The following is a 72,089-nucleotide window of genomic DNA, read 5'->3' as shown; positions in this document are numbered from 1 at the left end:
AGTGATCCTGAGTATTTTTTCATGTGCTGACCATTTGAATTTCCTCATGTGAAAAACATCTGTTCAAGTTCTTTGTCTGTTTCTTAAGCATATAAATCTGATTTGAATTGCAGTTATTTTATTTTCTGTATGAAAACTTATCTTATAAGGAAATCAAATGCTCTGTAGACCTATTTACCTTACTTTTGTTGCAATTACTATTTCTGAGTTGCTGTAAATATATTCCAGGCAATATATGAGTGCAATAATAATGCAACATATGAAGTAATTTATCTTTTAAAAAACACAAGTTTCATGAAATTTTATAGCCCTGCAACTTTTGCTTTTTAATCTGTTGCCAAAAGACCTGTGTGAGTGTGGGGGGGGGGGGTGTGGATGGGTGGGGATATCTGCTTTCTCAGAGGTTTTTAAGAGCACAGCAAGTGAATATTAGAAAGTATATACTTGGGGCCGGTGCCATGGCTCACTAGGATAATCCTCTGCCTGCGGCACTGGCATTCCATATGGGTGCCAGGTTCTAGTACCGGTTGTTCCTCTTCCAGTCCAGCTCTCTGCTGTGGCCTGGGAAGGCAGTGGAGGATGGCCCAAGTGTGTAGGAGACCAGGAGGAAGCACCTGGATCCTGGCTTCAGATCGGTGTAGTTCCGGCTGTGGCAGCCATTTGAGGAGTGAACCAACGGAAGGAAGATCTTTTTCTCTAACTCTATCTGTTAAAAAAAAAATACACTTAATATAACCCTCAGTTTTTATTGCTCCTTTATATTTTCAGTATTTAAAGTTAGTGAGGTTATCTTGACTCTGGCGATTTTCAAGGTCTATTAAGGATCATTTTTCTATAGTTCAGTGTAACAAGTATTTGGTTTGGCCGGTGCCATGGCTCAATAGGCTAGTCCTCCACCTAGCGGTGCTGGCACACCAGGTTCTAGTCCCGGTCGGGGAGCCGGATTCTGTCCCGGTTGCCCCTCTTCTAGTCCAGCTCTCTGCTGTGGCCAGGGAGTGCAGTGGAGGATGGCCCAAGTGCTTGGGCCCTGCACCCCATGGGAGACCAGGATGAGCACCTGGCTCCTGCCATCAGACCAGCGCAGCGCGCCGGCCGCGGTGGCCATTGGAGGGTGAACCAACGGCAAAAGGAAGACCTTTCTCTCACTGTCTCTCTCTCTCTCACTGTCCACTCTGCCTGTCAAAAATAAAAAATAAATAAATAAAATAAAAAAAAAGTATTTGGTTTAAGAGCTCCAGCATTGTGGGTGACTCTTATACAGCAGCATTTTCCCAAGGTTTAAAAAAAAATAGATTTTATAAAAGGGATTCTTTTTAATGTCTTAGTACATTATTTTTGTTACTAACAGAAACAAGTTATACTTTTTCCTCCCTAAAATTCACTCTGATGAAAGAAATAGTTATTTTAACTCCTAACAAATGCTGCATGCTCAAGTCTACAGGAATTATCAGTAGGCATTTTTTATTCTCAATCTGTTTTTTGTCTGTAAAACATGTCAATCAAGCTTTTTTTTTTTTTTTTTGACAGGCAGAGTGGACAGTGAGAGAGAGAGATAGAGAGAAAGGTCTTCCTTTTCCATTGGTTCACCCCCCAATGGCCGCTGTAGTTCAAAGCACTGCACTGATCCAAAGCCAGGAGCCAGGTGCTTCTCCTGGTCTCCCATGCGGGTGCAGGGCCCAAGCACTTGGGCCATCCTCCACTGCACTCCCAGGCCACAGCAGAGAGCTGGACTAGAAGAGGAGCAACCGGGACAGAGTCCGGTACCCCATCCAGGACTAGAATCTGGGGTGCCGGTGCCACAGGGGGAAGATTAGCATTGTGAGCCATGGTGCCGGCCCTTTTTTTTTTTCTTTTTAAGAAATATTTTAAAATTTATTTGACAGGTAGAATTATAGACAGTGAGAGAGACAGAGAGAAAAGTCTTCCTTCCATTGGTTCACTCCCTAAATGGTTGCCACGGCTGGCGGGCTGTAGCAATCCAAAACCAGGAGCCAGGTGCTTCCTCCTGGTCTCAACACTTGGGCCATCCTCCACTGCACTCCTGGGCCACAGCTGGACTGGAAGAGGAGCAACCGGGACAGAATCCTGTGCCCCGACTAGAACCCGGTGTGCTGGCACTGCAGGCAGAGGATTAGCCTACTGAGCCGCGGTGCCAGCCAATTAAGCTTTTAAAGACTCAGGGAGGGCAGCTGATGATTTTCTTTCTCCATGAATTCTGAGGCAGCTCTTCTGGCTTCATAGCTTCACTGTGATCTTTCTCCTCTTCTTTGGGATCTTCCATTTTCTCATCCTCCTCACTAAGAGGCTGAGGCATAAGCTGATTACCTACAAGGACGTGCCTGTTAATTCTGTTTCACTCTCTTTCTTTTCCTTTTGGGTGGAGCCTTTTGGCCTGCATTTCATTGTTTATGAAATTTCTAAGTGGGCTGTGAATATAAATACAAGCCAAGTCCTGCAGGTTCCTGACAGCACAGGGAGGAGTCCCACAGAAGCAGGCTTGCCATAACCATTCTTACTTGGCTGCACAAGTGGAGCAAATGAAACAGCAAGGATATTTTTACTTTCCCAAGTGTTTTGTCCCGGTCACATAATCTGTGTTAACTGATCTTCTATAGGCATGACTAGCATGCCTCCCACATTCAGTAAAATTTTCACATAGATTTCATGGCCTTTTTGGACCCTAGCATCACAATAAATTTGATCATACTGATAACTGTAAGACATTTCTAGAGGTGGTTACCAACTACAAATGCAGGTTCACAGAACTCAAATTTATCAAAGCTATTATTTTTGACAAAGCTCTCCAGTTTTTCCTTGGCGTATTGCACTACATCTGAATGAAGCTCAATCCCATGATTTATTCTAAAAGGACCTGTGGCACAGCGGTTCAGCCCAGCTCACTGTAGCAATGTGCAGGGCCAGGCTCTTAATAATTGGTGAGCTTCCTGGAAGCCAGCTGCTGCCACAATACCGCCAACTTTTAAAAATGTATTATTTTAAAATTGTGTTCACTGGGGCTGGCATTTGGCATAGCAGATAAAGCTGCTGCCTGCAGTGCTGGCTTCCCATATGGGCTCCAGTTCATGTCCTGGCTGGTCCACTTCTGATCCAGCTGTCGGCTGTGGCCTGGGAAAGCAGTCAAAGATTGCTCAAGTGCTTGGGCCCCTGCACTAGTGCAGGAGACATGGACGAAGCTCCTGACTCCTGGCTTTGGATTGGCGCAGCTGCAGCAGCTGCAGCCATTTGGGGAATGAACCAGCAGATGGAAGACCTCTCTTTCTTGCCTCTGCATTTCAAATAAAATAAATCTTTTCAAAAAAGTATTCATGCCAGTGCCATGGCTCACTAGGCTAATACTCTGCCTGCGGTGCCAGATCCTGGGTTCTAGTCCTGGTTGGGGGCTGGATTCTGTCCCGGTTGCTCCTCTTCCAGTCTAGCTCTCTGCTGCGGCCCAGGAAGGCAGTGGAGTATGACCCAAGTGCTTGGGACCTGCACCTGCATGGGAGACCAGGAGGAAGCACCTGACTCCTGGCTTCGGATCGCTGCAGTATGCCGGCCATAGCAGCCATTTGGGGGTGAACCAACAGAAGGAAGACCTTTCTCTCTGTCTCTCTCTCTCACTGTCTAACTCTGCCTGTCAAAAAAATATTCATTTATTTTTTTTTTTGAAAGGGTAGAATTGTAGAGATGGAGGGAGGGAGAGAAGGAGAGGGGGAGAGGGAGAGAGGGAGAGAGGGGGAGAGAGAGGGAGAGAGGGAGAGAGGGGGACAGAGAGAGAAGAGAATGAATCTTCTGTTTACTTCCATTCCCAAGTGCCCTAAATAGCTTCAGCTTGGCCAGGCCAAAGCCAGGAGGCAGAAACTCAATCCAGGTCTCCTGTGTCTGTGGGAGGAACCCATCTAGTTGAGCCACTCTCTGCTTCCTCACAAGTGAATTATCAGGAAGGTGGATTGCTGTGTACACTCTAAGTGTCAGATTAACCTGATGTGCTATGATTACAATTATTTTGTGGATAAAAATAAGTGATAACAAAATGAGCCAGGGATTACTAGCAAGAATTGAATGTGTATAATTAACAGGCAAGTATTAGTATGTCCCCAATAGGTATTTATTTAAATTATAATACCTTTTCTTAATTTCTCTAGCTTTCTGACTGCCATCTATTTATTAATTTAAAGGGAAAATTTTAAGAAATGTCTTGAAAATTGCTTTCTCTACACGTTTGCTTATTGTAGGAAAAAACTACAATAATGAAGTCATATTGAAGTAAAAATAATACTGCTGTTTTGATTAAATTAATTATAATCAGCTGTCTCTTTTTAAATTTTTTTTATTTCATAAATGTGGATTTACAAAGTGCAACTTTTGTATTGTTGCGGCTTCCCCCCCAACCTCCCTCCCTCCCGTGGCCCTCCCCTCTCCCTCTCCCATCCCACCCTTTATCGAGTTTCATTTTCAATTACCTTCATATACTGAAGATCAACTTAGTATATACTAAGCAAGGATTTCAACAGGCTGCATTCACACAACCGCACAAGGTATAGGGTATTGTTCGATTAGTAGTGTTTTAAAGTTTCATAGTAAAACACATTAAGGACAGAGATCCTACGTGGGGAGGATGTACCCAGTGACTCCCATTGTTGATTTAACAATTGGCACTCTTATTTGTGATGTCATCAATCACCCGAGACTCTTGCTATGAGCTGTCTAGGCTATGGAAGTCCCTTGAGTTCACCGACTCTGAACTTGTTTAGTCAAGGCCGTGTCACAGTGGAGGTTCCTTCCTCCCTTCAGAGAAAGGCGCCTCTCTCCTTGATGGCCTGTTCCTTCTGCTGGGGTCTTGTTCACCAGGGTCTTTCATTTAGATTGTTTTTTGCTATGGTGTCATGGCTTTCCATGCCTATGAGACTCTCATGGACCTTTTAGCCAGATCTGAATGTCCCAAGGGTTGATTCTGAGGCAGGAGTGCTGTTTTGGGCATTTGCCATTCTATGAGTCTGCTGTGTGTCCTGCTTCCCCACCTGTCTCTTTTAATAGAAAAGAGGAACAACAAGCATCGTTTTAGACTCTAAAAATAGTATCGTCTACAATATATCTATATGATTTGGTAAATCTTTCACAGTTATGCTCCTGAAGTAATGCTAGGATTGTGTTGAAGCTGAGGGGGACAGACACTGGGAAGTCTTTTCCCTAATACCAGAGGGGCTTCATGCATCATTTGTGGGAGACTAAATTACCATAATGGACAACCTGGGTAAGAGATAAGGAGGGTGATTGATAATGATTATAAATAAATAACTAAATAAAATATTGTTTCCATTCAGTTAAGAATAAACCTGATTGAGTATAATAGATAATTGAACTCATGGGCTTTTCTAAATCATTTGTATTTTTCTAACAAGCTCCCCAAATTATATGATCTGGGGATAATACAGTAGTCTGAGAGTGTAACATTAACATGATCATGACCATGTGGCTTATAGTCTCCATACTCTTATCTCATGGCTACATATATGACCAACACACTGTGTTCTAGGAAGGGATAAAGAAAATGATTTTGCAGGTAAAACTTCCTCCTTTATAATCAACATTCCAACAAAATTATCTCAATGACTTCCACTTTCATCTTAGTTACCAAGAAAATACATCACAACAGATATTTTTGCTCATGTATTGTGAATTACAGTAGCAGCTATTAAGCAAGATAAGCTAAACAGATTTTATGCAAGTCTTCTTGATACACATGAAAAAATATAGCAAAATGTTCAAAGTTAGCTCTTTGTTCTTTATTCAAAAATAAAATTAAAAAGGCAAAAATGAATTGAAAAATAACAATACAATTTTAATACATTTGAAGGTTTTACATGGAAAATTAACATTAAAAGCATAGGGCCTAAAAATCTGATTATGGATGGAAAATAAATTATTCAAAAACAGACAAACTGAAACAAAGCAGAAGATCAAAATAAATATTGAAAATAAAAATGATTATCCTATAGTGTGCCTATTTTTAGGTAAAAATCATTTTCCTGGCCGGTACCATGGCTCAACAGGCTAATCCTCTGCCTAGCGGCGCCGGCACACCGGGTTCTAGTCCCGGTCGGGGCGCCAGATTCTGTCCCAGTTGCCCCTCTTCCAGTCCAGCTCTCTGCTATGGCCCAGTAGTGCAGTGGAGGATGGCCCAAGTCCTTGGGCCCTGTACCCCATGGGAGACCAGGAGAAGCACCTGGCTCCTGGCTTCGGATCAGCATGGTGCGCTGGCCGCAGTGTGCTGGCTGCGGCGGCCATTGGAGGGTGAACCAACGGCAAAGGAAGACCTTTCTCTTTGTCTCTCTCTCACTGTCCACTCTGCCTGTCAAAAAAAAAAATCATTTTCCTAATATACAGAGATGGTGAATTTGGGAGGTTGACAAGGAGTGTGGTGTGATGGGGTTGATAAGATGCTCTAACTTTAATGAGTTAGACATTTTAATTTGAGACATCAACCTAGTGAAAAACAATCTTCCTTGTTGTTCAGTTACGTGTGTATTCACCCTTAAAGGCAGTGTATGGTATCATTTCAATTTCCACTCTTTCAGAGACATTCCTCCCATCAAATAAATGAGTCTATCTTTATTGTCTGTTTCAGAATCAATAGCAGTAATAAAGTTACTGGTTTCCATTGTGTTACTGTGTCCAAATGATATATATTGATTATAATTCTATAAAAGCGCTTTTGTAACATTTTTAAATGTCATGCAGTGTTACATTCTAGATACCATATTTATTGTTCAAAACATATATTTCCTCTATTTATTTTTCCTGTACTTGGAGTATGAGGTCTCTGCCTGGCCCCTTCCATGGATGGGAGGGAGCAAAATGCTGTCGTGGCAGTAGGGACTGTAGCAAGCCATGTATATGGAGGGAAATGGGCTTAACATTAGCTGTGAGTGAAGAGGATGGGACACCTTCTATGGCAGATATTGATGTTTCTGTGTCTACCCCAAGTGGCCCATGGTGTCTGTCCTTCCCTCCAGGCCACCTGTTCCAGCTCTTAGTGTGCGGTGGGAGAGGAACCTGCAGGCCTGAGAGACAGCATAACAGCAGAAAGCAAGGCCTAAGGGTGGAGGCCTTCTGACAGGTGGGATGGGTTGTACATTCAAATGTGAAGGAAAGTCTGGTTGAGAGGGCCTCCCAGGGCTTGCCTTCAATCTTCCCTGGCTACTCATCAGGGCTACCCCTCATCACTGAGCCTCTGAGTCTAAGGAGAGAAGGGCTTGCTGGCTGAGCCCACCTGGCTGTTTTTTTTTTTTTTCAGGAAGTCTGTCAACTGACACTGGTTCATTTCCAAAAATATATAATTTACTAAAAAACAGCTTGCCAAACCCATGGTAACCAAGGTGTGGTAGTTGAAATGGAGTTTCCAGCCAGCTGGGCTCATTAGCAGCTGCTCCTCTCCTCCCATCCCACCCAGGTGCAGTTGTCAGGCCAACAGGGCTGTGACTGCAGATGTCAAATCAAGGTCAGGATGATGGTTCCCCTGATGTGATCTTATGTAAAATATGACAATGACATGTGCTGAGGTCCAGGACATGGGCAGCAACTGCTATCCATATGGTATAGAAAATTCCAAGTGCACAAAGCTGATATGTTCCTGAAAGCATTCCTCTAGCCTTGGCAAATGGTGGTGATTGGAGCAGGTACCAGATCTGGTAACAGTGTGACAGGGGATCTGTCATGCCCAGGCATAGCCACATGGTCTTTATGGAGCCAATAAGAGCAACACCAAGCCATCATGCCAATGAGCTTTGACAAATGGACATAACTCATTGTCCTTTATCAAAATCCTTCTCTTATTGACATGTTATTATTAATACCCATTCAGGTTACATTTGGACAATTCCACTTAAAGGAGAATCTACTTGCTATGTCATTGTGTTCAATTTTTTTTAATAAATCAAGCCCAGACATTTGTTTATAAAAATCTATTTGAAGGAAGGATGATGGTATAAACCATTTACATTAGTTTTATCTTGACAAGTAAAGCATTATCCATAATGTAAGATTTGTTACTTATTCAATTAAAGACTGATAATGGGCCCACCTATACCTCTTCTGCATTCAATCATTTTTGTCAATTATAAGATATTATAAGATATCCCATAATCCTGCAGGTCAAGCCATTGTTGAGCACACCCATCATATGCTTAAAACTCTTCTTCAAAAACAAAAGAAAAGGGGGAAACACCCCTGGGGAGATTAATCATAAAATGGCCATTCTTTTATTTACACTTAATCATTTAACTTATTTTTCAAAATTCAATTCTACCTCTCTTGATTCTAAAACCCTAGGACAACAGCATTCCCATCCAGCTCATGAAGAACCACGACTGTTAGTTTATAAGTAGCCCCCCCATCCTAACTCAAAGGGCTCTAAACCACTCAAAACATGGGGAAGAGGGTTTGTTTCTGTTTTATGCCTTTACAGGTCCTGTGTGGATTCCAGCCCACTGTGTCTGACCTACAGACACCATGAGTTGGCACCAGCAGTTACAGGATACAATTCCTCCTTTACAACTAAAGAAGACAAAAAATCAGTGCCACTGTTTCACCCTCTTTCAAAGAATCAAAAACAAAGCCACTTCATTGCAAGTCCCCCAAGACAAATTGACCACCTGGGGATATATGAAGTCATTGATTGCTGATTGCTTCTGCACAACAGAAACACATTCTAGAAACTCCTGAGACTTTATTTACCACTATTTTTGCTCAACTTACATACAGTTCTACTTTGATCTTGTTAATCATTATGTTATGCTTTTCCCTCCCTGTTGGCTCTTACTGTTTAACAACTGTTACTCCTGAAGTAAAGATACCTGTAGGAAACCCTGTGTTGTTATCCTGTTTTTGGAATTGTTATCACCCATCTTCCTAGAAGAGCTTGCCTATTTAAAAAAAAAAAAACTGCTAAGGCCATCGCTGCATTTAGAGTTAATTCAAATTCATGAAGGTGTTTTACAAAATTATGCTTCAACAGATAGACCAGTCTAAGTTTAAAAGTGATAATATAAATAACATCAAGTACCTGGTTAAAAAAAATAGAATTAAAAAGGAAGGAAGGACCAACATGGGAAGCAGTCCACACAGCAGACTCCTAGAATGACTTTTGCAGTAAATAACATTCTGACCTCAGAATCAACCCTCAAGGCTTCCTGGTCAGGCTGAAAGGCCTGCAAGAGCATTTCAGGCATGGAAAGACAAAACTCTGACAAAAAAAATCCTACATGGAGATCTCTGTGAGACCTCAGAGGAAAGAAAAGGTCATCAAAGGAGACACTGTTCTCTGAAGGAAGAAGAGAACATCCTCTTCGCTTATGGCTGTGTCCAAATACCAATGGTGTCTATGGTCACAAAAGGCTTCCATAGCCCTGGCAGCCCATGACAAGGGCATCAGATGATCACTGACATCATAAAAAGAGTGTTAATTGTTAAAGGAAAAACAGTAATCACTGTGCACTTGCTCCCCAGGTAGGACCTCTGTCCCTATTGAATTGTAATATGAGAATCAACTGCAAATTCTCTCCCTAAACTGTACCCTACATGTTGTGTGTTGGCATGGGGGCAAGTTGTTGAAATCTATGATTAGCATAGAGTTGGTCCTCTGTATATAAAGTCCTACTAAAAATGATCCATAATGAGGAAGGAGATGGGAGAGGGAATGGGAGGTGAGATGGGAGGGGGATGGAGGGTTAGGGGGAAAGAACCACTGTTCTATTACAGTTGTATCTATGTAAAAATGAATTCATTAAATTAAAAAATTGTGCTGCTATTGATTATTTACCACTTAAACATCAAATTGGATGACAATAATTTCCAGGATTATGTTGTTTCAACATCACAGATAATTCTAATTTAATTCAAAAGGAAATTGATAACATCAAAAATGAATTTAAATATTTAAATATTAAACCTGAATGGTGGCAATTGGGATTCTGGCTGCATTGGCTGCTGCACTTTGTGGTACCAGTTATTATGGTCCTCATCCTGTGTTTGATACATGCATCATCTCATGCATACCTAATCTAGATCTATGCTTAAAATAAAGAAAAGGGGGAAGTAAAGGATGCTGCCTAAGTGTCTCTCAGGAGAACATACTCCCCTGAAGTTAGAGGTATAGCCACAGTTTCTGATATCCACCAAAAGAGGCTGGGGAATGGGCACACTTACCCTCAAAGGAATGTGGCAGCAGAGACAGCAGGGGGCTAATGGACATTAATTGGTACCTGGGATGTTTTCCAGAATTTGTAGACATCCAAGTATTTGAATGGACCTGTCTTTGAAGATTTACACCACTGCTCTGTTCTCTGTCATGGATCACCAGACTGGATTCCTTTTCCACCTAAAGTTGTACACCAACTGTGCCTATGTGCTTGCTAGCTTCTAGACTTGCTGGTATCCTCTAATAAAAAGTGCTGGCCAGAGCAATCTGGGGAGCACTCTGCATGTGAAAATGTCTGTGTTCTGTCTCATTCATTTTTGAAACCCCACACCTTAGATGTATTGAAAGTTTGTTTATTTGGGGAGAGGCGGCAAGATGGCGGAATAGGCAGGAAGCACACTTAGTCCGGGGGGAGAGAAAGTTTAATATAAGTGGAGATACTGCAGGGTCAAGGAAGAGTAGGGGATGAAACAGCAGAGGAAACTCTTCCGGAACTAGTGATTCACAGTGGACCTGCGTGGAGAGCGTGGGAGCCCAAGTTCGGGACACCAGCGGCAGACTCAACGCACCAGCGCTGGAACGCGAGGTGAGCTGAACCTCCATAGCCCGAGATACCAGCAGGCAAGCGGAAAGAGGAGGCTAGAGGGAACGAGGCTTGAAACTCCGTGGGGAAAAGTTCACCAGGCTAACTAGAAGAGAGAGAAAAAAAAATAAAAAAAGTGACTGATACGGACACAAGTTTCTCTCTCTCCGCTCACCTCTCACAGGCGAGCAAGACAGAGCAGGCGCCATTTTGGACATACGTCATAAGCAGGGCGACCTCAGGTCTGCACCAGCCCTGAGCCTAGCAGAAAAACCTGACTCTGTGGGGAGGGGTGAAATAACAGGAGATTAGCATCTAACTTGGCAACCCAGTGGGAGACTGCAGGAGAATTGGAGCCCACACTGAGGGCAGCAGAGATTCCCTGTGTGGTCCTTGGGAAAGAGCTTCCGATCTCTGGCTCCTGTGGGTATATCATTTGCCTGCTAACTACCTCCAATTACGTTCAGCTGTGCGGAATTACTTCCCTTTTAAATCAAAAAAAGAAAGAGAGATTTACCACACCTAACCTGGGAGTGTCATCCTTGACACACCCTCAACCCTGAGGAACCAAACACAGCTCTCAGTCCATACTCATCTGAAGCCTCTAAGGCTCCACTGAAAGCAGACAGTCCACTTAATACAGAGCCATAGTGTAACAAGAAAAAAACACCACAGTGAAGAAACCAAATATCTCCAACATGCCAAACAACAAACGCAAAAACCAAGCTAACAAGAACAAAGAAGAAACTATGATGCCCCCAAATGAAAAAGACACCCCAATTCAAGATTATGAAGATGATGAGATCTAAGAAATGCAAGAAGCAGATCTCAAAACATTGATAAGAACATTAAGAAGTTCTCAAAAACAAATTCTTGAACTACAGAAATCCTTCATGGACAAGATAGAAAATCTCTCTCGTGAAAGTAAAGTATTAAGGAGGAATCAAAATGAAATGAAACAACTAGTGGAACAAGAAACTCTGATAGTGACTAGAAATCATAATGAAATGAAGAATTCAATAGATCAAATGACAAACACATTAGAGAGCCTTAAAAACAGAATGGGCAAAGCAGAAGAGAGAATATCAGACTTAGAAGACAGAGAACAGGAAAGGAACAGGCAAACCAAAGAAAAGAAGAAGAAATTAGAAATCTAAAAAATATTGTCGGGAATCTACAGGATACTATTAAAAAAACCAACATTCGGGTTCTAGGAGTTCCTGAAGGCATGGAGAGGGAGAAAGGATTAGAAGGCATTTTCAGTGAGATACTAGCAGAAAATTTCCCAGGTTTGGAGAAGGACAGAGGCATCTTAGTACAGGAAGCTTATAGAACCCCTAATAAACATGACCAAAAGAGATCCTCACCACGACATGTTGTAATCAAACTCACCACAGTGAAACATAAAGAAAAGATCCTAAAAGGTGCAAGAGAGAAACGTCAGATCACTCTTAGAGGATCTCCAATTAGACTCACAGCAGACTTCTCATCAGAAACCCTACAAGCTAGAAGGGAATGGCGAGACATAGCCCAGGTACTAAGAGAGAAAAACTGCCAGCCCAGAATACTATATCCTGCAAAGCTCTCATTTGTGAATGAAGGTGAAATTAAGACTTTTCATAGCAAACAGAAACTGAAAGAATTTGTTGCCACTCATCCTGCCCTGCAAAAGATGCTTAAAGATGTGTTACACACAGAAACACAGAAACATGGTCACCAATATGAAAGAAGGTAAAGGAAGGAAACCTCACAGCAAAAGATCACAGGAAGCTCAATTTCTCTTTGACATAGAATTAAACTCTGATGCTCTGTTAAAGCAATGTGTTAAAGTAATCTATTATGTTCTCTTGATGTCTGTTAAATTCTAATTGTTCAAAAACAGCTGAATTTTTATTAAGAGCTATGGGTTATTTAAATATGTGCGTAATTTCAAAAATTTGAATAATCACCTTGTAACAATGATCAAATTTGGTCTATGTTATGTCATGATTTTAAGAAATCTTATTTCAACCAGATATTTTGGATTTTGAGCCTTCTTGGCATTCTTGACAGGCATTCAAAAAATCAAAATTTCAAACAATCTGGTCTCTAAAATTTCCAGTAAATCCTGGACTTTGGTTTTTCCAGTTTGGGCCCAACTGAAAAAATCGAAGGACCTATGTCTCTCATCTTATAGAGACACCAACTAATCAGTCTATTTGGAGTATATTAGAAGTACTGTCAAGATGTGATGTGGTACCAGACTTTAAGTTTCTATAATGGAAAATGCTATTAATACAAATGTTTGAGAATTAAAAAGTCTAATGATCTTGTGTTACTAGACATGATAGTTATCTTAATGAGAAAGCCCCAGAGGCTTAAAGGGTTAAATACTTGTAAAATCCTACAGGTGCTTTCAAAAATACTGTGAAGTAAGCAAGTGCCTCTTGTTGGTTGATGAGTTTATAATTTTAAACATGGCGACTTAAAGTCTTTTGTCATCCACAGTTATATATGATGTGCTGCTCATAAAACTAAAGCGTTGTTGGTTCTGTGTTTAGCTGTCCTCCTATAGGTTCCTATGGACTTTTTCCAGCCACTTTTATTGTATTCAGTACTTTGGGATGGCTCTGTAAACAGATGAAGCCAATAATGTATTAACAGTACCAACTGAGAGAAAGTATGGTTAACTGAGGTTACTAAAAAGAAAAAGCAATTCAAATCAATTGGCAATCTACAAAAAGAGTTAAAGATTTTAAAAGCTATTATTAAAATTGCTATATTGGTCTATTATGCTATATTATATGTGTGTACATATTGTATGCCCACATGGGGAAATTTTATTAAGAGTTTTATTTTAAATGGATTATAGATAAGATTGTCCATAAATTTAAGCTGCTAAAATCAATCAAAGATACATTTTAATTTGTGGGACCTGAATCTGTGTATCATATGTTTTAGACTTGTTGGTAGAAAGAAACTAAAAACATTTTAGATGGTTGTGCTTAAGTTTACTGGTTAAACAAACTACACCATGTTAGATATTTAAGAGGTGTTTTCAAATACATGATTCTTAAAATTTATAGAAGGCATTGGACCTTCTGGTAAATGTTTTCTTAAGTTGTTATCTAATGGTTGAAATGGTTTGCTAAGTATTCATGTGATATTGCTATTGTCAGCAAGCGATCTAGGACTTGCTCCCTCATTTCTCTATTCTAAGCCCAACTTGTTCTTTCATTTCTCTATTCTCTTCAAGGTAGGAAACTAATTCTATTATGAAGGAATCTGTAGGATGCACAATTTAATCTTTGGACCTTATAAAAGAGATGGCTAACATTTTTCTGCAATAGCATAGCCAAAATAAGAACTCAAATAATAATCTCATAGCTAGATTCACTTCGCCATCAGCGAAGTATACAGTAAGTAGAAAAAACCTCCCTTTCAGACCAAAGGGAAAGAAAGTTTTAAAGTGAGAATATAATTTTCCTCATGGGCATTGTCTACCTTAGAAAAACTACTACAGAACATGCCTGTGACTATAGACTTGTAGTTCAGGCCACCGAAGATTAGAGATGGGACTTGAGCACTCCCTTGACTTGCATCCTCTGGTCTGCTTTAACACAAACCAGGAGGAAAAGAAAGCTCAGCATCAGAAGCAATGGGTGGCAGGCCTATTAATGGCTGATCTGTACAGTGATCTGCCCTCAAGGAGACCCAACAGGCCAGTCCACTGCAGTGGCTTTCAATGTGGTAAGCCTGGGCTTCAGCAGAAGTCAGCTTGTGAAGAGCCCTGGCAGCTCTGCCAAGAGTTGGATCACTGGAAATGGACCTGCCCTGGAGTCAAAGGATGCCCAGGTCAGAGCCACAGATCTTATTGGCTCTAAGCTGAAAAGCCCTTCACTCAGCCCAACTTCCAAAGTGACCACTGCAGCTGAGGGGATGGTCAAGTAGGGTCAGCAACATTGCAGGCAGAACTGTACATTTCTTGTTAGAGATGCCCCCTGCCTTTACCTGGCCAGCTCTCCTCCCAGGCCAGCCAAGTAATGAAAGTCAACAGAGTGCCTTCCCCTAGGAGGTTCACACCTCCCTTAGGATATACCCCATGTGAAGAGATAGATAGGTCTGGGCCTCTTAACTCACAAGGCCTAAAGCCCAACAGATTATTATCAATCCCCTTCTATCAGGTTCTATTTGCCTCTCAATCAGAAAACTTAATTGTAGCTTAGACAGCACCTTTCTTAGCTCCTCTAATAATGACTCTGTCCTTTGTTCTAGGCCCTGTCTAGTGCACTTGGGCCTCATTCCTTTGTAATCATAACCTCTACTCTACCACCAATGGCTCTACTCCCAACCTGTGTGTACTGATGGTCCTCTTCCCCACTTAATGCTGTATAATTGTTCAGACCTGGTAAATGCCACTCTTGAGATCATTGGTTACTATCCTCATTCTGTCTTCTATGACCTTGTCTAAATATGATCAGAGTCGGCAAACTTGGAAGGCTTCCATAGCCTTGGCAACTCATGACGACAGCCTAGGATGGTTACTGTCGCCATAAACTAGAGTGTCAATTTGTTGGGTCAACAACAGGAGCCACTGTGCACTTGCTCCTCATGTGGGATCTCTGTCCTTAATGTGCTGTACATTGTGATTTAATGCTATAACTAGTACTCAAACAGTATGTTTCACTTTGTGTTTCTATGTGGGTGCAAACTGTTGAACTCTTTATACTAAATTGATCTTCTGTATATAAATAGAATTGAAAATGAATCTTGATGCAAATGGAAGGGGAGAGGGAGCGGGAGAGGGGAGGGTTGTGGGTGGGAGGGAAGTTATGGGGGGGGAAGCCATTGTAATCCATAAGCTGTACACTGGAAATTTATATTCATTAAATAAAAGTTAAAAAAAAAGAAAACTAAAAAAATACATTGAAAATTTAAAAAATGAAAAAAAAAAAAAGAAAGTTTGTTTATTTGGTACCTTTCCAATTTTTTGATGTAGGCATTCAATTGTTATAAACTTCCCTCTTACACTACTTTGGCTGTATTCTATAAGTTTTGATGTGTTGTGTTATCTTCATTCATTTCCAGAACATTTTTTTTTATTTCTATTTCTTCTATGACCCACTATTCATTCAGGCACATGTTCTTCAGTCTCCATGTGTTTGCATATGTTTTATAAATTCTTGAGTTGTTAATTTCCTGTTTAATTCCATTATGGTCAGAGAAGATGCATGGCATGATTCAGATTTTTAAGATTTCTAAGACTTGCTTTATGGCCTAGCATATGGTCTATAACATAGAATGTTCCATACAATGATGAAAATAATGTGTCTTACAACTGTGGAATGAAAAGCTCTGTCAATATCATTTAGGTTTACTTAATCCATAATATCAATTAGCTCTGTTGTTTCTTTGTTGATTTTCTGTCTAGTTGATCTGTCCATTGAGGAAAATCAGTGTTGATGTCTCTCATTACTATTGTATTGGAATCTATGTCTCCCATTAGATCTGTTAATATTTCTTGTAAATAACCAGATGCCCTGGCATTGGATTTTAAACATTTATTATTGTATCATCTTATGTTGAATTGATCACTTAATCTCCACATAGTGCCCTTCTTTGAATCTTTTAACAATATTTTGGTTAAAGTCTATGTTGTCTGATATTAGGATGACTACACTTGTTCTTTTTTGTTGTTGTTGTTAATTTATTTGACAGGTAGAGTTATAGACAGTGAGAGAGACAGAGAGAAAGGTCTTCCTTCCATTGGTTGACTCTCCAAATGGCCACTGGCACTGCACCAATAAGAAGCCAGGAGCCAGGTGCCTTCTCTTGGTCTCCCAAGTGGGTGCAGGGGCCCAAGCACTTGGGCCATCCTCTAGTGCCCCCTTGGGCCACAGCAGAGAGCTGGACTGGAAGAGGAGCAACCAGGACTAGAACCCAGTGCCCATATGGGATGCCAGCACCACAGGCAGAGGATTAACCAAGTGAGCCATGGCACCAGCCACTTTTTTGCTTTCCATTAGTGTGGAATAACTTTTCCCATTCTTTCACTTTCAATTTGCATTTCTCCTTGCTGTTGAGGTGTGTTTCTTGTAGGCAGCAAATAGACAGGTCTCGATTTTCAATCCATTCAACAAGTCTGTATCTTTTAACTGGAGAGTTCAGGCCATTTACATCAAGGTTATGATCAATAAGTAATGGCTTGGCCCTGGCATTTTTTTCTATATATATTCATATTGTTTGCTTTATATTTCTTTTGTACTTTTACTGCCTTCACATTCTTTCATAATGAAGTCTAACTTTCTGTGTTTCTGTGTGTAGCACATTCTTAAGGCACTTTTGTAAGGGTAAGCGAGTGGTGACACTCAATTTCTGTTTGTTATGGAAGCTCTTTATTTCACCTTAATTCATAAATGATAGCTTTACATGGTACAGTATGCGGGGTTAACTGTTTTTTCAAAGACTTGTATTATGTCTCTCCATTCTCTCCTAGCCTGCAGAGTTTCTGATGAGAATTCAGATGTGAGTGCAGTTGTAGACCCTGTGAGAGCAATTTGGTATTTTATGCTCATTTTAGAATCTTTTCTTTGTGTTTTATTGTTGAAAATTTGATTGTAATGTGTTGTGATGAAGACTTTTCTTGTCATGGCTATAAGGAGTTCTGTGTGCCTCGTGTACTTTGACTTCTCTTTTTTTTTCCAAATTAGGGAAGTTTTCTGTAATTATTTCACTGAATATGTTTTCTAATCCATTTTCTCTTTCCACACCTTCAGGAACTCCTAAGACCCATATGCTGGGTCCTTTGATAGTATCCCAACAGTCTCCAACACTGTTTTAAATTTTTCTAATTTCTTCTTTTTTTGTTGTTCTTACTGAAAAATTCCCAGTGATTGTGTTCTAGCTCAGATATTCTTTCTTCCGCCTCAACCAGTCTGTTGTTAGGACTTTCCACTGCCTTTTTATTTGACATATTTAACTCTTCATTTCTAATAATTTATTTTGGTTTCTCTAAAAATCTCAACTTTATGGAACAAGTTTTCTTTCATGTCATTTATGAATTTCTTTCATTTTTGAATTTTTTCTCATTGCTTCTTTTTTTTTAACAGGCAGAGTGGACAGTGAGAGAGAGAGACAGAGAGAAAGGTCTTCCTTTTTGCCGTTGGTTCACCCTCCAATGGCCACTGTGGCCGGCACATCTCACTGATCCAAAACCAGGAGCCAGGTGCTTATCCTGGTCTCCCATGCGGGTACAGGGCCCAAGGACTTGGGCCATCCTCCACTGCCTTCCCGGGCCATAGCAGAGAGCTGGCCTGGAAGAGGAGCAACTGGGATAGAATCCAGCGCCCCGACTGGGACTAGAACCCGGTGTGCTGGTGCCGCAAGGCGGAAGATTATCCTGTTAAACCATGGCACCGGCCTTCTCATTGCTTCTTAATCCTTTGATTAATTTTTTGAATTACATTTCAGGTATTTCATCAACCTCTTCATCTTCAAAGTCTAATATTGAAGTGTTTGCATTCCTTTGGTGGAATTATGTTGTTTTCTTTTTTCTTTATCTTGAATTTCTGCATTTATTTTTAGGCATTTGTGGAGACATTTATTGGATTTTTCCTCTGATGGATTATTTTTGAACTATGCTTCTGTGGCTTAGCGGAGCATCTGCTCTTTTAGTGACTACCCAGATGCTTGAGCTGAGTGTGTCCTGGGGGCTCTAGTCTATGCTCCAGGATGGAGTGAGTATCCAGGGTCACACCCATTTTGGACATGGTATGTCTTCTTAATTGCCAACAGAAAGGAGGGAATGACCACCTATGTTGGCATCATCACACCTTTCCCTCTGCTCTTCTAAGGTGTCCAATGCCTGAGAGTTAGGCCGCAGTGGGTGTAACTTTCACCTATGCTGGTATATGAATTGCACAAAGGATGAGCACAGATCCTGCTGCAATGTCCCACCCTAATTAGGGAGCTCAGAGTGTGTGGAGCTATAAACAGTAATTACCCAGAAAACCAGCAACACTCTGTACTCTCTCAGTCGCAGGGTTCCCATAGTGTTATCCCACAAGGCACAATCACAGTCATGTTGTACATAGGATCCACTCTGCCCCACTAGCCTGGCCCCATTCACAGAGAGGCAGAGATGTCCCCAGAGCCAGCTGCATGTGAGTATACTGCATAGACGGTTTGAACCTCGTGCCAGCAATACATTGAGAAGCTGGGGGCACCTCACAGTTGTACATGGGTGCCCAGCCCCCATCAAACTAGCAGACTCAAAGACAGTGGGAAACATGGATTTTTCCCTCTGGTAAAATCCCTGGATCCCACATGTGCACAATACACACTGGCTGCAGCCTTAATCATTTCAAAATCACCCCTTCTTCCCACCAGTTACTGGGCACATACAAGAGTCTCTTCAACTGTTGCTAATGTCAGCATGGCACCTTATCTGCCCCCATTGCATGGAGCTGCCAAGATGGCATCTGTCCTTGCTAGTTTCTGGGCAAGTGCACAAGAGCTGCTATAGCTGCTAAGTACTTATGTACAAAATGGCACCCACCCTCTTTCAGTTGGTTTCCAGGCACTGTTGTGTGTGTGAGGGAGACAGGTGGGTAGAAAGAATTATGCCCCTTTTTTTCCTGGGTGAGCATGCACCCTGTTCCCCTCAGGTCTCCAGGCCAGATTCAAAGTGTAGTCTACTAGGCTCTCATTCCGACTATATCACCAGTGTTACAGGGTGCTGCAGTCTGATCACACCTCACCCTCCAAAGCTGGTACTTTCTCCAGCTCTTGGCTTCTGGGGTTATGTGGTGTGTCTGTGCACATTGCTGCACATCTGCACCTTCCATACAGATCCACAATATCTCTCCTCCTTCCACAGAATCTTCACTGCAGTTTTCCCTCCAACTCACTCCTGAAAATGCACTTTCTTCACCTTTTTTAAATTATTTTCTTCTAGCCTAGTGTAGTATGATCTTTCTCTATTCTGCTACCTTGGAATCCCTGGCAAAATAAATTTTGATTTGAAGTGTATAATTATTTAGATGTTTGTCATGACTATATTTGAAATGAAGTTTAAAACTTGAAAAAAAATAAATTTTGGGGGCCAGCGCTGTGGCACAGTGGGTTAATGCCCTGGCCCGCAGTGCCAGCACCCCATATGGGTGCCAGTTTGAGACCAGCTCTCTGCTATGGAGTGGGAAAGCAGTAGAAGATGGCCCAAGTCCTTGGACCCCTGCACCCAAGTGGGAGACCCAAAAGAAGCTCCTGGATCCTGGCTTCGGATCAGCATAGCACCAGCTGTTGCGGCCAACTGGGGAGTGAACCAGTGGATGGAAGATCTCTCTCTCTCTCTCTCTCTCTCTCTCTCTCTCTCTCTCTCTCACTCTTTCTCTCTCTCTCTCTCCTCCCCTCTCTCTGTGTAACTCTGTCTTTCAAATAAATATATACATTTTGATAAATAAATGTTGGTAAACATTCTTCCAGTGTGAGAATAAGTGAAATCATGATATGCAGTATTGAAGCAAAGAATAAAAACATATAATAAAGCTCTTTTTGTAAGAAAAAAAGATGTTGATCAAGATATGTAGCATAATGTTAAAGATTGAAAAAGTCAATTATGACATGAAAATGATATTATATGCTTCCACAAAATCAAATTTAAAAATTAATTCTCAAGGTTGGTGTTGTGGTGTAGCAGATAAAGCCAGTGCCTGCAGTGCCAGCATCCCACATTGGTGCTAGTTCAAGTCACAGCTGCTCTACTTCCAATTCAGCTCTCTGCTATGGCCTAGGAAAGCAAAAAATGGCCCAAGTCCTTGGGCCACTGCACCTGTGTGGGAATACCTGGATGAAGCTCCTGGCTCCTGGCATCAAATCATCCCAGCTCCGGCCATTGCAGCCAATTGGGGAGTGAACCAATGCACTGAATATCTCTCTCTCTCTCTCTCTCTCTCTCTCTCTCTCTCTCTCTCTCTGCTTCGCCTTTTCTCTCTGTATAACACTGACTTTCAAATATATAAATAAATCTTTAAAAAAGAAAATTGGCTGGCACCACGGCTCACTAGGCTAATCCTCCACCTATGGTGCCCACACACCGGGTTCTAGTCCCGATCAGGGTGCCAGATTCTATCCCGGTTGCCCCTCTTCCAGTCCAGCTCTCTGCTGTGGCCTGAGAGTGCAGTGGAGGATGGCCCAAGTGCTTGGACCCTGCACCCGCATGAGAGACCAGGAGAAGCACCTGGCTTCTGGCTTTGGATCAGCATGGTGCGCCAGCCACAGTGCACTGGCCACAGCGGCCATTGGAGGGTTAACCAACAGTAAAGGAAGACCTTTCTCCCTCTCTTTCTCTCTCTCTCACTGTCCACTCTGCCTGTCAAAAGAAAAGAAAGAAAATTAATTCTCAAAGTTATTAATGTTACTCCAGTGTATATTCAGTATATCAGACTAAAATGATAATGTTGGGAATTTGCCCACTATGGTATTCAAAATGTATGGTATTTCAATGTACTGTATGTATCCAATTAGACCATTCTGCACTTTTTATTTGATAAAGCTGGCAATCCTAATTGCTTGAAATAACAGCACCTGGTGCCATGAAATTTAAAAATAATTATTTTAGGTGTGAATTTTGTACTGGAGGTCTGGTGGACAGTGCTGCTGATCTGGGCCAGCTCTGGCTAATCTTGCCTGGTCTTCTATAACATCCCAGTATGCTATTATAGGATGGCCTTATATTTTTATGTCAATTTGCTCACCATTGAGTGGATGTTTGGCACAGATGTTAAATCACTATTTGGTGTTCCTTCATCTGATACATGAATGCCTGGGTTTACATCCCGAGTACTTCTGGTTTGTGCTGCTGTACACTCTGGGATGCAGCAAATGATAACTCAAGTGAATGGCTCCTTGCTCCTTTCATGAGAGGTACTCATTGAATTCCTCTCTCATGATTTATCTGACTTAGCACTTGTTATTGTGGACATTTGGAGAAATGAACGACTATTTCTCTGTATCTGTATGTGCCTTTCAAGAAAATAAAAATTTAAAACAAATAAATTCAAGTTTGTTTGATATTTGTGTATTTGAGGCAATTTTATCTTGATGCTCACTATGAGGCTTGAGAACAAATGGGAAAAATTACTTCAGGTTGGAAATAAGCACATGCATATTAGCATTTTTATTGAATTCTTAACAGTGTCTATGTTTTATGGAACCATTAGTTCAAGTGATAGAAACTTACATATCCGAAGTCATGTCAACACATCTAGTCATTAAACTATTACGACTCATAAGTTATTGTGCACCCCACATCTGCTAAAATATAGCTTTTCTTATTTTTTATGATCTTTGAACCATTACTTGTCAATATTGTCCACTATAATTGCTGGAATTTAGCCCCTCTTGATGGTTACCTCAGCTAGATCTGAGTTTCCCAGGAATCTTTCTGATTCTTGTCTTTTCTCCTTTACAACACTGAGTTGGGACACAGAACCCTAAGACATTGCCACCTCAGTGCCCACAGTTTCCCTCATGAGTATAGAGTTGGCCTTCAAACTGTCCTGGATGGTTTTCAGGATGACCACAGTCTGTCTCAGATAGGAAGTTGCATTGCTCTCCCAGCCAACTAAACTGTTATAGTTGACTTTCTAACTTCCCACAAAACACCTCAGAGCAAGTTTTACAATTAGCAAGAACTTACTGAAGATTTTGAGATAAGTAGGAACATAACAGAGGCACATCCCTGCATATCCATCAAGGAAAAAAACCAAAGCTGCCCCACAAGCCTACATCAAGTTAGAAGACACCTCCATCTTATATTGTAATGATTCCATTGACTACACCAGGAACACCAGACTTTGGAAATCTGCATAATTTGACTGTAGTCTCAGATAGGAAGAACAGTTTCATGTTTGTTTGCATCTTAAGCACAATTACAAGGCCTACCCTGAAATTCTTATTTTCTGGATCATATTTTTTCCAAGATGGTGGCTCCCCTTGGGCCTTCTTTAAGAGATTTTAGCCTGACCCCCTGAGACTCAGGGACCCACTGGCTCCTTTCTGACCATTGGCCACAATTAAGGAATAGATGTCTTTAACCCTGGGACACAACCTATATAATGGTGCAGAAAAAGGCAAGCTCAATCAGGCATAGAGTGAGACCTCAGAATGGCCCTCCCCTTGTGCAGAAGAGGCCTCAGCACTGCATAAACCACAACTACCTCACATCCAGCTCCATCCCTGCCAGTTACCCTGGATCACTCACCAGGTCAGTCAGCTCTAATCTAATGTTCACCAGGATGAGCACTGTGATGGCAGCCAGAAACAGGGTCCCAACCCTATGGAGACCTGTCTTATCTCAAGGCAGGTGTTTCTAAAAATGGTCTCACAACTAGGATGAGATGCAGACCAATGACTCACTGCAGGAACCCCAACCCATATATGACTAGGCAGCAGCTCGCATCCTTCTCCTCCCTAGGCCCCACCTGCTTCCCTCCTTTGTAATGCTGCAACCAACAAGGAGACTCAGGTGAATGACCAGAGGCACTTGGAGTCTAGGGGCAGCAGGGCAGCCTGTCTGTCCTGAGGGATCCCAGGGCCCTGTGACCACAGGCACAGAACAAGGTTGGATTCTTCCTCCTTTGTGGAGTATCCAGGTCTGTAACTGCTCATCCTTGGCCATGGTGTCTGCTCACCCTTTTGCCTACTACACCTTCAGGGCCCACATCTGCTAGAAGCTACAAGACAAAAACATGTACATAAAACAATACTGGATAACTGCAGGGAACTACCCCTCACAGAGCTCTTGTCCATTTCATCAAAGGAAGATTCAGGTCCACAGACAGATGTATGACACCTGGAGTCTAGTTTCCAGAAAGGTGACTTCTTTGAAGTACAGGGACAGAGGGAGCATCAGACTTAGGGTCTTTGTCCAACTTCTTTGACACACAGGAAGACTGCTCCTCACACAGATTGGGTTATGAGTATCCTCCAGCAGCCACATTTTCCATCATAAAGGGCCATTCCCATCACATTATAGATCATGAAGTCTCTGAGTCTGGTGCACCCACAGCTCTGAGATCACTGTTGACTATAATGGCTCCCTAGGGATTTATGTCCCTCCACAGATCCATATCAAAGGGAAATTTGCACCCATCCCACAGGGTCAGAAACAACTATATTCATATGCAGTATACAGTGGACACCACTGGGAGTATAGCAAATATCACCTTCCTCATTAGCCAGGAGAAGTCAGGGCCACATACCTTGTAGGGACTGTCCCCAACTCAGCAGGAAATGAAGAAAGCAGGTCCCAGCCACCTGTGTTCTCCTGTGATGAATGAGCTTCCTAAATTAAAAAAAAAAAACAACTCCAAGTCAGTAAGCCTCTAACTGCAGTAGAACATAGAGGGGTGCTAGGCAACAGTGACATCATGGAACCAGCCCTGTCACAATGGTACACTCCACAGATACTAGGGCCAAAGTCAGCCTCCTCAACACACTGAATAACCAAAATCTCCAGGGATAGATCTTGGGGTCTCTCTAGGAAACGGGCAAAAAGTAAGATCTGCGGTAGGTATTCCATGTGACCAGCTATACCAGTGCCTTCTACACTTGCTATACAAGGTCCCAGGTTCCTGCAAGCCTCTACCTCAAACCCATCCTCCTTCCCCCAATGCAATTATATTTTGTAACAGCTTTTTAAGCCCTTTTAATTTTGAATCAAAATTTTTGCAGTGAGGCCCCACACAAACCTACTACATCTTCCTAAGGTTCCCATACTCTGCTTCCATTCCTTCAATAAAAACTGAGTAATACAATGGTAAAACCTCCTCCACATAAGAGTCTTCACACCAGCCCTGCTGATCCAATCTGATGCCTTCTGCTCTAGTACTGCCCCATCTCTCTCGTGCTGTCAACATTGGGCTCCAGGGAGTCCTCCTGGAATGGTGGAAAGGGGGAGAGTGTAACTGAGCACAGCCTGCCTGGGATCTTGAGCTGTACAATCTGTATGAAGAACAGGGACACTTTTCTTGATGCAGGTGAGGGGTTAAGGGTGGATCACTCTTACTTTTCCTGACACTCATGTGCCCAACACTAAGGCTGATGTTGAGAGTACCTAGGATATCTGCACACTGGGAGGACCCTGACTCAGAGTGGCAGACATCCCTGTCACAAAGAGCAGCCCCATCTCTCCAAGTCCTACTCTCCTCCTGTTCTCTTCTGGCCCTGCAGAGGCAGCAAGAGACTGGTCAGTTTTCTGTAGGTTGACAAACTAGCTCCTGCTGTACTCCAGTTGTTTCTTGCTTTCCCCACCCTGGACTGCATTCCCCTGTGTAGTTCATGGTTGTGCCACTGTGCATGTGGATAAAATAAGTCCATGAGTATCCTGTGGGTGTGTATGTTCTACCACTCTAGCAGGGCCTTGCTGATTCATGCTCAATGTACAAAACTCATTGTCACTGTCACCTCTTGAATGAGACTTCCATCAGAGTTGCAGCAGGTGCCTCCCGGTTTTCCCAGCATACTCCAGGGGCCATCATGGGGAGGTACGTGGGAGTTGGCAGTCTGAAGCCCTATTAGGAAACACACCTGTTACTAGGGGGATCTAGGTAGTATGGTAGGAACAGAAAAATAAGTCACAAAATTCTACTCATATGTGAAATATAATAAAGCTGATCTCAGAAGTCAGGGTATTTGGATAGTTACCAAAGTCTGAAGTGACTATGGTGAGAGAGGATAGGGAAATGTAAATGGTACAAGTGATAGTAAAATCCTACACTACACATTGGGGATGAAAGTTCTGTTGTTGCATTGCACAGTAGAGTGACAATACATAATGATAATGCTTATTTTATTTTAAGTAAATGTCAAATGTTTATTTAGATACTATGCTCCTAAATCTGTATTTATGAAATAAATGAAATTTGTTTACCATAAGAAATTTTAAAACAAATGAAAATTAATAGAAATAATTTAGGGTATTTTCACCATAAGATATGATATATTTGGGGATGATGCTGTGGCGTAGCAGGTAAAGCCACTGCCTGCAATACTAGCATCCATATGGGTGCCAGTTTAAGTCCCAGCTGTCCCACTTCTGATCCAGCTCTCTGCTATTCCTTGGGAAAGCAGTAGATGATGCCCTAAGTCCATGGGCCCCTGTATCCACATGGAAGATTCAGAAGAAGTTCCAGGCTTTTGGCTTTGGATTGGCCCAGCTCTGGCCAATTTGGCCATTTGGGGAATGAACCAGCAGTGGAAAACTTTCTCTCTCTCTCTCTCTCTATCTCTCTCTGTAAATATGCCTTTCAAATAAATAAGTAAATCTTTAAAAAAAGAAATAATATGTTTGAGGAGATAGATTTGTTTACCCTGATTTGAATGTTATGCAATGTATGCATGTTTCAAAATAGCACATGCTGTCCCATAAATAGATACACAATTTTTATGTTTATTCATAGATATTATACATTTTATCACAATTTAAAATTAAAAATAAATAATTTGAAAACAACACCATATTTGCACAACCAAATACATAGAGATCACAGCAGAATAAAAATGAAATATAAAACAGATTACAATAGAAAAATAGTTTGAAAATAAGGACACATTAATATTTGGAATTTAAATGATTTTTTCTCAAAAGATTTTTGAATGATAACAAGAGAATATTTGGAAAATATCAAATAAACTGAATGTACTAGAAGAAACCCCAGCAAGGAAGGTGAGCATGCAAAATTCAATGAAATATGTTTTAAGAACAAACAAATTAAATGAAATAAAACTATTTACAAAACCATTAAAAATATAAATTACTTGGGAACAAATAACAAATATTATGTAATACCCCATGCTATGAAAAACAAAATATTCATGATAGTATATAAAGAAGATCCAAATGAAGTGGAAAGTCATAATACCTGCATTGACTATAAAACTCAATGTCGGTGTGGTCATTGTCATGCAGTGGGTTAAGTTGCCATTTGGGGTGCTAATGTCCCATATTAGTCTACTTCTGATCAAATCCCACCTCCACATCTGATATAACTCTCTACTACTGTGTCTGGGGGACAGAAATGATATACTGAGTGCTTGGGCCCCTGCCACTCATGTGGCAGACCTAGATAGATTATTGTGTTTTTGAGTTTTGATTTGTTTTTATCTTTGTTTTGTTTTTGGCTTCACATAGCTCTGTCTATTACAAGTATTTGGAGATTAAAATTACAGATAGAAGATTCATTTCTATTTTTCCCTCTGTCACCCTGACTTTCAGACAAATAAAGCTAAGAAAATTCAGTAATTCAAGACATGAATTTCCCCAAATTTATTTTAAAATATGAAGAAATGCCATTACAATTCCAACAACTCTGTGTGTGTGTGTCCTCATGAAAAATCACCTTCTAATTGAAAAACATACTTTAAAATGAAAAGGACATAAAAGAGTAAAGCTAATTTTAAGAAAGATCAAATATTGTGATTTTCAACTACCTCATACCAAGAGTTAAAATGGGAGAATGACATTTTGGCATAGTGCATAAAGCTGCTGCCTGTGGTGCTGACATCCCATAAGGGTGCCAGTTCATGTTCTGGCTACTCCACTTCCAATCCAGCTCTCTGCTAATGCACTTAGGATAGCTGTGGAATATGGCCCAAGTGCTTGGGCCTCTGCATCCACATGAGAGACCCAGAAGAACCTCCTGACCCCTGGCTTCAGCCTGGCTCAGCCCTGGCTGTTGTGGCCATTTGGGGAGTAAATCAGCATGTGGAAGATTGATCTCTCTCTCTCTCTCTCTCTCTCTCTCTCTCTCTCTCTCTCTCCTGTGTGTTTGTGGAGGGTGTCTCCTTCTCTCTCTGGAACTCTGTTTTTCAAATATATGATTACTAGAGTCCAAAAACTGACCTGATTTCATTTGATGATATTTAACTAATGCACTCATGTAATCAAAGTGTTAAAGGTTAGTTAAAGCTTCAGTGACCCAGCTCCAGCCTTTGCGGCCATTTGGGGAATGAACCAGCAGATGGCAGATTTCTCTGTCTCTGCCTCTGTCTCTGCTTCTCTGTAATTCTGCCTTCCAAAAAAATAAATAAACCTTTTTTTTTTTTTGACAGGCAGAGTGGACAGTGAGAGATAGACAGAGAGAAAGGTCTTCCTTTTTGCCGCTGGTTCACCCTCCAGTGGCTGCCGCGGTAGGCACGCTGTGGCCGGTGCACCGTGCTGATCCGATGGCAGGAGCCAGGTGCTTATCCTGGTCTCCCATGGGGTGCAGGGCCCAAGGACTTTGGGCCATCCTCCACTGCACTCCCAGGCCACAGCAGAGAGCTGGCCTGGAAGAGGGGCAACTGGGACAGGATCGGTGCCCCAACCGGGACTAGAACCTGGTGTGCCGGCGCCGCAAGGTGGAGGATTAGCCTAGTGAGCCGTGGTGCCAGCCAATAAATCTTTTTAAAAAGAGAGGAATGGAGAGGGAGATACAGTGACAGAAGAACATCTTCCCTATGCTGCTTCATTCCCCAAATGATTGTAACAGCCTTACAGTGCCTAATTAAAAATCATAGCCCTGGTCTCATTCCAAGCTCCTGTATGGATAGTAGGATCCAAAGTGCAGCCAAAAGTTGCAAGCAGGCATTCGGATATGAATGTAAGTATTCCAAGCAGCATCTTACTTGCTACATGAAATGCCCACAGCCAAGCCAAACTTTTTTAAATCGGACATATGAAGAACTCTAATAATTCAATAATAATAAAACAGTAAGTCCTAGGATACATGAAAAATACTTCAAAAGATGTTTTAAAGGAGCTTTGTGTATGCCTACTAGTGTCAAGAAAAGAAACTCAACATAAGTCCTATTAATGGAAGTTCAAATTAAAACACTTTCACATATCACTAAATACCAGCAGACTGACTAAATTTAAGAACACTGAGGATACCAAACATTGGTGAGGATGTGGAATCACTGAACCTTTCATATATTGCTGTTCAGAATATAAATGGAACATTAAAACACGTATTACATGAGTTATCAACTGCACTTCTATGTATTTTCCCAAGAGAAAAGAAAAAAAACACACACACACACACACACCAATATTTTTACAAGAATTTCACCAAAGATCTATTCATAAGGGTCATTATTTAGGGATTAAAATTTTGTATCACCTAGAGTAAATTTATAGAACCACAGATATTCTCATCATTGAAAAATGTTAAAAACACCATCCTGGAGAAAATGTGGTAAGGTGGTTGTCTTAGATAAGGGCTATTTGAGGGAGTGAATCCAAAGGGAGCTTTCTGGAATGATGGAATTATTAGAAATCTCAAGTGTGGTGGTTACACTAATGTTTATATTTATTAAAACTCACCCAACATTGTTCTTTGAAGGGATACATTTCATTATCATAAATTATATTTACACAAGTGCTAAAAATAAGGCATACGTTAAATGGTGCATAAATTTGGTATTTTTGGAAAACTATAGAGATATACACTTGTCACCTAATGCAGGAGCAAAAGTCCCCCAAATTGAAAATGTTTTCATGAGGAATTAGCTCCCTCACAGATTTCTGTGTGGAATTCAAATTGTCACAGCTTCTGTGGAAGTGAACATGAAGATTTTTAGGAAACTCTCTGTTCATTATGTTTTGATGCAATGATCCCACATACAGAAAATCTGTCCCATAATTATTTAAATTGACAAAAATAAGGATGATTTCTCTCTCCATCTCTCCTTCTATGTCACACTGTCTTTCAAGTAAATAAATAAACCAATAACATTTTAAAAAGAAAATGGAAAAGGAATGTAGCAAAACTGCATATCATGTGTTAATGTGATATATATAAATAAAATTATAGTCACATGAAGGAGAGAATATGTATAGTGACAAAACCAGATAAAAACATTATTTTGGTTTTTCTATGCCAAAATTCTATGGCTTTTTTACATGTCAAATTTCAAATTTCAATGACCTTTATGTCCCTTGCATTTCCAAATATTTTAAATTAATATGAGAGAGATAGAATAAGTCTTCCATCTGCTGATCCAATTCTGAAGTGCTCACAACACTTGGGGCAAGGTAGACTGAAGCCAGGAATCTAGAATTGAATTTAGGTTTCCCATGTGGATGCAGGGACCACATACCTGCTGCCTCCCAGGGTATGCACTGGTCAAAAGTAGAGTTGGAAATAGAGCCTGGACTCAAACCCAGCTACTCTGATATAGAATGTAGTCAACCCAAGTAGTGGTGGGAAGTAACATTGTGGCAGGGATGGCAGGGTCAGTGCCAGGATGTCCAATGTGGCAAGGACAGGTGGTGAGGAAGGCTGTGACAGGATTTCAGGTGGCAGCAGGGACATCGTAGATACCAAAGAGGAAGATTTGCCTGGAATATAACTCTCATTCAAACTCCACATGCTGTAATCAGGGAGGGCCCATGGTCTGGCCTTCTGGCATGAAGTTCCCAAAAGAAAAACAATAAAATAAATCAAGAGGCTGGCACTGTGGTGTAGTAAGTAAAGCTGCTGCCTGCAGTGCTGGCATCCCATATGGGCACTGGTTCAAGTCCCAGCTGCTCCACTTCCAATCCAGCTCTCTGCTATGTCCTGAGAAAGCAGTAGAAGATGGCCCAAGTCCTTGGGCCCCTGCACTTGTGAGGAAGACCTGAAGAAGCTTCTGGTCCCTGGGTTTGGATTGGCACAGCTCCAGCCATTGCGGCCAATTGGGGAGTGAACCAGCAGATGGAAGACCTCTCTCTCTCTGCCTCTCCTTCTCTCCTGTGTAACTCTGACTTTCAAATGGATGGATAAATCTAAAAAAAAAACACAGACTAGCTGAATGTATTAAAACACAAGATCCATTTTTTTACTGCCTGTAATAAACACATCTCTGCTACAAAGACACATACAGACTTCGAAAGTTAAAGGATGGAAAATGATATTCCATGATAACAAAAAGTAAAAAAGAGAAATATTAGCCATGATAATATCATGCAAAACAGACTTTAAAGTAAAAACTATTAAACAAGACAAAGAAAAGGAATTTTGTATTACTGAAGGGATCAATCCAACAGAAAGATGTAACTATGGTAAATGTATATGTACCCAATGCCAGGTGCATGATTGCTTTTCATTTTTTTTAAAGATTCATTTATTTATTTGAAAAGCAGAGCTACAGAGAGAGAGAGAGAGAGAGAGAGAGAGAGAGAGAGAGAGGTCTTTCATTTGCTGGTTCACTCTTCAAATAGCCAGTGGCCAGAGCTGAGCCAATCAGAAGCCAGCAGGCAGGAGCTTCTTCTGGGTCTCCCACATGGATGCAGGGGCCCAAGGACTATGACCACCTTCTACTGCTTTCCCAGGCCACAGCAGAGAGCTGGATCAGAAGTGGAACAGTGAGGTCTCAAACCAGTGCCCATATGGAATGCTTAACCTGCTTTGCCACAGTTCCAGCCCCAGTGCCTGCTTATTTAAAACAAAGGTTAATGGATCTTATCAGAAACATTGACTTCAATTCAATGGTAATGGTTGACAGCAATATCACAGTTTCATCAATACACAGGACAACTAGACAAAGAAAAATCAAAGAAGACAACTAATCTACACTATGGACCAAAATGACAGAATTGACATATACAGAACATTTCATCCCATAGTTGCAGAATACACATTCTTATCACCAGTGCATGGAACTCCTTCTAGGACAGATCATATGTTAGGCCATAAAGCAAATCTCAGCAAATAAAAAGAAAATGAAATCATACCACATATCTTTTCTGACCACAATGGAATGAATCTGAAAATTAAGAACATAAGAAACTCTAGAAAGCATGCAAGCATATGGAGTCTGAACAGCCTGCTCCTGAATGAATAGTGGGTCATAGAAGAAATCAAAAAGTAAATAAAAATTACAGGAAAGAAATGAAAATGACAAAATACATACCAAAACTTATGATATACAGCAAAAGCAATTCTGAGAGTTAAGTTTATAGCAGTTAGTGCTTACCTCAAAATTGGAAAAGGATTAAACAAATGATCTAACAATCCATTCAAAACCTAGAAAAACAATAAACCAAATCACAAGTTAGTATGAGGAAAGAAATTCTTAAAATTAAAGAAGAAATAAAATTGAAACAAAAAAGAAACAAAAGATCAGTGAAATGAAGAGCAATTATTTTTGAAAAAATTAAAATTGACACACCACAGGACTAATTAAAATAAAACAGTGGAGATGACACATATTAATAAATTCAGAAATAAAAAAGGAAATGTTAGCTACCACAGAAATAAAATTCATCAGAAATTATGAAAAAAGCTATATGCCAAAAAATAGGGAAATTTAGAAGAAATGGATTCCTAGATAAGCACAAACTACCAAACATTGATGCATGAAGGCACTGAAAACCTAAACAAAACAATAACGAAGATAGAGACTGAATAAGAAATAAAGACCCTCCCCACATAGAAAAAGCCCAGCACTGGATGGTTATATACTGAGCTCTGCCAAACTTTTACAGAAAAACTAATTCCAATTCTTCTCAATCTATTTCAAACAACTGAGATGGAGGAAATTCTCCCATACTGCTTCTATGACTTAATTCGAAAACCAAAAAAACATACAACAAAAAGAATTATAAACCAGTATCACAGATGAACAAAATATGATTGTTCACTTGGACCAAGTGGTATCTCTGGTATGCAGGAATGGTTCAACATATGCAAATTAACAAATGTGACACATCACAATAACAAATAGAAGAATGAAAACTGTTTATTTATTCATAGTGAGAGAGTGTTGTATTTTATCAAATGGTTCCTGCATCTATTGAGATAACCATACCTTTTTTTTAGTTATTCTTTTTTTTAAGCTTTATTTTATTTATTTGAAAGACAAAGTTAGAGAGAGGTAGAAACAGAGAGATCTTCCATCTGATGGATCACTCCCTAGATGGCTGCAATGGCCAAAGCTGCACCGATCTGTGGCGCAGCAGGTTACAGATCTGACTTGAAGTGCTGGCATCCCATATGAGTGCCAGTTCAAGTCCTAGCTGCTCCACTTCTGAAGCAGCTCTTGGCTATGGCCTGGGATAGCAGTAGAAGATGGCACAAGTCCTTGGGTCCCTGCACCCATGTGGGAGACCCAGAAGAAGCTCCAAGCTCTTGGCCAGGAAATGCAAATAAAAACCACAATGAGGTTACACCTTACCAGAGTTAGAATGGCTCTCATACAAAAAAATTATGAAGCAATAAATGCAGGTGAGGATGTAGGGGGAAAAGTTCCTTAGTACACTTTTGGTGGGAATGTAAACTATTGCAACCGTTACTAGAGGCAGTATAGAGATTTCTCTGAAATCTGACAGATCTACAATATGACCTAGCATAACTAGTTTACAAAATCTCACACACTAACATGACATACAAGAAGTTGTAGCTCATAATGATTATTAATACAGGACTGAGTTTCACCTGAAATATCAAATGAAGCTAAGTTGATTTCTCCAGACTCCTTCACTCTGTATTTTGCTGTAACTTGCTGCTATTCAGGGGTATTAGATTGTGGCCTGTATGCATGCTAATTGTATATAATATTTCTTTTTAAAAAAGACATTTATTTGAGAGTCACATTTACACTGAAAGAGGAGAAAAAGAGAGAGAGAGGTCTTCCATCCACTGGTTCACTCCCCAATTGGCCACAATGAACCAGAGCTGTGCCAATCTGAACCCAGGAGCCAGGAGCTTCTTCCAGGTCTCCCATGTGGGTGCAGTGGCCCAAGGACTTGGACCATCTTTCACTGCTTTCCCAGGCCATAGCAGAGAACTGGATCAGAAGTGGAGCAGCTGGGTCTCAAATCAGTGCCCATATGGGGTGCTGGCACTGCAGGTGGTGGCTTTACTCGCTATGCCAGTGCCAGCCCCTATATTTTATAAGAAGTTATTTCAAAAGGTCCGTGGGCAATATACATTATCATTTAATTTTATAACCATGAAATTTTGAGTGCTTTTATATAAAGCTTAAAGAACTAAAAATCATTAGGATTATATAATATATGTATGTTAATTCCACAGAAGAGAAAAATCTACCCAACCTGGATCTCCATATCTGTTCAAGCTGATGTACTAAGATTTTTAAATTGGTATAATGATTGAAAGTATTAGAGGTTCCTAAAACAAATGTACTTATTATTAATCTATTTGATTGTAAGTAGAATATGCAACTTATTTTGTATTCATTTTAAAATAATTGAGGGCCAGCACTGTGGAAATAGTGGGTAAAGCCAGCAACTATGGTGCTGGCATCCCATATGGCTACCAGTTCAAGTCCCAGATGGTCCAAGTATTTGGGATCCTGCACCTATGTGGGCAACCCAGAAGGAGCTCCTGGCTTCTGGATTTGGATCAGCCCAGCCCTGGCCATTGTGGCCATTTGGGATATGAACCAACAAATGGAAGGTCTTTCATCTCTCTCTCTCTCTCTCTCTCTCTCTCTCTCTCTCTCTCTCTCTCTCTCTTTCTCTATATTTCTCTATATCTCTATCTCTATAGCTATCTCTATAATTCTTTCAAATAAATTTTAAAAATCTCTATAAAAAGGGTATAAATATTTTCAACTATTTCCTACAATACAGAATAATAAAGTACCTTTGAAGAAACTTTGAAGAATTCATTTTAACATTGGATAAAATCACCTATTTTTTCTCTTTTTAAAGATATATTGTACTCATTTGAAAGGCAGATTTGTAAGGATGGAGAAACAGAGTCGAAGAGACTTTCCATCTGCTGCTTTGCTCCCCAGATGGCTGCAATGTCCAGAGCTGGGTAAAACCAAAGCCAGGAGAAAGAAGCTTCATCCTGGCCTTCCATGTGGATGGCAGAGCCCAATCATGTGGGTCATTTCAGCTGCTTTCCCAGGCCATTGGCTGTGAGCTGAGTAGGATGTAGAACATCCAGGACTTGAAAAGGTGCTGATAAAGGATGCCAGCATTGCAGGTAGGACATAACCTCCTCAGCCGCATTGATGACCTCCTGAAATCACCTATTTCTAAAGAGTTTATTTTTATTTATAATCATTTTATAAAAGACTTATTTGTTTATTACAAAGTCAAAGTTACAGAGAAGAGAGAAAGACAGATTTTCCATCAGCTGGTTCACTCTCCAAATGGCTACAAAGGCAGGGGTTGGGTTAGGTCAAAGCCGAGAGCTTCTTCCAGGCCTCCCACATGGATGAAGGAGCCCAAGCACTTGGCCAATTCTCTGATGTTTCCCCAGGCTGTTATCAGGGAGCTGGATCAGAAGTGTAGCAGCCAGAACTTGAACTTGCACCCATATAGGATTTCATTCTCACAAATGGTGGCGTAAATGCTAGCCCCTCCAGTGCCATGGCTCAATAAGCTAGTCCTCTGCCTGTGGCACTGGCACACAGGGTTCTAGTCCTGGTCGGGGTGCTGGATTCTGTCCTGGTTGCCCCTCTTCCTGTCCAGCTCTCTGCTGTGGCCCAGGAGTGCAGTGGAGGATGGCCCAAGTACGTGGGCCCTGCACCCCATGGGAGACCAGGAGAAGCACCTGGCTCCTGGCTTTGGATCAGCACAGTGCACCGGCCACAGCAGCCATTGGAGGGTGAACCAATGGCAAAGGAAGAGCTTTCTCTCTGTCTCTCTCTCTCTCACTGTCCACTCTGCCTGTCCAAAAAAAAATGCTATTCCCTCCTTATATTCTTTATGTAATTACTTTAAAAAGTCTCCTTCTAGACCAGTGTAAGCAAACAATGAAGGATAGAATTAAAAGGGAGAGAATGATCCTGCAGGGGAAGCAGGACACACAGCAGACTCATAGAATGGCAAATGCCCAAAACAGCACTCCTGCCTCAGAATCAACCCTTGGGACATTCGGATCTGGCTAAAAGGTCCATGAGAGTCTCACAGGCATGGAAAGCCATGACAGAGTGGCAAAAAACAATCTAAATGAAAGACCCTGGTGAACAAGACCCCAGCAGAAGGAACAGGCCATCAAGGAGAGAGGCGCCTTTCTCTGAAGGGAGGAAGGAACCTCCACTGTGACACGGCCTTGAATAAACAAGTTCAGAGTCGGTGAACTCAAGGGACTTTCATAGCCTAGACAGCTCATAGCAAGAGTCTCGGGTGATTGATGACGTCATAAATAAGAGTGCCAATTGTTAAATCAACAACGGGAGTCACTGGGTACATGCTCCCCACGTAGGATCTCTGTCCTTAATGTGTTTTACTATGAAACTTAAAAACACTACTAGTTGAACAATACCCTATACCTTGTGCGGTTGTGTGAATGCAGCCTGTTGAAATCCTTGCTTAGTATATATACTAAGTTGATCTTCAGTATATGAAGGTAATTGAAAATGAAACTCGATAAAGGGTGGGATGGGAGAGGGAGAGGGGAGGGCCACGGGAGGGAGGGAGGTTGGGGGGGAAGCCACAACAATACAAAAGTTGCACTTTGTAAATTCACATTTATGAAATAAAAAATTTTTTTTTTCTTTTTTTATTTTCTTTTTTTTTTTTTATTAAACTTTTATTTAATGAATATAAATTTCCAAAGTATAGCTTATGGGTTACAATGGCTTCCCCCCTCCCATAACTTCCCTCCCGCCCGCAACCCTCCCCCCTCCCGCTCCCTTTCCCCTTCCATTCGTGTAAAGATTCATTTTCAATTCTTTTTGTACACAGAAGATCAGTTTAGTATATATTAGGTAAAGATTTCAACATTTTGCCCATATAGCAACATCAAGTGAAAAAACTACCATTGGATTACTAATTATAGCATAAAATAGCAATGTACAGCACATTAAAGACAGAGATCCTACATAATTTTTTTTTTCAAAATAATTAATTTTCTATGCCTTTTCCATTTTAACACCAGGTTGTTGTTTTTTTTTTTTTTTCATTTCCAATTCTCTTTATACACAGAAGATCACTTCAGTATATAATTAGCAAAGACCTCATCAGTCTGCGCCCACACAGAAACGCAAAGTATAAAAATACTGTTTCAGTACCAGTCGTAGCATCACTTGGCTTTAGACGACACATTGGGGACAGATCCCGCATGGGGTGTAAGTACACAGTGACTCCTGTTGCTGACTTAACAATTTGACACTACTGTTCATGGCGTCAGTAATCTCCCTGGGCTCTAGTCATGAGTTGCAAGGGCTATGGAAGCCTTTAGGGTTCGCTGACTTTGATCTTATTCCGATAGGGTCATAGTCAAAGTGGATGTTCTCTCCTCCCTTCGGAGAAGGGTACCTCCTTCTTTGATGGCCCCGTTCTTTCCACTGGGATCTCACTCACAGAGATCATTCACTTAGGTCTTTTTTTTTTTTTCCCATGGTATCTTGGCTTTCCATGCCTGCTATACTCTCATGGGCTCTTCAGCCAGATCTGAATGCCCTGAGGGCTGATTCTGAGGCCGGAGTGTTGTTTAGGACATCTGCCATCCTATGAGTCTGCTGTGTATCCCACTTCCCATGTTGGATCTTTCCCTCCCTTTTTGATTCTATCAGTATTAGCAGATACCTATCTTGTTTGTGTGATCTCTTTGACTCCCAGACCTATCAGAGCTATCAATTGTGAGCTGAAATTGATCACTTGGACTAGTGCGATGGCATTGGTACATGCCCTCTTGATGGAATTGTGTTGGAATCCCCTGCACATTTCTAACTCCACCATTTGCGGCCAGTCCGATTGAGCATGTTCCTAATTGTTCACCTCCTCCCTCTCTTTTTCCACTCTTAGATTTAACAGGGATCACTTTTCAGTTAAAATTTAAACACCTGAGAATAATTGTGTGTTAATTACTGAGTTCAACCAATAGTACTAGAACAACAAGAACAACAACGAATACTAAAAAGGATAGAGTATTACATTGTACATCTAAAGTCAGGACAGGAGCTGATCAGTTCATTGTTGCTTATAGTGTCCATTTCACTTAACAGGTTTTCTCTTTGGCGCTCAGTTGTCACCGATCAGGGAAAACAAATGATATTTTTCTCTTTGGGACTGGCTTAATTCACTCAGCATGATGTTTTCCAGATTGCTCCATCTTGTTGCAAATGACTGGGTTTCATTGTTTCTTACTGCTGTATAGTATTCTATGGAGTACATGTCCCATAATTTCTTTATCCAGTCTACTGTTGATGGGCATTTGGGTTGGTTCCAGGTCTTAGCTATTGTGAATTGAGCTGCAATAAACATTAATGTGCAGATGGCTTTTTTATTTGCCAAATTAAATTCCTTTGGGTAAATTCCAAGGAGTGGGATGGCTGGGTTGTATGGTAGGGTTATGTTCAGGTTTCTGAGGAATCTCCAGACAGACTTCCATAGTGGCTGAACCAGTTTGCATTCCCACCAACAGTGGGTTAGTGTCCCTTTTTCCCCACATCCTCTCCAGCATCTGTTGTTGGTAGATTTCTGAATGTGAGCCATTCTCACCGGGGTGAGATGGAACCTCATTGTGGTTTTGATTTGCATTTCTCTGATTGCTAGTGATCTTGAACATTTTTTCATGTGTCTGTTGGCCATTTGGATTTCCTCTTTCGAAAAATGTCTATTGAGGTCCTTGGCCCATCTCTTAAGTGGGTTGTTTGTTTTGTTGTTGTGGTTTTTCTTGATTTCTTTGTAGATTCTGGTTATCAATCCTTTATCTGTAGTATAGTTTGCGAATATTTTTTCCCATTCTGTTGGTTGCCTCTTCACTTTCCTGACTGTTTCTTTCGAGGTACAGAAGCTTCTCAATTTGATGCAATCCCAAATGTTAATTTTGGTTTTGACTGCCTGTGCTTTTGGAGTATTTTCCAGGAAGTCTTTGCCTGTGCCTATATCTTGCAGGGTTTCTCCAATGCTCTCTAATAATTTGATGGTTTCGGGTCGTAGATTTAAGTCTTTAATCCATGTTGAGTGAATTTTTGTGTAAGGTGATAGGTATGGGTCTTGCTTCAAGCTTCTGCATGTGGAAATCCAATTTTTCCAGCACCATTTATTGAATAGACTGTCCTTATTCCAGGGATTAGATTTGGATCTTTGGTCAAATATAAGTTGGCTGTAGATGTTTGGATTGATTTCTGGTGTTTCTATTCTGTTCCATTGGTCTATCCATCTGTTTCTGTACCAGTACCATGCTGTTTTGATAACAACTGCCCTGTAGTATGTCCTAAAATCAGGTATTGTGATGCCTCCGGCTTTGTTTTTGTTGTACAGGATTGCTTTGGCTATTCGAGGTCTTCTGTGTCTCCATATGAATTTCAGCATCATTTTTTCTAGATCTGTGAAGAAGGTCTTCGGGATCTTGATGGGTATTGCATTGAATGTATAAATTGCTTTTGGGAGGATAGACATTTTGATGATATTGATTCTTCCAATCCATGAGCATGGAAGATTTCTCCATTTTTTGGTATCCTCTTCTATTTCTTTCTGTAAGGTTTTGTAGTTTTCATCATAGAGATCTTTAACGTCTTTGGTTAAGTTTATTCCAAGGTATTTGATTGTTTTTGTAGCTATTGTGAATGGGATTGATTTTAGAAGTTCTTCCTCAGCCGTGGCATTGCCTGTGTATACAAAGGCTGTTGATTTTTGTGCATTGATTTTATATCCTGCTACTTTGCCAAACTCTTCGATGAGTTCCAGCAGTCTCTTAGTAGAGTTCTTTGGGTCCCCTAAATAAAGAATCATATCATCTGCAAAGAGGCATAGTTTGAGTTCGTCCTTCCCGATTTGTATCCCTTTAATTTCTTTTTCTTGCCTAATAGCTCTGGCCAAAACTTCCAGAACTATATTGAATAGCAGTGGTGAGAGAGGGCATCCCTGTCTGGTACCAGATCTCAGCGGAAATGCTTCCAACCTTTCCCCATTCAATAGGATGTTGGCCATGGGTTTTTCATATATTGCTTTGATTGTATTAAGGAATGTTCCTTCCATACCCAGTTTGCTTAGAGTTTTCATCATGAAAGGGTGTTGTATTTTATCAAATGCTTTCTCTGCGTCTATTGAGAGAATCATATGGTTTTTCTTCTGCAGTCTGTTAATGTAGTGTATTACGTTGATTGTTTTGCGAATGTTGAACCATCCCTGCATACCGGGGATGAATCCCACTTGGTCTGGGTGGATGATCTTTCTGATGTGTTGTTGCATTCTATTGGCCAGAATTTTATTGAGAATTTTTGCATCTATGTTCATCAGGGATATTGGTCTGTAATTCTCTTTCAGTGTTGCGTCTCTTTCTGGCTTAGGAATTAAGGTGATGGTGGCTTCATAGAAGGAATTTGGGAGGATTCCCTCTTTTTCGATTGCTCTGAATAGTTTGAGAAGAATTGGAGTTAGTTCTTCTCTAAATGTCTGGTAGAACTCAGCAGTGAATCCATCTGGCCCTGGGCTTTTCTTTGTTGGGAGGGCCTTTATTACTGTTTCAATTTCTGTGTCAGTTATTGGTCTGTTTAGGTTTTCTATGTCTTCCTGGCTCAATTTAGGGAGGTTGTATGTGTCCAAGAATCTGTCCATTTCTGATAGATTTCCCTGTTTGCTGGCATACAAGTCCTTGTAGTAATTTCTGATGATTCTTTTTATTTCTGTGGCGTCTGTTGTTACGTTTCCCATTTCATCTCTGATCCTATTGATTTGGGTCTTTTCTCTTCTTTTTTTAGTTAGTTGGGCCAATGGGGTGTCAATTTTGTTTATTTTTTCAAAAAACCAGCTCCTCGTTTGGCTGATTTTTTGTAATGTTTTTTTGGATTCAATCTTGTTGATTTCTTCTCGGATTTTAATTATTTCTCTTCTCCTACTGGGTTTGGGTTTGGTTTGCTGCAGATTTTCTAGATCCTTGAGATGGCTTGAAAGCTCATCTATTTGGTGCCTTTCCAATTTCTTGATGTAGGCACCTATTGATATAAACTTTCCTCTTAACACTGCTTTTGTTGTATCCCATAGGTTTTGGTATGTTGTGCTGTTATCCTCATTTACTTCCAGAAAATTTTTGATTTCTCTTTTAATTTCTTCTATGACCCATTGTTCATTCAGGAGCATGTTGTTCAATCTCCATGTGTTTGCACGTGCTCTAGGGATTCCCGAGTTGCCAATTTCCAATTTCATTCCTTTGTGGTCTGAGAAGCTGCATGGTATGATTCTAATTCTTTTGAATTTGCTGAGACTTGCTTTATGGCCTAGTATGTGGTCAATCCTAGAGAGGGTTCCATGTACTGCTGAGAAGAATGTAAAGTCCTTAGATGTAGGATGAAATGTTCTGTAGATGTCTGTTAGATCCATTTGGGCTATAGTGTCATTTAAATCTACTGTCTCCTTGTTCATCTTCTGTCCTGTTGATCTGTCTATCTCTGAGAGTGGAGTATTGAAGTCCCCCAGTACTATTGTATTGGGGTCTAAGTCTCCCTTTAAGTCTCTTAACAAGTCTTTTAAATAGGCTGGTGCCCTGTAATTAGGTGCATATACGTTGATAATCGTTATATCTTCCTGTTGAATGGTTCCCTTAATCATTATATAGTGCCCCTCTTTGTCTCTCCTAACAGTTTTTGTGGTAAAGTTTATGTTGTCCGATATTAAGATGGCTACGCCCGCTCTCTTTTCATTTCTGTTGGCGTGGTATATCTTTTTCCAGCCTTTCACTCTCAGCTTGTATGGATCATTGTTGGATAGATGGGTTTCTTGTAAGCAGCAAAAGGATGGGTTTTGGTCCTTAACCCAATCGGCCAATCGGTGTCTTTTAACTGGACAGTTCAAGCCATTAACATTCAATGTGACTATTGAGAAGGAGTAACTTTGCCCTGCCATTTGCCAAAGATATTTTCTAATATCTGGTTTGAGCTTCCTGTGATCTTTTGCTCTGAGGTTTCCTTCCTTTACCTTCTTTCATATTGGTGACCGTGTTTCTGTGTTTCTGTATGTAACACATCTTTAAGCATCTTTTGCAGGGCTGGACGAGTGGCGACAAATTCTTTCAATTTCTGTTTGCTGTGAAAGGTCTTAATTTCACCTTCATTCACAAATGAGAGCTTTGCAGGATATAATATTCTGGGCTGGCAGTTTTTCTCTCTTAGTACCTGGGCTATATCTCGCCATTCTCTCCTGGCTTGTAGGGTTTCTGATGAGAAATCAGCTGTAAGTCTAATTGGAGATCCTCTGAGAGTAATCTGGTGTTTCTCTCTTGCACATTTTAGGATCTTTTCTTTGTGTTTCACTGTGGTGAGTTTGATTACGACGTGTCTTGGTGAGGATCTCTTTTGATCATGTTTATTAGGGGTTCTCTGAGCTTCCTGTACTAGGATGTCTCTGTCCTTCTCCAAACCTGGGAAATTTTCTGCTAGTATCTCACTAAAAAGGCCTTCTAATCCTTTCTCCCTTTCCATGCCTTCAGGAACTCCTAGAACCCGAATGTTGGGTTTTTTAATAGTATCCTGTAGATTCCTGACAGTATTTTTTAGATTACTGATTTCTTCTTTTTTTTGATTTGACTGTTTCCTTTCCTGTTCTCTGTCTTCTAATTCCGATATTCTCTCTTCTGCTTCATCCATTCTGTTTTTAAGGCTCTCTAATGTGTTTGCCATTTGATCTATTGAGTTCTTCATTTCATTGAGATTTTTTGCCAGTACTGCAGTTTCCTGTTCCACTAATTTTTTCATTTCATTTTGATTCCTCCTTAATATTTCATTTTCACGGGAGAGATTTTCTATCTTGTCCATTAAGGATTTCTGTAGTTCAAGAATTTGTTTTTGAGAACTTCTTAATGTTCTTATGAAATTTTTGCAATCTGCTTCGTGCATTTGCTCTAACTCTTGATCTTCATAATCTTGCATTGGCGTGTCTTGTTCACTTGGGGGCGTCATAGTGCTATCCTTATCTTTGGTACCTCCGCTTCTATGTTTCTTGCTTGGCATGTTAGAGATAATTTGTGGTGTTTTTGTTTTTGTTTTTGTTTTTGTTTTTTTTTTCTCTCGTTATACTGTGCCTCTGAGTGAGCTGTCTGTTTTGTTGGAGCCTTAGGGGCTGTGATGGGTGTGGCTAGAGAGCTATGCTTGTTTCTTGAGGTTTAAGGCTGTGTAAAGAGCGACTCTCCCGGATTACTTGCTCCTTGCTGGGACGCGCTCTCTCTCTCTCTCTCTTTTTTTTTTCTTTTGACTCAGTTGGGAGTGGAGTTGAGGGTAGTTGAAATCTAGCCTCTGTGGGTATTTGTTTGATCTATGCCTGGGAACATACACAGCGTTTATGCAGCCCTCAATGTGTTCTCCAGTTTCGCTAAAGATACTGAGTTTGGCTGAGCTTTACATATGTAAAATCGCGGTGCTCTTTGTTTTGCTTGGTGAGTGAAGGGAGAGGCCTCTGTTCCCCCTCCCCCCAATGTCTCGGACTTCTCAGGTCTTTGTCTTACCGACCTCCGTTCCCGCGCTGGCGAGATTCTGTGGCTCTGGCTCCTCTCCCGCTCGGCTCTTCTCGGTTGGTTTTCCACGCGGTGGGTTCCCTGTAAGTCCTCTGTGTCTCACCCACAAGATCCGGAAGCGTTTCCTCTGCAGTTTTTTTTTTTTTTGAGTCTTTTCCTGAGGCTACAGTAATTCCACTTTTATGGAAGTTTATTTTCCCAAACTAAGGCACACGTCCTCACTATCCGCCATCTTGTAAATTCACATTTATGAAATAAAAAATTAAAAAAGTCTCCTTCTAAATAAACAAAAGATATCTCTGTTATTTACCAAGGTTATTGTGCAAGTTATTAATTGTCTCTATTTACAAGTCAAGCTAACACCAGGATTTGTTAGAAGAATCTAAATGGGGGCAGTGCTATGATGCAACAGGTTAAAGCCCTAGCCTGCAGCACTGGTATCCCTTATGGGCACCAGTTCGAGTCTTGGCTGCTCCTCTTCTGATCCAGCTCTCTGCTATGGCCTGGGAAAGCAGTGGAAGATGGCCCAAGTCCTTGGGCCCCTGCACTCATATGGGACACCTGGAAGAAGCTCCTGGCTCCTGGCTCCTGGCTCAGATCAGCTCAACTCTGGCCATTGCAGTTACTGGGGAGAGAACCAGTGGAAAGAAAGTCATCTTCACTCTCTTTCTCTTTCTCTTTTGCTCTGGCTCTACCTCTCTCTGTAACTCTGTCTTTCAAGTAAATAAAATACATCTTTTAAAAAAAGAAACTTAAATGAGTCATATCCCTTGGACATAAACTCAGCTACATCTACAGTGTCTGTCATCTGTCCATAGTAAAACTCAAGTCTGGTACATATCTCTTTAGGTAGACATTACTGTGTCCTTCCTTTAAGAATCAAGAAGAGAGGCCAGCATTTGGTGCAGATTAAGCAGCTGCTCACAATGCTGGCATCCCAGATAACTCAGGTTCAAGTCTCAGTTCTGATCCAGTTCACTACTAATGTGCCTAGGAAAGCAGCAGAACATTGCTGAAGTACTTGGGCACCTCCCACCTATATGGAAGAACCAGTTGGAGTTCAATGCTCCTGGTTTTTGCCTGGCCCAATCCCAGCAATGGTAGTCATTTGGGAGTGAACCAGCAGGTGGGAGATCTCTCTCTCTCTCTCTCTCTCTCTCCCTATCTCCCCCTTTCCCTCCTCTGTAAGTCTGACTTTCAGATAAGTAAATAAATAAATCTTTTTTAAAAATAGAAACAAAGAAAGCAGAATAGATTCAAGAAAAAATGAAACAATTATTTTTTTTCATTTATTAAACTTTTATTTAATGAATATAAATTTCCAAAGTACAGCTTATGGATTACAATGGCTTCCCCCATCCCATAACTTCCCTCCCACCTGCAACCCTCCCCTTTCCCGCTCCCTCTCCCCTTCCATTCACATCAAGATTCATTTTCAATTCTCTTTATATACAGAAGATCATTTTAGTATATATTAAGTAAAGATTTCAATAGTTTGCCCCCATATAGCAACACAAAGTGAAAAAAATACGGTTGGAGTACTAGTTATAGCATTAAATAACAGTGTACAGCACATTAAAGACAGAGATCCTACATAATATTTTTTTAAAAATTGATTAATTTTCTATGCCATTTCCAATTTAACACCAGGGTTTTTTTTTTCATTTCCAATTATCTTTATATACAGAAGATCGATTTTGTATATAATTAGTAAAGATTTCATCAGTTTGCATCCACATAGAAACACAAAGTGTAAAGATACTATGAAACAATTTTTTTAAAACTTTTATTTAATGAATATAAATTTCCAAAGTACAGCTTATGGGTTACAATGGCTTCCCCCCTCCCATAACTTCCCTCCAACCCGCAACCCTCCCCTTTCCCGCTCCCTTTCCCCTTCCATTCACATAAAGATTCATTTTCAATTCTCTTTATATACAGAAGATCAGTTTAGTACATATTAGGTAAATATTTCAACAGTTTGCCCATATAGCAACATAAAGTGAAAAAACTACCATTGTATACTAACTGATAGAATCAAAAAGGGAGAGAAAGATCCAACATGGGAAGCGGGATACACAGCAGACTCATAGAAACAATTATTTTTAATAAAGAGTCCAGAACTGACTATAAATGTGTTACTACTCTACATTTGTCACAATGATGTGCTGAATAAAAAATAATTAATGTATATTATCATGTACTTATTTGGATGGTTGATTACTGGTCATTAATATTTAATTTTAGAGAAAAAAATTTCAAGTGACAATATTCATCAGTAGAAAAAAGTTGAAACAAAGCACTTTCTTAATCTCACAAAGTCATGTGGCTAGGAGAAGGCATATCTGATTTACTCTAATCAGCCTTCCTAAAATTTACAAATTTTTTTCTGGCAACAGTGAATTTGCCTTGTCATAGAAAGCTCTTTGAAGGCTCTTGTTAAACTTGTTCCTCTTTGAAAAAGTAAATTTTACTGTGTGATACTGCAGGAGGTAAATTTTTGATGTATAGGAAATTTGAAAACCAATTATGCTTAGTCTCTAATTTCTGATTTACTTTATAGAACAGAAATTACACAGATAAATTTCACTTTGTCTAATTTTTTAAAATAGTTACTTATTTATTTGACAAGCAGGCATAGACAGACAAGGGGAGAGACCAAGAGAGAGGTCTTCCATTTGCTAGTTCACTCCCCAAATGGACACAATGGTCAGAGCTGGGCCAATCTAAAGCCAGGAGCTTCTTCACACATGGGTACAGGGGTCCAAGTACTTGCACTGTCTACCACTGCTTCCTCAGGTCATCAGCCCAGAGCTGGATTGGAAGTGGAGCAGCTGAGGTATGAACTGGCACCTGTATGGGATACCAGTGCCACAGGCAGAGGCTTAATGACTATGGCACAGCACCGGCCCCCACTTTACCTAAATTTACAGCAAACCCATGAGTTGCACCAGAATGCAATTTTCTTTTCTTTCTCCTTCCTTCCTTCCTTCCTTCCTTCCTTCCTTCCTTCCTTCCTTCCTTCCTTCCTTCCACATTGCATCCAAGGACATGGACCAGGGAGAGAGGCTTATGATTACTGTGTGCAAGAACTCTCCTGTTGGGGGTCAAAGCATTTGACAAGGAAGCTCTCCTAGATTAAGTCCACAAGCGCCTCTCTCAATAACAAGCAAGAGAAGGTGTGCTAACTGGAGAGCATCTTTGGTTTAATTAACTCCAGGAGGTCTGAGTGTTGCTGGGGTCCTTATTGGGATATATCATGGGTCAAAATCATTTGAATGTGACTATTCACCACTAGAGGGCTCTGTAGGGTCAATTACATTTTCACAATCATTGACATCTGATTCCCCACTGTTGTCCCCAGCTGCTCTGCTGGGGAAGAAAATCTGCTCCACTTGCAGGATACTTAAGTCCAGCAGTGGAGGAAGCATAACTGAAAGAGCCCACAGCTGAGGTCAAGGCATAAAGACACTTGCTTCCATGTGAGAATGACTAAGAATACTGTCTTGGTTGGGTAAAAGTCATCATGAAGAGGATCAAGGACCTCTGTGTCTCCAAGTGTATTTCTACCTCCCAGCTGTGAACCCAGAATAGGGCATCCAACAAATAAACAATGATTCCATACTTCCATGTGGTGCTTCTCTGCTTAACATTGCCTGCTGAAATCTTTTTGTTCCTATGTATTTTTACCCAGCATAGTTTGTCTTAATTTTCTCACTTCTGCCTGACAATGTCCAACAGTTTGCACACTGTGCTCTTTACCTGCACACCCTGCCAGTACTTTTTCTTGATGTGCATTATAAACCTGATAAATTGCCCTAATGACTTTTATTACTCCATCATTGTAAAAATGCCAGTATTGTGTTCTTTAATAAGTTTGGCATAACACTGAAAGGTGGGAGCCTTTTCCATTGAAGCCACTGTATTTTTTCTCACTAGTGTTACCTAGATTAGGAGTAGTGATATCCTCTGATTATACCTTCAATTTGAACTAAATTCTAAAACATGAATAAAATTACTGATAATGAAGATGAAGCTGAAGAGAAGGAAACCAAGATTGGGCACTCTGATGGTGTGAGTGAGCTGTTTATGGGTGATCTGTTCTTTATATAAAACCTACTGCTGCGGGTTCGCCAAGTTACGTACCACTCAATAACCTTCTTTCACGTATCTTTAAGAATTCTGTCCCAAATCTCTTCTCTTAATTTCACTTTCACAGTTACAGAAAATGAAGTTTTGAATAAACATGTTAGTTATGGATTTCAATTACTTGCAGAAGTTCTGTCTTGCTAATGTGCCAGTCACTGATGCTAAAAGTTGCTTCTTGTCTTCTCTCTCTCAGCAACAATATTTCATGACCCACATTGCTGCTAGTGATATAGAAACTTATAGTGTTGAAGGTGTAGTCCAAAATGGAGGCTGTCATGATGAAATTCTCTGAGTGCATTATTTTAATATCAGGCATCTTAAATAATCACTTATTACATTTTTGTGTTGCTATTGACTAACAGTATCATGTTATCCTTTGTCTGTTCAGCTGAGCTATACTGCAATCTTCTTTATGGACATGAGCATTTCTTTTTACCCAGAGATTAGTATTCATTACACATTTCCTCTGAGTTAGGCCACTCTCAAGGAATGAGGTTGTGTTGGTTTATAATTTAGTTATAAACTGTAGAATTCTCTGTGTGTTCTCTGTGGAAGTTAAAGTTTAAAAGAGATAATTTATCATAACCACCTCAAAGGTCCTTTGGTACATCTTTCTGAATCACTTAGAGATGAGAACTCCTTTGAAAGAAGAAATGAAGTAGCTGACACATGGAGCCACTACCTATAATGCAGCATCTCATGTAAGCATTGGATTGAGTTCCAGCTGCTCCATTATGACCCATCTCCCTGTTACTGCATCTATTTGGGGAATGAACTAGCAGATGGAAGATCTCTATCTCTCCCTGCAACCTTCTCTCTCTATCTCTGCCTTTAAAATACTGTAAATCTTATTTTAAAAAAACTTAGGGTCTAGCACTGTGGCATAGTGGGCTAAGCCTCTGCCTGTAGTGCCAGTTCAAGTTCCAGCTGTTCTTCTTCCAATACAGCTCTCTGCTTTGGTCTGGGAAAGCAGTCAAAGATGGCCCAAATGCCTGGGCTCCTGTATCCATGTGGGGGAGAAGAGTGAAGCCCCAGGCTTCTAGCTCCTGGCTTCAGATTGACCCAGCTCAATCTGTTGTGGCTATTTAGAAGTAAACCAGTGGATAGATCTTTCTCTGTTTCTCCCTGTGTCTGTAACTCTACCTTTCAAATGAAATGATAAAATCTTTTTTATTAAAAAAAAAGTTTAGCCTCACATTTGGAACTTTTAGTAATTTTGGATAGGTTGAGAGGAAATTTGTAAAGTTTGTGGTACAACTGGGAGCCTTCTGAGTCCTAGCATGTAAGAAGAGAATAGCGAGCAGACAGCTGGTAGACAAGACCTAATAGAGTACTACCCATAGCATTGTCTTTTTAAAGACCACAGTAAGTCCTATGGTCCCTGTTCAAAGGTCAGTGGGAAACCATCCACACAGTTGAAAGAGGAGTGTGACTTGATGAGATTTTGGTTTGTAAAATGGCCTTTTAATTAAGTACTAAAGAACATCTCCAGAGAAAACATTGAAGGATACAGTTGAATTGTAAATCTTCATTAATAATAACAAGATTTGAAGAAAGAAATGACAGCTTTAAGGGAAATGCAGTTCAGGGAAGGGAGATAAGAATTAGTGAATATTTTATCCTAGGATGGCACTTACACCAACTGTACATATTGGGACCCTAATTTGGTGTGTTGAAGAGGATTCCACTAGGATCTGGAATAACTTGAGCATCAGAACACATAATTTCAGACTGTAATACCTTTAACAAGATAAGAATCTATGAACTCACAATGATATAGCACATAATGACACAATAACTAAGACAGAAGAGTGAGCCCTTAGCTTTGATGCTAGATCAAAATACAAATGAAGAAACAATATTGGGAATTAAAACACCAGCATTTCATAAAGTGCTGATAATTAAAAATAATGAATATCAAAGGTACTGGATGAAAATTTTATAGGAAATAGGATACTGTCATAATATTAGAATATTTTTAATAAAAGTCCACACATTCCAAAAAGAAATAAAAATGTGTATATAGCACAGTATATGCAAATGCTGTAGTGCAGCAAGTTTTGCCACTGCCTGCTACACCAGCATTCCACCTGAGAGTGCTGTTGTGCTGCTTCAAGTCCCAGCTTCTCTGCTTTTGATCAGGCATATTGTGAATGCACCTGGGAAGGCTTCAGAACATGGCCCAAGTCCTTGGGCCCTGCCACCCATGTGGAATACCAGGAAACAGTCATTCATCCTAGCTTCAGCTTGACAAAGAACTTATGCTTGTAACTCTTTTGGAAATGAACCAGCATAGATATATAGAGATAGAAAAGAGAGAGAGAGAAAGAGAGAGAGAGAGAGATGATAGAGATGATAGATAGAGAGATAGAGATAGAGATAGAGATAGAGATAGAGATGAGAGAGATAGAGATGAGAGAGATATCGAGATCCAGCTCTCTGTTATGGCCTGGGAAAACAGCAGAAGATGGCCCAAGTGCTTGGACCTCTGCACCTGCATGGAAGACCTGGAAGAAACTCCTGGCTTCTGGCTTTGGATTGATACAGCTCTGACTGTTGTAGCCAATTCAGGAGTGAATCAGCAGATGGAAGACCTGTCTCTCTCTCTCTCTCTCTCTCTCTCTCTCTCTCTCTCTCTCTCTCTCTCTCTCTCTCTGCCTTTCTTTCTCGCTTTGTGTAACTGACTTTCAAATAAATAAATAAATCATTTTAAAAGATATAGATGTAGATATAGATATAGTTCCCTCTCTCATTGTCATTCTGCCTTCAAAATAAATAAATAAATCCTTAAAAGGTTGCATGTGAATCAATCTGGCAGAAATTCACTAAATACCAAGTTGATAGCATGCATCATGGAATGGATGGAAGACTGAGGAGAGCCCAGCAGCAGACCAGGGAGCTTCTGATGAGAATACAGGGCGCACATTTTCTCAGAAAGGAACACTGGATAGACCCAGCTTGAGTCATCTCTGCTCTTGATACTTATTAAGAGTTTTCATATTAGAAAAGTGTCAAGGAGAATTCTAGAAAAATAACATTGACTCACAATGGGAGAAAAGATATTTTAACATAGTTGGAAAAAATGTAATAGTTCTGTGGATTGGGTTATAGTGAGGAATTTATTTTGGTTCCCTAAATTGGGGTTCATATGCTTTTTATCATGGGACCACCCTATACTTAGCAGAAACATCTTGGATCAGGGGCAAAAGTGCTAAAATGATAATGACTGGGCATTCTCAATGAATGGGACTCACTCATGGTATTTCTGTAAGTTTGAAATAATTTCAAAATTACTCTTTTTTTAAAACTTTTGTTTAATGAATATAAATTTCCAATGTACAGCTTATGGATTACAATGGCTTCCCCCTCCCATAACTTCCCTCCCACCCGCAACCCTCCCCTCTCCCGCTCCCTCTCCCCTTCCATTCACATCAAGATTCATTTTCAATTCTCCTTATATACAGAAGATCATTTTAGTATATATTAAGTAAAGATTTCAACAGTTTGCACCCACATAGAAACACAAAGTGAAACATACTGTTTGAGTACTAGTTATAGCATTAAATCACAATGTATGGCACATTAAGGACAGAGATCCCACATGAGGAGCAAGTGCACAGTGACTCCTGTTGTTGACCCAACAAATTGATACTCTAGTTTATGGCACCAGTAACCACCCTAGGCTCTCGTCATGAGTTGCCAAGGCTATGGAAGGCTTCCAAGTTTGCCGACTCTGCTCATATTTAGACAAGGTCATAAAAGACAGGGTGAGGATAATAACCAATGTTCCTAAGAGTGGCATTAACCAGGTCTGACCAATTATACAGCATTAAGTGGGGAAGAGGACCATCAGTACAAAATTAACTACTCTTAAAATGATCAGCAGAGAGCTGATCTCTATTCCACAGCTCCAGACCCTGGACACTTTTTTGAAGGTTGAGTAACTGATTTTGGCAATGACAGAAAGTTTCTTTTAAAATGACTTTGATGGGGCTGGTGCTGTATCATAACAGTTAAAGCTGCTGCCTGGAGTGCCAGCATCCCATAAGGGTGCTGGTACAAGTGTCAGCTGCCTCACTTCCAATCCAGCTCTCTGCTATGGCCTGGAAAAGCAGTAGAGGATGGCCCAATTCCTTGGGCCCCTGCACCCACTTCAGAGACTCAGAAAAAACTCCTGGCTCCTGGATTTGGATCAGCACAGCTGTAGCCATTGCAGCCATCTAGGGAGTGAACCAGCCAATGGAAGTCCTCTCGCCCTCTCTCTCTGTGCCTCTGCCTCTCTGTAACTCTGCCTTTCAAGTAAATAAATAAATCTTTTTTAAAAAATAAAAGAAAAAGAAATAATAAAATGACCTTGCTTCCCACAGCCAAAGTATTTTATTTTATCAGGATGTTTAAGGGCAGCAGCCAGTAAATTAGTTTTGTAAGTCTCAGTCTGTACTGTTTGAAGGAATTTAATCATTTCTGCCATCGTAGTTTCAGGTTTTGGAGACAACAGCTTTTAAAACATTTTTTAATCCTGATTTGCGTTTTCATAAGCCATTTGTTTTAGTAATATTTTGCCACTTCCTGATTATCTACCTGATGTCGAATAGCTTTTTCTAGCCTATCCACAATGGACATATAGTCCTCAGTCAGCCCCTGATGGACTGTAGAAAAAAAGTGGATAGTCTTTAACATCAAGAATCTTTTTCCATGCTTTTAATTAATATTAGAAATTTTTACATAAGCCTTCGTTCAAGGATAAGCAACTTGTCGACCAAGATCTGAATACACTCCCTCTCTTAGCAACTGCTCAAAATTGGTAGGGACATTGTTATTTAGTTAATCTATGACTTGTACAGAAGCCCAGTTTCTATTCCTGAGCCCAAACAGTATACTGGGCTGGAGTAACCAAGATTTTAATTAAAATTTTCCAGTTCCATGGCACCATCTCACATCCTTCTCCAATTCCCTTCAGTATGCCCACTGTCTAAGAACTCTGTATCTTGTACTCCATTAAGCCCTCTTTTAGCCCTCTGTAAACATTATAAGGAAGATGTTCATGCCAGGGAGCTGTATTTTCATATCAAGCTACAGGGCAAACAGTTAACCCTGGTGATTCCCCTTGCTCCTTGCCTTGCTGAAGCCTACCTAGCACTGCTGACACACCTGAAGGGGACTCAGATATCACCACCACAACAGTAGATGCTGAAAGTGCAGAGGTCTCTGTGAGGCAGTGGGGACAAGCCCATTGACCGACCTTCCTGGCTGAGGACAGTGGCCAAGGGAATTGTAACCTTACTAATGGCATCCCAGCAGAGATATCACATGTGCAAAAACAGAATAGGAGCTCAAGGCTCCTGATATTATTTTTGACCAACTTTCTCTCACTTTTTTAGATTTATTTATTTATTTCAAAGTCAGAGTTACACAGAGAGAAGGAGAGGTGAGAGAAAGAGAAAAAAGTCTTCCATCCACTGGTTCACTCCCCAGTTGGCCACAATGGCCTGAGCTGTGCTGATTTGAAGCCAGAGGCTAGGAACTTCTTCCAGGTCTCCCACATGGGTGCAGAGGCCCAAGGACTTGGGCCATCTTCTTACTGCCATAGAGATCACAGCAGAGAGCTGAATAGGAAGTGGAGCAACCAGGACTTCAACCAGTGCCCATATGGGATGCCAGCACTGCAGGTGGTGGCTTTACCCATTATACCACAGTGCCAACCAACAATCAGTTACTTTTAAAGTGCCTTCATCAGGGTACCAAGGATAGCAACTATTAATTTTTTTTACAGCAAGCATCTAATTACTTTTTGGTAAAGAGTGTCCCTCATGGGGCCAGCACTGTGGCTTACTTGGCTAATCCTCCACCTGTGGTGCTGATATCCCATATGAGTACTGGGTTCTAGTCCCAGTTGTTCCTCTTCCAGTCCAGCTCTCTGCTGTGGCCCAGGAGGGAAGTGGAGGATGGCCCAAGTGCTTGGGCCCCTGCACCCGCATGGGAGGCCCAGAAGAAACACCTGGCTCCTGGCTATGGATTGGTGCAGTGCCGGCCGTGATGGCCATTTGAGGAGTGAACCAATGGAAGGAAGATATTTCTCTCTCTCTCTCTCTCTCTCTCTCTCTCACACACACACACACAGTCTATAACTCTACCTGTCCAAAAAAAAAAAAAAAAAAAGAGTGTCCCTCTTTCTAAAGGAGATAAAGCAGCCCAGCTTTATGTTTCCACTGCACCGGGTACAGGGAATTCCACATCTTAATGACTCACCAGGATCTTGAAGAGATGAGCAATGTTTCTGTACCCTTGCCAGGTGTGGTGAGCCATCCCTTGCATGTTGTGCCAAGGGTCCTTGTTCAGGCACCAGATGTTGGGGTGTGCAAGTGAAAGGAGAGACAGGACATGGGAACTGTTCCTCTGAAAAGTGCTGCCAGACTAAACTGGTGTGTTTTCTTTATTGATAAGGATTAGAACCATATATTGTACAGCTCATGCATGTGCTCATCTAACTCTAAGGTTTCTCTGAAACATGCTTAGGAAGACATATTAGATAAGCATGTCTAGGGAAGCAGCTGCATGTCTTTGGGAAGCCAACATTCCCACAAGGCTCAATGCTCTTCTTGTTAGTGGGCCATAAACTGTACTTAGTCCCTGAAGCCACACACTGTGTACTAGGAAGAAAATGTCTTCTCCAAGAGTGCTTTGGCAGAAATCTTATTCTCCACAGTCACATTTTACCATCTTTACAAACCAGCCTGGGAACAACCAGGTTGGCCAGATCTGAGTCCACTGTGTGTGTGTGAATGAACGTGACTTTGCTTCATATCTAAATACTGTCCTTCTATTTTGGATTATATATGTGTTTTGTAATTGTGCTTTGATTCATAGTAACTCATCTTTTTATGGAATTGATTAGCATTGAATACAAACTGAAAATAAATAAACAAAATGTTGAAAGAGGAAAAAAATAATTTATCCAAATGTTCTAATGTATCCCAGAAAATATTTTTAAGTATAAAATGGTGACCACAAATGAATAACTCCCTCTTGCTCTTCTATCCAACCCTCTCATTTATTCCTCACTCAATGCTGCTCAACTTCTCCATGTACCTCTAACACTGATTGAGCTCACTGCAGAAGTGTCTGTCTCCCCACTGCACTGTGAACTTCTGCCTTCACTTAGCTCCATCTCCTGTGTTCACCACTCACTTAAATTCACTGCAATCACTCCAATGGTTAATGAGAGAATTATTCCCTTAGCAACTCCATGAAATAGAAGAGAAAAATCAAGTCTTTCATGTTGCTTCTCTGTAGGAAAATCCTTCATGGAGAAAGAAATGTTAATGTAAATGTTGGAAAATATATTATTTTATTAATTAATTTATTTTTATTTTATTTTATTTTATTTTTTGGCCAGACAGATTTAGAAAGTGAGGGAGAGAGAGAGAGAGAGAGAGAGAGAGAGAGAGAGAGAGAGAGAGAGAGAGTTATAGACAGTGAGAGAGACAGAGAGAAAGGTCTTCCTTCCGTTGGCTCATACCCCAAATGGCCGCTACGGCCACTGTGCTGTGCCCATCCGAAGCCAGGAGCCAGGTGCTTCCTGCTGGTCTCCCATGCAGGTGCAGGGGTCAAGCACTTGGGCCATCCTCCACTGCCCTCCTGGGCCACAGCAGAGAGCTAGACTGGAAGAGGAGCAACTGGGACAGAATCTGGTACCCCAACTGAGACTAGAACCTGAGGTGCCAGTGCCGCAGATGGAGGATTAGTCTAATGAGCCATGGCACCAGCCGGAAAGACATTATTGATTATTCTCTGGCCTGCTATAGCTGGACAAGAGTCCTACCAAAATAAAATTGGAGCAACTGGCACTGTGGCATAGGGGGTTAATGCCCGGCCTGAAACACCGGCATTCCATATGGGTGCCAGTTCAAGACCTGGCTGCTCCACTTGTGATCCAGCTCTCTGCTATGGCCTGGGAAAGCAGTAGAAGATGGCCCAAGTCCTTGGGTCCCTGTACCTGCGTGGGAGACCTGGAAAAAGCTCCTGGCTCCTGGCTTCATATCGGCACAATTCCAGCCATTGCAGCCAATTGAGGGGTGAACCATCAGATGGAAGACCTCTCTCTCTCTGCCTCTCCTCTCTGTGTAACTCTGACTTCCAAATAAATCAATAAATCTTAAAAAAAATAAAATAAAACTGGAACTAATGTTGGATGTATTTAGAAGTCTCAGGCCAAGATGGGAGGCTGCCCATTTTCTTATAAAGGAAGATCCATTCATAGGATTCAATTGCAATTGCATTGTCATAAATTCAACAGAGACTGGTGTATCTTCCTGCATTGTCACCTAAATACATGGTGGTAACTAAGGAGACCAAACTGGGGAGAGAAAAGAGATATGCCATTGCAGTCTTTCCCAACATTCCTAGATGACTCTAATCATGAATCTCCATGCATTTGGGAACAGCCTGCCACCAGACCTATTCACAAGCACCTGAAGAGTGACCAAAGACCAACAGGGGAGCCCTTTGCTTATCCAGGGTCAGGTAGAAGAGGGCTTGAGTACTGTATCTCACAAGGGCAGCTGTCACTCTAAGGTAAGTGACATATACATGTGTCTACATACACACACACCAGATTTCTTTTTTTTTAATTTTTTATTTCATAAATGTGAATTTACAAAGTGCAACTTTTGTATTGTTGTGGCTTCCCCCCCAACCTCCCTCCCTCCCGTGGCCCTCCCCTCTCCCTCTCCCATCCCACCCTTTATCGAGTTTCATTTTCAATTACCTTCATATACTGAAGATCAACTTAGTATATATACTAAGCAAGGATTTCAACAGGCTGCATTCACACAACCGCACAAGGTATAGGGTATTGTTCAACTAGTAGTGTTTTTAAGTTTCATAGTAAAACACATTAAGGACAGAGATCCTATGTGGGGAGCATGTACCCAGTGACTCCCGTTGTTGATTTAACAATTGGCACTCTTATTTATGACGTCATCAATCACCCGAGACTCTTGCTATGAGCTGTCTAGGCTATGAAAGTTCCTTGAGTTCACCGACTCTGAACTTGTTTATTCAAGGCCGTGTCACAGTGGAGGTTCCTTCCTCCCTTCAGAGAAAGGCGCCTCTCTCCTTGATGGCCTGTTCCTTCTGCTGGGGTCTTGTTCACCAGGGTCTTTCATTTAGATTGTTTTTTGCCACTCTGTCATGGCTTTCCATGCCTGTGAGACTCTCATGGACCTTTTAGCCAGATCCGAATGTCCCAAGGGTTGATTCTGAGGCAGGAGTGCTGTTTTGGGCATTTGCCATTCTATGAGTCTGCTGTGTGTCCTGCTTCCCCTGCAGGATCATTCTCTCCCTTTTAATTCTATCCTTCATTATTTGCTTACACTGATCTTATTTGTGAAATCTCTTTGACACATACCCTATCTTTTTGATCGGTTGTGTATTTATACTTATCACTTTACCAAGTGCGCTGGCATTGGTACCTGCCTCCTTGGTAAGATTGATTTGAAATCCCCTGGCACATTTCTAGTTCCACCATTGGAGGTAAGTCCGAGTGAGCATGTGCCAACCTATATATCTCCTCCTTCTCTTATTCCCACTCCTATGTTTAACATAGATCACTTTTCTGTTAATTTTAAATGCCTAAGAATGATTGTGCATTGATTACAGAGTTCAACCAGTGGTCTTATGTAGAACAAACAGAGCAACAACAACAACAACCACAACAACAAAAATACTAAAAGGAATAAAATAGTAAGTTGTTCCTCAACAGTCTAGACAAGGGCTGATCCTGTCATTGTCTCTCATAGTGTCCATTTCACTTAGCAGCAACAACAACAACAAAAAGATTTCTAAGATTTTTTTCATCTAAAAATTCTATTTCTACTGAATACCATACCCTTCCTACCATTCATAACTACCCTTCTAATTTATGCTTCTTGTATTCTATTTTTTTAAAGATCTATTTATTTTATTTGAAAGTCAGAGTTACACAGAGAGAAGAGAGGCAGAGAGAGAGTTCTTCCATCTGAGGGTTCACCCCCCAATTGGTTGCAATGACCAGGACTGCACCAGTTCAAAGCCAAAAGCCAGGAGCTTCCTCCAGGCCTCCCACATGGGTGCAGGGGCACAAGGACTTGTGCCATCTTCTACTGCTTTCCCAGGCCATAGCAGAGAACTGCATCAAAAGAGGAGCAGCTGATGGCTGGCACCATGGCTCAATAGGCTAATCCTCTGCCTGTGGCACTGGCACACTGGATTCTAGTCCCGGTCAGAGCACCAGATTCTGTCCCCGGTTGCTCCTCTTCCAGTCCTGCTCTCTGCTGTGGCCCTAGAGTGCAGTGGAGGATGGCCCAAGTGCTTGGTCCCTGCAGCCACATGGGAGACCAGGAGAAGCACCTGGCTCCTGGCTTTGGATTGGTGTGGTGCGCAGGCCACAGCACACTGGCCGCAGTGGCCACTGGGGGATGAACCAACGGAAAAAAGGAAGACCTTTCTCTCTGTCTCTCTCTCTCTCTCACTGTCCACTCTGCCTATCAAAAAAAAAAAAAAAGAGGAGCAGCCGGGACTAGAACTGGCACCTGAATGGGATGCTGGCACTTCAGGCCAGGGCGTTAACCCACTGAGCCACAGCACTGGCCTCCCATATTCTACTTTTTTAAAAAAGATTTACTTAATTGAAAGACAGAGTTACAGAGATAGGTAGAGCCAGAGAGTGATCTTCCATCCACTGGTTCACTCCCCAAATGACCACAATGACCAGAGCTGAGCCAGTCTGAAGCCAGGAGCCACAAGGTTCTTCCAGATCTCCCACACAGGTGCAGGGGCCCAAGGACTTGGGCCATCTTCTACTACTTTCCCAGGACATAACAGAGAACTGGGTCAGAAGTAGAGTAGCCAGGATTCGAAGAGGCACCCATATGACATTGCCAACACTGCAGGTGGGGCTTTAAACCACTGCACTACAGCACTGGCCTCTCTGACTACTTTAAATACTTCATATGTTGGAATCTTACAGTATTTGTCCTTGGAGACTGATGTTTGTGGTTAATTTCACTTAGAAAAATAACCTTACTGTTCATCCATGTCACAGGATTTTCTTTTCTCTGTGCCTGGATAACTTTCCACTGTGAGTGCAGGCCACACTACAAGCCTTGGCTACAGTGAATTATGCTGTGGCAAACAGTGCTAATACTTTATTTATATTGAACTTTCAATACCTTTAGATATATAATCAGAACTGAGATTATCAGATCATATAAAAATTTTATTTTCAATGTAATGAAGAACATTCTACCATTTTCTGTGGTGGTTGCATCATTTTACATTACCACCGACACTGTACATGTAGCTGAAAATCTTTATATCTTCATCAGATTATGCACCTGGGGGTTTTTTGTTTGTTTGTTTTTAAAGAACAGGAGCAGGAGGTTGTATTGGCCATTACCAGACCATGGTTATGAAGATCCCTCTCCACTTGCACTCAAGGTGAATCAGCATTGGGCTTCATTGTCAATGTGGTGAAATTGCCCATCACCCAGGGAGAAGTGTATGACTCTGTTAAGTACATTTTCAACTTCCTGCAGTGGTTCTAAAGCCAGGTCTGGAGGTATCATAACCCCATCTGGCTATCAATAATTTCTGTTCCAGGTAACTTTCTGTTAACAAGGTCAAGCACAGATTTCTGTCTGAACATTTCTCTAGCTTAGGATTCACATAAAAGATGAGTGCCAGCACAACATTTCTCTTCCCATTCTGCCTGCCATGACCTAGAGTGTAGACCTAACAGGCTGACCCAGATTTTAACTCTTCCAATAAATTGTTCCTAGATGGGATAGGACAGCCTACATGAGGCTCCCAAAAATACCCACAAAAGGGGAAGTAGTGTTGCAATGCTCAAGTGGGATCAGAGTGGTGACCTTGCCTAGAGTTTCCTTCTTAGGGACAACCCATGTCACCATGGGATCCTTCCTGCCCAAATGCCCGAGGTATCAATAGCAAGAGCTGAGCCAATATCTCAGTTATAAAGTATTCACATCCAGGGTTTCTTGAGGCTGGGCCCCTGGAAAGTCAGGACAGAGCAGCAGAACAGATGGCTTTTCCCAGTGGGGCTTCAGCAAAGAAAGCTTAGACACCCTGAGTTCGAGGTTCTATTGTAGACTTTCATCAAGAAATTGATTTCATTTTTTTGGCATCCACTTTCATGGGATTCCTCAGCAGAAAAGACCTCTCCAAAGTCTCATCCTCCATCTGCCTCAGGCCATGTCCATAATCACACACATGTATGCCACATAGCCCAATCTGAAAACCCCAGGGAGTGCCTGGGTACAATCAGGACCCAGCTTTGCAGAGGCAATCTGAGTTCCAAGAGGGTTCCCTCTACCCTCTCAGTTATGTGACCCTGAAATATCACCATACCTCCTAAAGACTCTGTAGCCTGAGCAATGGCAAGAAGAATGGCAGTTACTGGGAGTTGGTGGTGGTGGAATTGTAAAAACGTTCATTCAATGTGTAGAGAGTTTCAGTGTCATAAGGAAAAACAGTTCTGAATATTGGGCCCACAGCAATGTGCATATATTCAACACTACTCATCCATACCTTAGAAATGCTTAAGATGATAAAATTCATCAGCTATATTTTTTTTGTCAGGACTACAATTACAGTACATTTTAAAAGTGGTCAAATAGGGGCTAGACCTGTGGCACAACAGGTTAAAGCCCTGGCCTGTAATGTCAGCATCCAACAAGGGTGCTGGTTCAAGTCCTGGGGGCTCCACTTCCCATCCAACTCTCTGCTAATATGCCTGGGAAAGCAGAGGAAGATGGTCCAAATACTTGGGCCCCTGCACCCACATGGGGGACCTGGAAGAAACTCATGGCTCCTGGATTCAGATTGGCTCAGTTCAGCCCATTGTGGACATTTGGGGAGTGAACCAGCAGATGAAGATCTCTGTCTCTACCTGTCTTTCTCTAACTCTGCCTTTCAAATAAACAACACAGATCTTTAAAAAAAAAGTTGATGTGAAAAGAAGTAGCCAAATACACATCTCATAAAAGTTAATATGTTATGTTTTCTCAGAAGTGCAGTTAATACTTACTAATTTTGTACAGTATCTTATATTTGCCCATTTTCATAACAATAACATTCCTGATTCCATTTTGCCGAGTTGCTATGTCATTTTTTTTTTGAAATAGGAATCAGATGCCATCCTCTCTCACTGAAGACACTGATGACAGAGTGCAGAAGCCATGTTCAAGGTGGGTGTGGCCTGGGTTTCCTCCCTCCTGGCTGTGTTTGAGGGAGACATAATTTGGTCACCCCTGGGCATCTTACACTAAGTGGAAGCAGGTGTGCCTTGTGCTGAACAGAGAGACAGTGTGTCCACAGCCAGGGCTAAATCCTGGGGTCTGTGCATTCCCTCATAAAATGTGCACACCTGAGCCCCAATTCCTCATGCACCAACAATGCCACAGCAGGAAGAACAAGCATGACCCTTGCCCCTGCAGCAGGAGCTAGTTCTAACCTCACTTACCACTTGCACTGACAGGTGGGATGGATCACTCCCTGAAGAAATCATTGGATGATGCTCTCAGTAGAAGACATGGATTTTTGCCAGGAAAAAGCATCAGAGTTTGAGGATCATGCAAGCCCAATCCCATTTCTACATAACAAAATGTTTTTTTCTATTGTGTTTCTTTGGAGTAGAAGTTTTCTATTTGTTTTTTTTTTTAATTCACCATTTCTTTTTTCCCTTGTGAGTATATTTATGTGTCCACACTTGCACACGCTCACTGCACAACAGGGAGGGAAGTCAAGACGGAAAGGACAGGAAGCATCCAGGAGGCACTGGCATGGGGGAGGAGAAGGGACAAAGAGGGTGTCTGTCCCCACCCGGGCCCCCACCACCTCCTAACCAGGAGGTTGACCTGGAGCTGCAAGAACAGGAAGTGCTTACTCTGACTTGGAGGAAAGTTTCAAAGTGCAGTAATCTCCTTTACAAAAAGCCTCTTCCCTCCGCACTCTGCCCCTCGATGAAGCCCAGCTCCCTGCACAGGCTGTCCTTGAGGCTTTGGCAGGACAATGTCATGGGGAAGGGCTCTGGACCACAAGGGCTTAGGCATAGTGGCTGCCGGGCATCAGGGAGTGGTCCCCTCTGTGGTCCATCTGGTCCTGCAAGTGGGCAAGCTCAGCCAGCTCACTGAGCTCCTGGAACTGTCAGTCTGTCTTGTGGCTGACCAGTGAGTGGTAAAAGTGGACAGCAAAGACGATGAAGACCAGGCCAAAGGGCACCATGATGGTGGTGGATGCAATGGCTGCTGCCTGGACCAGGGTGATGCCACTCTTGCTGCTGTTGTTGGAGGCCGCACCACCAGCTGGGGGCTTGCTGGTAGGGCTTAGCTGCCCCCGGCTGCTTCTTGAGGGGCAAGAACTTGACCCAGCAGAGCAGCACGACCTCGGCCAGGAAAAGCAGAGTGCCGATGACGGTGGAGAAGGCCCAGGCCAGCTCGATGTGGCGATGCATGCGCTCGTGGAGCGACTCCTTGACGGAGTTGAGGTTGTCGACGTTGCTGACAGCCTCGATGTTGGGCAGGATGCAGGTGCTGATCATGAGTGCAAACAGGTGCACGGCCACCAGCACCGTGGTGCAGGCACTGAAGGTGATGAGCAGCCCCGGTGGATAGTCGTGCTCAGTGTCCAGCTGCACCTCCACCATGGCCACCATGGCTAAGCCAGACAGCAGAGCCGAGGTCCGGCTGGAGGCTTTGAGCTTGGCACTGCTCAAGTAGAGCTTACGCCAGGACAGCGCCTGCATCGAGTGTTCGTTGAGGCTCATCACCTCGGAGTAACCCTGGCCGATCAAGTCCGGGTAGCTGACTGCTGGCAGCGGCGGCAGTGGGGACCCTGGGGACTCCCCATCCCCACTGCGGCAGTTCCGGCAGCTGCCGCTAGTGGTACTGCCGCTGCTGAGGGGAAGCTCGGGATTGTTGCTGCTCTGGGGCAGGCGGGCTCCGGATGCATGGAGCACGCTGCAAAGGCGTGGGCCGGCTCGGGAGCCTGGAAGGCAGTGGCCCCCGCCCCCCACGAGGGCCCGGCCCTTATTCACCATTTTCTACATCTTGAAAATTTATTGATTCTTCTTCATTGTTCTATGTGTTTTTTGAATTCCTTATTTTGTTCCCATATTATTATTGATATTCTTGAGTGTTCCTCTGTGTACTTTTCCAGGTTGAACAACATGTATACCCAACCTCAGAACACTAGAAAATATAAGCAAATGTTGAGAACTCTGAAGGGATAAACAGCAATAGAACAAACGTAGCACATCAATACTTCACTTTCAAGAGTGGTAGATTTGAACAACACTGTAAATCAACTTTTCTTAACAGTTACACAGAGAGCATTCTACCTGACAGCAGCAGAACATGTGTTCTTAACAGCTGTCAAAAATTCTCCAGGTGGGATCATCAGTTAATTCAGAAAATATGCATCAACAATTTTTAGAAAATTGGATTCATATCATTGTCTTTCATAACTCTAATAGAATAAAAATAAAAATCAATTCCAGAAAAATGGGAAAAGTCACACATATGTGGATGTCAATCTACACTGTGTCAAACAGCCATTGGCTTGAAGAGAAAATCAAAAAGGAAATCAGAAAATATTTCAGTGGGTACATTTTGAGTTTTGAGCTGGGATCAATAGCCACAATCACAATCCTCAAGTCCAGGCTTGGTACAAAGAGAAACCAGGTGGACATGGAAGGTCACCAGTAAAAAAGCTCTCTGAACATTGAGAACCATGGGGATCTTTAAACAGAGCAGACAGAAGTCTTCTTACTGCCCACAACAAATTAAGGAGACCAGGATGCTGATGCTTATGACCGAGTTCAAAGGCAGATTGCAAATTCATATATATTTTATATACAATATAAACATTTCATAGTCGTCTAGGCTTTATTTTATAAACGGACTGATTATACATGAGCTCCTTCATTAACATTTAGTAAATAGTTCAGTTTGTTCATTCAACAAATGATCTTCACATGTCAGGCATTAGACACTATTCTAAGTATTTGGGATGGAGCAGCAAAAGACACACAATCAGGAATGCTGCCTTTTAATGGGTCACACACTAGATATGAGAAAATGAATGAAAACTCACACTGATGCTGTCATAAGTGCTATAAAAATGTCAGTGTGGACAGAGAAAGAACTGGGATATAAAGAAGCTGCTTTGAGTACTCTGAACAACAATCAATCCATTTCCTCCTAAAGTGTAATATCCCCCAGAATCTTGATCCTGAAGGGAGATATTTTAGAGATTTATTTATTTTGTTGAAAGGCAGAGTGAAAGGAAAGATGATACACACACATAGGTGGTAGCTTTGGGATCTGCAAGGGGGGGAGGCCTACACTTCTGGGAATGGAGAATCCCTACCCGCACTTTCAAGGAAGAAAAGTCCTTGTCAAGGTCCCTGCTGGTGCCTAAAGGTCAACCAATGAGGATCAGACCCCCCTCAACCTTTAACCCCCATGCCCTGAATCTATAAAAAGAGCCCTCTCAATCTCTGATGTGCGACTTCCCTGGCCCCCACTCTGTTGCTCTGTTGGGGCCTTGGAACCTCTCCTGGGAGCAGAACCCCAATAAAAGCCTGTGAATTAATCAATTCATCTGCCTGGGAAGATTTGTTATGTGCCAGACACCTTTCAATAGGGGAGGAATAGAGAGAGAGAGAGAGAGAGAGAGAGAGAGAGAGAGAGAGAGAGAGAGAGAAAGAGAGAGATTTCCATTCACTGGTTCCCTCCCCTAAATGGCTGCAACAGTTGGGCCTGGGCCAGACTGAAGCCAGGAGTCAGGAACCCCATCTGAGTATTTCATGTGGGTGGCAAGGAGTCAAGCAATCAGGACATTATCTGCTAATTCCTAGGCACAGGTTAGGAGATTGGATCAGAAAGAACACTGCTAGGATTCAAGTTGACACTCTGATAGGAGATGCAGGCATCATAAGTGATAATTTAATGTGCCATACTGCAATGCCAGTCCCAGCAAATGAGTTTTATGTTCATATTCTTGATGTTTCCTATTCCATATTTGCATTGGAACCTGTGAGCTAAACTGCAGTGGAAGGTGAAGGAAAGTCTATTTTCCTGAGAACAAATGTAGGTTTTAGTCAGATTTGTTCTTGGAGGATATTTAACCCATATCAGGTTGTTTCTTTGCACTGGAACCTGTGAACTAAACTGCAGTGGAAGTTGGAGAGGTCCCCTGCTGAGAGGCCTGGTCTGGCTCCGTGGTCAACTCTGGCAGTAGGCTGATAAGGACTCAAGCCAAGGTGGTGTAGCAACATCTCAGCTGGAGTTTTGATCCCATAGTCACCTTGTGTCACTTAGCAAGGGGGCTAGTGAGCTGGCACTTCAGCTCCAAGTGTGAGGAGATCCAGAGGTTCACAAGCACTGGGCCCATGCACACATACACACTCACACACAGACAGTGGGGTTACAGCTCAGGGACAGCTCTGCAAGTTAGCTTGTGCTGCTACCTGCTCCATGCAGAGTAGCAGACTGTCTCTTCAGCTCCAGGTGTGTGGAGATGCAGAGGTTCACACACACCAGGCCATGATCCCTGAGAGGATGGAGAGTGGTGAAAGGGCTCCCCTTTTTATCCTCATTTTCTGGCAGTCCTCCAGCTTGCCATCCTCTGATTTGTCCAATCAATGCTGTTTCCTCCTCGTGTTATGCCCAGTTCAGTTGTCCCCAAAGACCACCAAGGAGCCGATACCACTGTAAAGCACATGAGAGTTTTATTGCAGGTCTGGGCCTAGACTCTCAGTCAACACCAACCCAGCAGGTCTGAATTGAGAGCCCTGACCCTTCAGTTAACAGGGTTTTTATAGGGTTTTCAGAGACATTCTATACATCATGGTACCATTTAGCCAATCATCTCATCCCATGGGAAATTCAAAGGACATCTCCTAGAATTGATTAGTGCATTCAGTGGCGGGAACGGACCTGCTAAAGGTGGTTGGATGGCTTTGGGGTTGATGCCTTTTGAATTGATTGGCTGAAGCCTAGAGTCTGAGCTGCTGGGGTGTACGTGCCGAACTGCAGGGTCTCGGGAAGCTATCAGTCACCTTATCTGCCCTGAGAAGACACCAGGAACTCTAGGTATTTCTCTGTTATCTGTTATTGGCTGTTGTTAGGGGAGTTTATTGCAAGGGGAGTTCATTTATTTACTTTTAGGAGCTTCTGGCTCAGAGTTCAGGGCCTGGTCAGGCTCAAGTTACAAGATGGAGGCCTAATTAAAAATAGTTACACCTTGATCCAGCTCAGGTCTCATACTTGCTTGCAGTTAGTTGAACAGCCCAGTCAGTACTGTTCCTGTCTTACTTATGTTTGAACAGTCCAGTCAGTGTGGGTAGCACACTGTTATCTGACCAGAGATGTCTTCTTGGTATGATTAGGAGTGTCTCCCTAACAGCCGTTAGGCATTGCCTCAGCTCCTAACTTATAACTCCATTTTACTTTTATTTTGTGGCTAGTGGTAACTTTTCAGTGTTTTACTGTGGAGTTTCCACAGTTCATCTCCTTTTCAGGTAGGTGATCCATGACTCTTTTTTTTTTTTTGACATGCAGAGTGGACAGTGAGAGAGAGAGACAGAGAGAAAGGTCTTCCTTTTGCCATTGGTTCACCCTCCAATGACCACCGTGGCTGGCACGCTGTGGCTGGCACACCGTGCTGATCCTAAGGCAGGAGCCAGGTGCTTCTCCTGGTCTCCCATGGGTGCAGGGCCCAAGAACTTGGGCCATCCTCCACTGTACTCCCAGGCCACAGCAGAGAGCTGGCCTGGAAGAGGGGCAACTGGGACAGAATCCGGCACCCCAACCGGGACTAGAACCTGGTGTGCCAGTGCCACAAGGTGGAGGATTAGCCCATTGAGCTGCGGCGCCGGCCCCATGACTCTTTTTAAGATTCCTGTGGGATTCTCCACAGATGAGCAGAATAATAACAGCTAACAATCTATCTGAGGGCAGGGACAAAAACCATCAGAAGGCCAGAATCATATTCCTGTCTAGCCTGCTCTTGTTAAAACAAAAAACCTTGGGAACAGTAAGATAGGCAAATTCTATTCTCATGGTAAAACTAGGAGGTCAGAAGGGTGGGATCCTTACTTCCTTTCTATTCTCATGATAAAACTAGAAACTCTGAGGAGTGGGCTCTCCACTTCTGTCTTGCTAATAGACAGGTTGTGGGGAGAAGTAAGTGTCTTGCCCACTCTTAAAAGGACTCCTCATTAGGTCATCTAAGTCCACACAGCAGCATGCCCTTCCTTATAACCTCTATATAAGCCTTCAAAATATCCTCCTCCAACAGAATGGTAGTCCTGTAACCACAAAAAATGCATTTTCAAATAGTTACCTTAATGAAGGCACCCTCTTTTGCTGTAATCTTGTGAATAATATTTGCATAAGAATTTCAGAAGCCTACTGAGAAAAGGAGATGATTAGGAATGGCAGGTTTTTGCCCCAGCTGACAAAGAACCCTCTCCCAACTGAGGCAGAAGGTACCTTCCTGGTGATGAAGGACTTCTGAAAATTTACCTGCTAAAAAACTAGGAAGTGAACAACCCTGACAATGGTCACGCCATTTTAACTACCCCAGCACTATCTTAGGGAACTCTAGTAAAACAGTCCCTGGAAATTGGGCCGAAACCATGAGTCAAGGGCAGGCAGCTGCGGTTTGAGATAACGGCGCCAGATAAAGGCATGGGAAGCACCCAACCGCCCCTTATCTGTGGGTCCCGGCAGACGGCAAAAGTATGCAAGGTATTTTCTGCATGCCCCCACCCCATTGTCTTATTGAAACCCTGTAACCACGTTTTTTTCTGCTTCTGTATCCCCCGCCCTGCTTGCTTAAGAAACCGCCCACACTACCCCCTTCCCTAGCCCCTTACCCAGTAACCATTAACATATCCAATGAAATTGTAACACGACTAGATATGCTAATGTTGTGGTTTTAAGCTTTAAATACCCTGTAAAACTGATGTTCGGGGCCGCTCTCTCTGCACTACACTAGAGTGTGCTGTTGAGACGGCCCATTTGCAAATGAAATAAACTTCCTCTTGCCTTTTGCATCGATTGGAGTGGAGTCTATGTTTCTGGGGTCCGGTCAATTTGTGGGACACCTGCTTAAGGGGTCTTACATTTCTTGGGGGCTCGTCCGGGATTTGGAACCCCAGATCCACCCTCCATCTCCCAATCGGAGGTAAGTCTTTTCTGTTCCGTGTATTTTTGTGTGTTCTATTGTTTTTCTGTACGGGCGATAGAGCGTCCGGGCGATAGAGCGCCGAAAGAGTGGGGAGCCAGTAGTAGGCAGGGACAGACGTGTCCGGGACCCCTGGCTTCAGCCGTGGGGGACGCCCCAGCGGTGTATTGGGGGGAAGGGAAGGACTTTGTCTCCCTCCTCCCCCGGGAAAGGCTGATAGAGCGGCCGACCCCATCTGAAGTTTTTGTTTCAGTTTTGTCCCGTTCGTTTGTCGCGCGCAGTGTCTCTGTTTGTCTTGCGATTGTGTTCTGTGTTATGGTTTACTTGCCTTTTGTCGTTAATATGGGGCAAGGACTAACTATACCTTTGAGCCTCGGCTGGACTGCGTGCTCAGCTCTCTGCGTCTTTGCTGGGCCGCCCGCCTGGCCTGGTCAGGTGTGGCCTCTCCACTCGAGCCTCCCTCCTTCCTCCTCCCCGAGTCTCTCAGGCTCTGTCTGGAGAGGTGCCCATCCATCCTTACAGATGTTCCTTCCTAATAAACTGCTCGGCGCCGCTCTCGTCCAGCAAGAAACCGACACCGGGCGTCTCGTAGAAGAGCTCTTTATTACTCAGGGCGCGGGAGATCAGACCTCGATCTCTGGCGGGCAGGAACTACTCGCACATCCGGTGGTCGGGGCATATATACGCAGTACACGTCACGAATCATATGATTACAAGGCTGTGTCAGGATAGGACAGCTCAGGGGTAGCGCGGGAAACTTTGCCGGGGAAGAAGAACCCGGAAGCAGGAAATCAGCGCCATCTTAGCGCTGCGGTTCCTCGGGTTTGGTCCCCTACATCTCCCTCCTTTTTATTTTCCGCAAATCAGCCTCCGACGGCCGTGGCGGCCGGGATATCAGCGACCGGACAGAGAGCAGAGGTGCATGCCCAGTGTGCCGGTGGGCATATTGTGATACACCAAAGGTTCGGCCGCAACCCTTGGCCTCACTTTTGCCCTTAGTTTCCCTTTTTCTGGGACGGGTTGGGACCACCCCCGTATGCACATGCATATACTCTCCCGAGGCCCCCGGAACCTCCGGGTGAACGCTCGCTGCGGTATCCTTGATCTCGCATGCCTCGGTCTTTTACTCCCGGTCGGAGGACGGGGTTATGCCCAATTGGGGAGAAGACTGGGGACCAAACAATACGAGGAAGGCGGGAGTACAATGCGTCAGGAGGGGCGGGCTAGTCTTCGGTGGGGGCACGGTCATAGGTCATTCTGGCGAGCTTGGTCCTGAGGACCTCCACCATCAGAGACATATATGGGTGCCCCCACTCCCCAACAGACGACAGAAGGGCTGGAGTGGGCGGGGCAAGGGGCCTGAACAAAAGGTCCCGAATCGAGAAAGACAGGCCGCAATGCCGGTGAAGGCAACAGCGACGCAGTAAAATAAGTGCGGTTTTGATAGGTGCATGTAGAGAATGACTTGTAACAAGAACTACGTACGGACGCGAGAAAGGAGGAGGAGCATGGGCATGGCGGTGGGGGACCACTCGAGGGATGGGGGCGAGGCTTGGGAATGGCCACGCAACCCCAGGATACCTTATAAACGGTTTTGTCCCCACAGTCAGTCGAGCTCAAGGGGTGTATGCCTCGTAGGCTGTCTGCAGAGACTGGGCAGCTACAGGGATTATTGCGGTACTGCAAGTAGGCCTGTTGTCGGTGGGCAGGGGCATCTAAGCCTGCATGAGAGCTAGGGAGGAGGATAAGACCCAGAAAGAGAAGGGCGACGGCCGGTTTACGGCCCAACATCCTCAGGAGGTGGGTTGAGGTTTATTAGCCTCGGGGGAGGTATCACCCGTTGATGACGAGGGTGGCTCCTCCGGCGGTCGGTCTTGTGGCGAGGGTGTTGGTTCTTCTGTCGGTGGATCCGCTTTCCTCACCAATCGCTCCGGGACCCAAAGGGGTTCTCTTCCCGTCTCCTGTGGGAAAACACAAACTGCGCCTCGGTTCCAGCATAGTACTGGGTCCGGGCCGTGCCATAATCCCGTAAGGATATCTTTCCAGCGGACAAATCCTCGTGCAGGGGGTTCCTTTATCATGTGTCTTTCAGCGGGGGGCATAGACTGATCCGTCAAATTTAAAAAATTTAAGGTAAATAATGCGAGGGAGAGGCGCATGCGGGGTGTCTTGCCCGCTGCAATTCCCTCCTTCTGCTTAGAAAGGAAAGCCTTGAGCGTTCTGTGCGCTCTTTCGATAATACCCTGACCTTGGGGGTTGTAGGGGATTCCGGTCTTATGTTGGACTTGCATGCGTGAGCAAAATTGTTGGAATGAAGTGGAAGTATAGGCAGGTCCGTTGTCGGTCTTTATAATTTTGGGTTTGCCCCATGCCGCCCAAGCCGCAAGACAATGGCCGATGACATGGGAGACACGCTCGCCGGTCTCCAGAGAGGCATAAATAATTTGGGAGCACGTGTCGACAGACACGTGGACATATTTTATCTTTCCAAACTCTGGAATATGAGTGACGTCCATTTGCCACACATGTCCTGGCAGGAGTCCTCGGGGGTTAACTCCTAAAGATGGGACAGCGGTTAAGGTAGGACAAGCTGCGCAACGACGAACAATATCACGAGCGATTGCACGGGGGAGGTTAAATTTGGCGGCAAGTGTTTTGGCATTGACATGAAATTCCGAATGAAAGTAGGTGGCTTGTTGTTCAGGGGAGGCTAAGTGGAATATCCACACCGGGCGTGTGGCCAGATCTGCCATGGAATTGCCCAATGCCATAGGCCCCGGCAGGGAAGAATGGGCCCTTATGTGGGTAATGTGAAAGGCAGCGGGCCGATTCCAAATGGCTTGCTGGAGGGTGAGGAAAACATTACTCACAGGGGATGATGTACTAACACTGCCCACGGTTTCTAATATGGAAACCGCATTCACCACATAGTGGGAATCGGAAACAATGTTTACAGGCTCCGGGAAATCTAAAAGTACCTGATTAACTATGAGGAGCTCAGTTATTTGGGGAGAGTCAGTTGCAAACTGAAAGGCTTTCGGCTTGCTTCCGGTAGCAACATAAGCACCGACTCCGGTATTGGAACCGTCGGTGTACACCACTACGGCTTCGGGGAGCGGTTTGGAGGATGTAATTTTGGGGAAAATTACGGGGTGAGACTGTATGAAGGTTAACAGAGGGTCGCGAGGGGTTCTGTTGGTAATTGTAGCGGAAACTGAGCAGGCCAGGATTGACCAAGAATCAGTGCAAGCAGTGAGAACACGCACCTGCTCTGCAGAATATGGCACAACAATAGTAGATGGCTCGCGACCAAAATGCTGGATAGCCTTCTGGTTTGCCATAAGCGCAACGTCCGCCACCATGGAGGGATAATGGGCGAGGGATCTAGTGGGTGACACCGAGGGGTGGATCCAAAGAAGGGGGCCGTCTTGCCAGAGAACGCCCGTGGGCTGTTTGGGCGTGGAGAGGACCCACAGGGTGAGGTCTCCAGACGGGTCCCACCGCTTAAGTGCGGCCTCGCTGAGCGCTTCGTTAACGGCCAGCAATGCTTGTTTTGCTTCAGAAGTAAGTTCTCGTGGAGAAGTGAGACTAGGATCCCCCTTTAGGACGTCAAAAAGAGGCTGCAGGGTGGCGTTGGGGATGCGAAGGAAAGGCCTAATCCAATTGATATCCCCCAGAAGTTTTTGTAAATCGTTGAGCGTGGAAACATTCGGATATTTAATATGCAACTTTACAGGTTTGGTGTGGGTGGGTGTGACCGTGGTTCCAAGGTATGTGACCACGGAGGACACCTGCACCTTTTCAGGGGAGATAGACAATCCTGAGTCTTGCAGCGCTCGTTGCAACCCGCCGTACAGGGCCCGAAGCCTGTCCTTTGTAGGAGCAGCGCATAACAGGTCGTCCATGTAATGGAGACACTTGCAGTCAGGAAACAGGTCTCTAATTGGGTCAAGCACACGAGCAACATAGATTTGGCACATGGTAGGACTGTTTGTCATTCCTTGAGGTAGGACCACCCATTCCCAGCGTTTATCTGGTTCCTGTTGGTTAGTAGTAGGGACAGTAAAGGCAAAACGGGGAGTGTCCTCTTTACATAAAGGAATGGAAAAAAAGCAGTCCTTGAGGTCGATGACAATCACGGGCCAATTTTTTGGGAGTGCAGAAAGTAGCGGAAGGCCTCTCTGCACCGGGCCCATGGGCTGCATTTGCGCATTGACTGCTCTAAGATCGTGTAAAAGTCTCCATTTTCCTGTTCTTTTTCGAATTGCGAAAATAGGCGTGTTCCATGGGGAGGTAGATGGGATCAGATGTCCCGCCTGAGCCTGCTCGTGAACGAGCTTTTTGACTGCCTCCAATTTTTCCTGTGACAGGGGCCACTGCGGAATCCAAACTGGTGTGTCTACCAACCAGGATATTGATAGGGGCTTTATAGATGCAGGAGGCAGCGCAGTGGCCCCTAAGAAAAACCCAAACCATTTCTATTGTGTTTATGTTCGGGCTGGACAGGAGAGGGCGTGCCCTGTAACTGAATGCC

The 72,089-nt window shown here is 42.5% G+C and overlaps 3 pseudogenes; all 3 read right to left on the bottom strand.

Moving 5' to 3' along the window:
- Positions 1-2,176: 2,176 nt before the first annotated feature.
- LOC133755730 (protein-L-isoaspartate O-methyltransferase domain-containing protein 1-like) lies at positions 2,177-18,520 on the bottom strand (annotated as a pseudogene).
- Positions 18,521-46,437: 27,917 nt separating this feature from the next.
- Positions 46,438-47,579, bottom strand: LOC133755740 (BRISC complex subunit Abraxas 2-like; annotated as a pseudogene).
- Positions 47,580-61,405: 13,826 nt separating this feature from the next.
- On the bottom strand, positions 61,406-62,311 carry LOC133755739 (calcium release-activated calcium channel protein 1-like; annotated as a pseudogene).
- Between the last annotated feature and the right edge of the window lie 9,778 nt (positions 62,312-72,089).

The sequence above is a fragment of the Lepus europaeus genome, unplaced genomic scaffold (genome assembly GCF_033115175.1).
Source record: "Lepus europaeus isolate LE1 unplaced genomic scaffold, mLepTim1.pri SCAFFOLD_92, whole genome shotgun sequence".
NCBI lineage: Eukaryota > Metazoa > Chordata > Mammalia > Lagomorpha > Leporidae > Lepus > Lepus europaeus.
This window is presented reverse-complemented; position numbering and strand designations above follow the sequence as displayed.